Source organism: Hemiscyllium ocellatum, chromosome 20 (assembly GCF_020745735.1).
Source record: "Hemiscyllium ocellatum isolate sHemOce1 chromosome 20, sHemOce1.pat.X.cur, whole genome shotgun sequence".
In the NCBI taxonomy this organism is placed as follows: domain Eukaryota; kingdom Metazoa; phylum Chordata; class Chondrichthyes; order Orectolobiformes; family Hemiscylliidae; genus Hemiscyllium; species Hemiscyllium ocellatum.
The window spans coordinates 69791995-69864083 of record NC_083420.1 but is presented as its reverse complement, the minus strand read 5'-3'; positions in this window follow the sequence as shown (position 1 = coordinate 69864083).

The following is a 72089-nucleotide window of genomic DNA, read 5'->3' as shown; positions in this document are numbered from 1 at the left end:
TTAAAACGCAGTGTTGTGTGTTTGCAGTCACTCAGAGACCTGACCAGAGAAGAATGACCCATTGCCTTCTCTAATGGGCATGAGGCAAGCCGATATCAACAGATTATTATTTTGTGGCTCGAAATTATGAGTCAATGACGTAACCACAACACACTGTCTTCCCATTTTTTCGAATTCTGTGCAGAGAACAATGTAAACATCTCATCTGCAATTATTTCACAATGGACACGTGGTAAGAGTGGACTTGAAACAGCTGCATGCAGAGATTAACAAAGGCACAAACGATAGTTTCTTTAAGAATTGTACTGAGGCTGAGGAGGAGACTGGGATGTCATGTTGGTGGTACTGGACAGAAATGGTGAGTGGGGAGGGTATGGAAATGTAAACTTGTGCAGGAGAAAACGAATCATTATAATATGTAAGGAATGGAATCTTTGACTGGAACTGAAAACATTGACTTGCACCTTTCCAAAATTTACATATCATGATCATTAATTCAGTTCAGACCGTTTCACTAGACAGATAGAGTGATTTACCAGGAACACCAACTATAGCAAGGATAGGATATTAATCAGCTTAAATAACAAGGTGTACATCTTCAATCCGCGATGCTAATGATATCCAAGGTTGGGAAAGCCAGAAAAGAACGGAGGATAAACTACTGTCCATTGCTGGAAATTTCTATTTGAATGTTCTCAGATCATGATCCATTGCTGGAACACTTCAATGCACTGTTCCCAGATTCTGATCTCTCCTCCCTCCCTCCTTGAAGCTGCTGATCCCTGTTGCTGGTGTGGATGATGCTCCTGCTCATACTATGGGATTCCACATTGAACACATTCCTATATTGATAGAAGACAGAGGATCCATGGAGACTTGCACAATCACAATCGCTGAATAAAAAGCTCCAGCTAACCCCTCTCAATGTGATACTGTTTTACTATAATTCAAAATAACTTTGAAAACTTTTGCATTCTGAATGTGAGATGTGAGTGTGACTGAAGGAAGGAATGTTGGAGATGGCATATTATTTGTGTGTAATCATTCAGTCTGCCTTGGATATAGAGGTAATGCCAGAGGTTTAACTGAACATAAACATGCTTCTGTGCTCAAAAATGGAGAAATAAATCCGATAATTACTGATCAGTCATTGCAAAATCAATAAAACATTGAAAGAACGTCTTCCATCCGTGATCTGATGGCAACATGTGCCTAAGACAATGTGGGTTTATAACAATCAAACGGCATGCATATGTTAACAGAGAATTGTACATGACAAGTACAATTCGGATTGTTATTCCAGAATCAGAGAGGGCAAGCGTGGGTGTTGATGTTATCAATGTTAAGGAACTGTGAGGAAGTATCATTTACTGACTTCAATTACATTGTGATAATGACATTGGGGAAAAGACAGAAGATGGAGAAGACTGGGGGCATGGCTGTTCATACTGGGAAAATGGACATTGCTGTTCCCTAGTTATCAGAATTGGAAAGTTACACTTTATAACTCTGATGAAAAGCAGATTCAAGGATAAATCTATAATGAGAAATTAGCAGAGACAACATTAATGAAATGTATTTACGCAATCCAAAGTACAGGGACAAAATGATTTTCTATATAGACCAAAATATGCAAAGTATAAAGAGATAAGTTTGTTGAAAAGCACTCCTGACATTGAGTTATGTAATTGAAATGTGGATTAGAAAACTGGGAAAAAGGTGTGCAAACTTTATCAATCATTATTTGATTCACAGAGGAGATGCTGATTTCCTTTCTGTCAGTGATCCTCCTCACTGAGATTCTCTGGCCCAGTCTCTCACACAGTGTCTGGAGGTGGGGTGGGAGTGTTTGGTGGGGTTATCATTTCCTGCTGCTCATGGCACAGTTTTTATTTTTAAAAATCCTCCTTCACCATATAACTAAGCTACAGTCTTTTGGGTTCTGTTTAGCTGTCAGTCACATAGCTCTGTGATATTATTGGAAAGAAATGATCTGGGATGACAGCCAATATCGGCAGAGTGGTCACAGGGTGTGACACCCAGACAAATGGCTTGCAGTTCAGAGGAATTTTTAAATAAAACTTCCAACTTCAGTCTGTCCATATTTATCAACACTCATGCTGCCTTCTGATCTATCTGACTTCACCCTCATTTAACACTTCTTCCTCTACCACTCAATCAGTCGCGCCCCTTTCTATCCTCTCTCAGTTTATCTCCATTCACTTTCTTTTCCCCTGTTTATTTCTCTCTCACGCCATCGAGCTCCACACGCTCTCTCTATCTTCAGTTGTGCAGTTGAAGAGCTTGTGATCCCACAATGGGTTGAATGACCTCCATCAGTGTTATAATAATTCGGCGGTTCTCTGACCCACAATAAATACTTCTGGTGCCTGGCTAGATAAGCTGGTGCGGTGACAAGTACAGTGCACAATTACCCATTATCTCTCCTTGTTCTTCTCTGATGTACAGCTGCGTTGCAATGTCTGTGCAAACAAAATAGACTGAATGAAATTCTGTCTGAGGAATTTCAAAGTCAATCGCCAAGAGTGGTTTGGCAGCAGCACGACTAATCAAGCTGGTCGGATCCTAAAGGACATATCCTTTAGGCGGCACAGTGGCACAGTAGTTAGCACTGCTGCCTCACAACGCCTGAGACCCGGGTTCAATTCCCGCTTCAGGCGACTGACTGTGTGGAGTTTGCACGTTCTCCCCGTGTCTGCGTGGGTTTCCTCCGGGTGCTTCGGTTTCCTCCCACATTCCAAAGATTTGCGGGTCCAGTAAATTGGCCATGCTAAATTGTCCGTAGTGTTAGGTAGGGGGTAAATGTAGGGGAATGGGTGGGTTACGCTTCGGCGGGTCGGTGTGGACTTGTTAGGCGGAAGGGCCTGTTTCCACATTGTAAGTAATCTAAATCTAAATCACATTACTGTGTATCTACTTGATTGGGTCTGCAGAAGGTAGTGAGGGAATGAAAGAGAGGGAAAAAAAACATACCCAACCTCAACCTTACCAATCTACCAACTGCAAATGCACCTGTCCATGACAGCATCGGTACAACTGACCACCGTGCTGTCGTTGAGGAGACAATGTCTCACGGTCACATTGAGAATAAATACTATCGTGTTGTGTGGCACTATAACCATACTAAATGGCATAGACTTCTAACAGATCTAGCAACTCAAGACTGCGTATCCATAAGATGCTGTGGTCCATCAATAGCAGAACAACAATACACCAGCACAATCTGTAATCTCATGACGCAGCATATAAACCACTCAATCATTACCATCAAAGCAGAGGATTCACCCTAGGGCTATAGAGAGTGAAACAATGGGAAAAAGAAACTGCTCAAGCATGTTCTGTACATAAAACTCAGGACAAATTCAAACCAAATACTGCCTCATCAGTCTACTCTCCATCACCAATAACGTAATGGAAGGGGTCATCAACAGTGCTATCAAGCAGCACCTGCTCAGCAATAACCTGCTCAGTGCCGGTCAGTTTGGGTTCCACCGGGGTCACTCAGCTCCTGACCTCACCACAGTCTTTGTTCAAACATAGAAAAAAGAACTGAATTCCTGCGCTGGAAAATCAAGGCTGCATTCATTCAAATATGGCATCAAGGAACCCAAGCAAAAAGGATATTGCGAGCAAGTACTTCATTATTGGAGTTATACCTGATAGATAGGAAAACGGTTATTGTTGTTGAACGTCAGCCATCACACTTCCAGAATATCTCTGGAGTCGTCCCTCAGGATAATGTGGACGTAAATTTGCTCCATGAGCTGGAATGGTCATTTTCAGATGTTTCGTCACCATGATCGGTAATATCTTCAGTTACCCTCCAGATGAAACCTAGGTCTAAACATCTTCTGTTACTTCATCAATGGCCTTCTCTGCATCATAAATTCAGAAGTGGGAATATTCGACGATGACTGCACAAAGTACAGCGCCATTCGCAAATGCTCAGTTATGGAACAGTCCATGCCTTAAGACAATAGGATCGGACAATATCCAAACTTGGGCTAATAAGTGACAAGTAACACTCGCACCACACAAATGCCAGACAATGTATATCACCAATAAGAAACAATATAAACATGTGGTATTCAGCAGCATATTTGTCATTAAATTCCCCTCCCCACCACCCTATCAATACACTTCCGGTTACCATTGACCAGAAACTCAACTAGACTCACCACATAAATATAAGAGCAGATCAAAGGTTAGGATTACTGTGCGTTTAACTCATCTCTTGTCTTCTCAAAGCACGCTCACCATCTACAAGACACAAGTCAGGAGTGAAATGGAATACTCCCCAGTTGCCTGAATGAGTGCAGCCACAACGACACTGAAGAAGCTTGACACCATCCAGGACAGAACAGCCCAATTGATTGGCAACACATCAACAAGCATTCACTCCCTTCACCACCAATGTCAGTAGCAGCAGTGTGTACTATCTACAAGACAGCACCTTCCAATCCTACGATCACTTCCATCTTGAATGACAACGGCAGCAGGCTTTGGTGAACACCACCACCTTCAAACTCCCCTCCAAACCAGTCAACATCCTGAGTTGGAATTATATCACCATTCTTTCACTGTTTCTTGGTCAAAACCCTGGAATTCTCTCCCTCATAGCATTGTGGATCAATGCACAGCAGGTGGACTGCAGCGGTATAAGAAGGCAACTTAGCACCACCTTCTCAAGAGGGTAACTAGGGACGGACAAGAAATGGTGGGCCCATCCAGCGATTCCCATAACCAAAAAATAAGTTTAACAAGTTCCAAGTTGAACACCTCGATGGGACAGGTTTTCTGATTTGAACATGAACAGGAATGCAATGTTTCTGATCCTGAACATTTTCGACCTTTCTGTTATTAGAAAGGTGTTTAGTGTTCCATGTCATATTGTTGTTGAGTGCTGTGATGAATTGCACCTGTTTTATTAAATGCAACAATATTCGTGTAACAGGATCGATCCTTCAAAAATACCAAACTGAAAATGACAATCATCGTCGATACAATGCACTCCCGCCAGATGAGACTCACAGATAGCAGCTTATATTAAATATATTAGTACGCTCCTACATAACACTGAATCCTCCCATCGTCCATATTTCAGGGGTTACCATTGATCAGAAGGTGAAGTCAAATCCACGTACAGATACAATGGTTACAAAAGCAGGTCTGAGATTTACAATTCTACACTGAATAATGGACTGTATGACATTACGGGCATGAGATATAGCAATAGATTTAGGCCATTCAGCCTATCTCTTCACACTGAAACTGTGCCAATTTGTCATAGTCTCTAAAACGAGTGGAAATATCTTCTATACTCTGCTGTATTAATCTTTGCAGTAATCGCTCAGATTCAATCAGTTGCACCCCCGCCATTCTTCTAAATTCTATTGAGTACAGACATGTAGCCCTCAACTGTTGCAAATATGACAAGCCATCATTCCCAGGATAGATCATGTCCAACACCCGTAGATCCTTCCCCAGAATAGTTCACAATAATTCAAATGCCGTCTGACCATAGCCCATTACATTCTCATCAGTATGTCTCCGCTTTTGGATTCTCACTCTCTTGTAATGAATGTTAGCATTGCATTTGCTTTCCCAACTGCCAACTGTACCTGCGCATCAACTGTAAGAGAGGACGAGGACTCCAAACTCCTTTTGTGCTTCAGATTTCATGAAGCCTTTTAGAACATAGTGTCTGCCTATATTCCGCCTACTGAAGTACATAATCTCACATGTTCCCATATTGTGTTCCATCAGCCATGTATTTTCCCAGTGTCCTAAGCTGTCCAAGTCTTTCTGCAGCCTCCCCACTTCCTCAATATCACCTGACCATCCAATCATCATTGTATCGTCTGCAAACCTAGTAAAACTGCCGTCAGGTCGGATGGTTCGCGTAAATGGCACTTCCTGACTACCTAAGGACTGTCTACTATTGAAAAGGCACAACGCTCAAGATGATTGACACCATTCAGGTTAAAGCAATGGCTTGACTGGAATTACACGTGCAAAGTCTTCTCTCCTTGCACCACTAGCACTCTGCCCACGATCTTATTATGAATTTACCCGTTGATGGTGACACAGAACTTGATGGCGCATGATCCCAGTCTATGAATGGCAATCTGTCTCAATACTGACTGTGTGGTGCTCACGCCAACCAATGTCATTGTGTGTTTAAAACGACATGGGGAGGTGGGTGGAGTAGATGACGATCATAAATAACTGTGTGACTGTCACTGAGGGCTGACACCGGCCGCGAAAGCCCCAGATGTACCTGTATCTGTTGTCACCGCTGCAGGCATGGTCAATCTTTCACTGAGTCAAATCAAAGAATGTGATGGGCCTGGACAGTGTTCCCGGCTGAGCACACAGATCCTGTTTGTATCAACTAGCAGAGGTATTAACATACAACTTAAGCCTCTCCCCCAGAAGCCGAAGTCCCAACCTGATTAAAGAAGGTCATCATCATCCTCGTAAGTGAGAAAGCACATGGAACGTGCCCTTATAGATTACCACCCAGTGACTCCGACCTCAATAATCATGAAGTGCTTTGAGAGGCTGGTTATGGCCTACATCAACTCCAGTCACCCAGCCTGACGTGCTGCCCTATAATTTGCCGACTGATGTAACGGGTTCACAGTAGATACTATATCCGAGCCCTGCTCGCATCCCTGGTACATCTGTAAACAAGGGCACTTGAACAGAATCCTGCTCATTGACTAAAGCTCCACCATCAAAATCATTATCAAAACAGACGATTCACAATACTTGGCAACCTTAGTCTCTATTCGACCCGCTGCAACTGGATCCTCAGGTTTCTGACACACAGACCGCGATCATGAAGATTGGTAAAATCAACTCCTCCACAATAACACTCAACACTCAAGCTGCTGAAGGAAGTGTTCTCAACACACGACAATAAACCTTGTATACCCATGGGTGTACCCTTAACACCTTACTGTCCTCCCTATGCACCAACGGATGTGCCCTCAGCCCCTTACTGTACTCACTGTACACCCACAGATGTGCCCTCAGCCCATTACTGTACTCCCTGTACACCCACACCTGTGTCCACAGTTCCCCCACTGTCCTCAATGCACACCCAGGTCTGTGCCCTCAGCCCCCTAGTGTACTCCAGGTACACACATGGCTATGTATTTAGCCTCCCACTGTCCTCCCTGTACACCCACGGCTATGTCCTCAGCACCCTACGTACTCATACGTACGGCAGAGTTTCCAAATTCCATACAACGCCAGCTAGAAGTTCGCTGATATCTTTACTAGAGCAGTGCAGACATCAAACAACAACGTGTCAGAATGGAGAAAGGCGATACAGAGCTTGGTGGCATGGTGTATTGATAATAACCTCTCTCTGATTCGGCAAACGTAAAAGACTGATCATTGACTTTAGGAAGAAAGGAGGGGAACACACCCCATCTACTTCAACCGCTTGAGGGAGTGCAGAACATCAATTCCCTCGGAGTGATGATAACTGACAACCTGTCCTGAACTTCTCACATAGGTCCAACGGTCGCGAAGGTTCAACAATGCCTCTCCTTCCAGAGGTGATACAGGAAAATCAGCATGCACTACTACTACAGATGCACTATTGAGGGCGTACTGTCCTGGTGCATAACAGTCTGGTACGGCAACTGCTGTACTCAGGACCATGAGAAACTACAGAAGGTTGGATGTACAGCTCTGACCAACACGGACTCTAACATCCCAGCCATTGATTCCATTTACATGGCTCGTTGCCACAGAAAGACTGCTAACATCTACCCCGATTACTGAGGGAAGGGAGACAGGAAATAGCTGGGACATTAACAGATATCTTTGTAGCAATCTTGAACACAGCTGAGGTTCTGGAAGACTGGACAATTGTTAATTGTTTAAGAAAGGTAGTAGGGTTAATCCAGTCAATTATAGACCGGTGAGAAACATGTCAGGGGTAAGGAACCTGCTAGAGAAGATACTGAGGGATTGGATCTATTCTCATTTGGATGAAAACAGTCTTATCACTGATATGCAACATGGTTTTGTGCAGGGAAGGTCATGTATTACCCACGCAATGGAATTCTTTGAGGAAGTGACAAAGTTGATTGATGAGGGAGAGACTGTAGATGTCATGTACATGGATTTCAGGAAGGCATTTGGTATGTTTCCCCACGGTCGGGTTATGGAGAAAGTGAAGTCACACGGTGTGCTAGCTACGTGGATAAAGAACTGGCTGGGCAACAGGAGGCAGAGAATAATAAGTGAAGGGAGTTTCTCAAAATTCAGAGCTGTGACCAGCGGTTTCACTTCAGATGTTTCTGGAAAGATACATGAATGGGCAGGGAGGAAAGGGATGTAGACCCTTAGAAAATAGGAGACAGATTTAGATGGGCGATTTGGATCGGCGCAGGTTTGGACCACCGATGGCCTGTTTCTGTGCTGGAATGCTCTTTGTTCTAACATTGTCAAAGACCCACCACACCCCAGTAATGGTCTCCTCGAACCACTTCAATCAGGCTAAATGACACAGAAGCTTGAAAACACAGAGCAGCTGGTTCAGGACCAGCTTCTTCCTGACTGTTATTAGACTGATGAATGTACTCTCTAATCTCAGATAATGCTAATCTTGTTCATGTTGATCTCGCCTCGCACACGCCATGTGTAGCGTAACCTGCATGCCTCTCAGACATGTTTTAGAGCCATTGTTCTGCATATCCTTGCTTAATATGATTTACCCGTACATCTTGGTACCTGTCAAAGTAAATTCTCATCCCCCTCTCCCCAGCTCTGTCCAGTGCTCACTCCGAGCTCTCTCTGGTCCTCAACCCCAATTCCTCCCATACCCCATTCCCTCCAATTCCTCATCCCTTGCTCAATGTGACCCCATCCCCAGCTCACTGTGTTTCTTTTATCTCAATATTTCTCTCATACTGTCTGTTTCCTTATGCTTTCCTTTTCTCTGTCTTCTATTTCTTTCCCTTAACTTACTATCCCCCCTTCTTCCTGTCCATGTGACTGTTTGTTTCTTGTTTTGTTTCCTTTCTCTGTTTTACTGACTGTCATTCTATCTCCCTCGCTGTGTTCTCTCTATCCTTATACGTGTCGGTCTCTTTCTCCCTCGTTGTGATGGTGATGGCTTCTGTATTCTTTTGAAGCATGTGATAGCTCTTTGGTTGGATGTTGTCAACAAAATAAAGTCAATTGTGTATTGGTATCTTTGACATAATTTACATTTATTTGTTAAATCTCGATTGTTGTCAAAACAGCAACCAGAGCTTGGATATCCATTTAAAAGCCAATTGATGCATCCAAATATTTTGGAACTGCCTTCTCCCAGTGCTCTGCATACTGAAAACTGAAAGTATTCTATTCAGGTGCATTATAGTGTGAGGGTAACTGATCTGCCAGGACCATAAGAAACTACAGACAGTTGTGTGCACAGCCCAGACTATCATGGAAGACCTTCCATCCGTTTATACTTCTCATTGTCAGTGAAAGGCTGGCAACATCAAAAATCACGCCAAAAACGGTAATGGTGTCCTACAACCTCTTCCAAAAGGGAGGAGATACAGAGGCTTGAAAACATTGACCAGCATGCTCAGGAACTCCAGTTTCCCTACCGTAATTACACTGCCCAATTGGAATCTCTAACTTTTGGCATAATATTAATCTTGCTAAAATCGATCTTGCTTTGCACACCTCTTGTGAAGCTGTCACCTTGTATGCCTCACTCTGTCTAAGTGCCATGTGAGGCTCAAGGGCTTCTCAAGTGCAATCAGAAAAATGACCTAATGCTGGCACAGCCAGTGATACCTATATCCCATTAATAAATATAAGAAGATGACGACACTCAGGGAAGACAGACAGTTGGGATCAAATCGCTTTCAACATGATCTTACATATATCCAGGTTACCCTCGGTATCTGAAAGTAGAGTGTTCGTACAAAACCTTTCATCAGCTGATATGGCGTAAAGGGAAGTAGCATTAATTTATGTGGGAAAAAATTACCTTTCATGGTAAAAGTGAAAAATCTCTTCGGGTTTCTTTTGGTCAGCGAAAACAGGACCTAAGGGAGTTTTTTTTTCGGAAATGGAAGTGGCAAAAAGCGATTTTTTGGAAAGCGGGGGATACATGTATTAGCATGGTATGATATTCAGGAAGATGGGAAAAGTTAAAAATAAATGAGGTGAATCTCACATTTTATTTCCATCCCAGCTGATTATCATTCCTTTTGTTTGCCCTTTTTCTCTATCCCCCTCTTTCTCTATCGATTTAACTCACTCTTCCTCCCCTTCAAAGCACACGCCCCTGTTACCAGCATTATTCGCACTATTTTCCAACTGTTTTCAGTTCAGAAAAGCTCCCCAGCACTTTCTGTTCTTTTCTTTGCATTTCTTATACAACTTCAGATCTCCAACATTTTTTTTATTTGGTTTAACCTTCAAATTTGTTACTCTATGGGAAGTCGGCATCTCTGCCAAGGGCAGCATTTGTTAATCATCACTAATTGCCCTGATTGTAAGGCCATTCCACAAGCTAATGTAAAAGCAAGCACATTGATATGGGTCTGAATTCACACTTAAACCAGACCGGGTAGTAACATTAGATTTCTTTACCGAAGGTCATCAGTGAAATAGGAAGATTTTCAGAATAAATGTGGGTTTTATGGTTTTTTGGTGAAATTCACTTTTATTCGAATTCTTGTCATTTATATTTCAGTTCTGCCATCAGCTGTGGTAGGACTTGACACAAATCGCTTGAAACAATGTCTTTCGTTTAATAAGCTTTGCTCCCGAATTACATCCAGCAACATTCCTCTACTGATACATTGTCCTAATCATGAAGTAACGTCCGAGACAAGAACAATTTTGTGATTGAAATATTTGTAACTAGAAAAGTAGCCAGAAGAGAATTTGAAACATAAAGTTTGAATTTTACCAACGTGCAGTCAATGGCTTGTTCAGCTGCAGCACTGACGCAGAGATGGAGATTGGGGATATTATGAGCTGGTAGTGGACAGGGTTGGTGACAGAGGGAACACGAGACATAAATCAGTTCAGGGCAAAAAGGGATCTCGAGGTTGTGCACAGTTTTGTTCTCAGATGTCTGTAAGGGAGTGGTCTGCAATTCAGATGAATGGAGACAGCAATCGGAATTGAAGATCACAGTTTCTTTCTTTGACAAACATAGAGAACAGAAATTGCAATGAAGTTCAAAATTGTTAATGGGATTAATGAATGGACAGACGTATTGAACACCAACAATAGCAAGAATAGGTTAGTAACACACCCTCCACCTCGCTCACAATGTTAATCAGCACCGCTAATATCCGATATGGTAGAAATTCCCAATAGAGGGAAATGTTGAAAAGACCCAAGGAAAGCCTCCTCTCCATTGGTGTAATTATCCCGTTCATTATTCTCAGATTCAGATCTGTCCTCTCCACGTCAGTGCAGCTGCTGATCTTTGTTATTGTTGGAGCTGATGCATCTGCTCCTACACTGGGATAGCGGACTGAGTGACGTCCCTCACCAATAGGAGAGGGAAACCCTCCAGTGACACAGTTACATTGCATGGAGACTGACACAAATCACAGTGACTGAGCAAACAGTCCCAGCTTTTAATACAGCACATTCATTTCACAATATAACTGACCTGGACTGGATGCTGACATCGCTGGCTATTGGTCACATCTCCCATCATCAATTGTTCTCGTGAAGTCAGTTGTGAGGGAGAATGACTGATGTTTCCTTATCGCAAGCTGGATGACTCTGCTTTGTTGTATATTTGCAATGCTTTAACCATCTTTCCTCGAATCTCCGCCCCTCCAACATAAGGAAACACAATCAGGATATTGTTACGGTTCTGATCTCTCCTCCACGGGAACAAACGCCACCTAACAGACTGTCACTGGGCACAGTTGCTCTGCCCATAGACAAGAACTGTGGACTTCTGTAAATGTTCCTCTCCATGCTCTAATAAAGAAACGTTGGACCTTCCATTCATAATATGCTTCAGTAATTCATTTATACAATTGACAAACATCTTCTTGCAGTTTTATTTGCTATAAAGCAGTAATTCCTCTGCTTTTCCCCTCAGTCCAAAACCTAAAGTGAACTTATTCTTTAAGACTTTTGAATGAATGAGTCACGTTTGGCTGGGAGATAGGGCAGAATGGGGGCAGTGGCTGTGGAGACTGCATGGGGAGTACAATGATATTCCCCAGTCATCATCAGTCTTAACGTCAGATAGAATTAAACATAGTTCACAAGGAACGAGCCAATGTTTGGGAGATGCAATGCTGAATGACAATGTGAACTGAACAGGATCACTTTAAATGTGATAAAGTGCACTACATTTTATATACACACCATTTAATCATTGGGAATACAGATTGAGTATGGTCACCTGAAGCATTAACATTGAATTCTCTTCACAGATACTGCTAGACCTGCTGAGATTTCCCTCCAACGTCTGTTTTTGTTTGAGATTGATCATATTGTTCATATCTTGCAGGATGCTTACAATTAAAAACAGACAATAATAACAAAATGTGCAGAGCTATGGGGACAATATTGGAGAATAATAGTAGAGATATCGCTCATTCCAAACTGGAAAAGACAATGGACTGAGGTTTCAACACTTTTGTTGTAATAATTCTATGTTATGCATTGAAAACTTTTGGAGAGTGGGCAGACAGGCTTATTCAATGAAGGACGCAGAGTGTTCCATCATCAAAAATCTATCCCCATGGAGTCCAGCTGCCTCTAAAATGTATTTTTTTTTAAAAAAAATTTCCGGAGATTTACAGGATGTTCAGAATTGTTTTTATTTTCTATCTCAAAGAAGAAACAGATTTCGGCTGTAATTCAGGTGTCACAGACACACCAACTGTAATAGAAACAAGATAGTGCCACATTGTGCAAATATTACCAAGGTCAACATGTAGACCTGTCAAGAAAAATGAAATATAGAGATAATGGAAAGATGAAATACAAACAGAAAATGCTGGAGAAACGAAAAAGATGAGGAAGTATCTGCAGAGAGCAACAGAATTAACATATATAATATGATGTGACAATGTTCTGAAAAGTCATATTAGAATCAAAGGTTAATTTTTTGCATCTCTGCTCAGATGTTACCAGATCTATTGAGTTTCACTCGATCTCTTTTGATTTCTTTCTTCTTTCTGAACTGTGACAAAGTGTCTGATCTGAATGATAACAGCAAATCTGTTATCTCAGTTGAATCTTGAGTAATTTGTTATGAACATTAAATGAGAAATTACAAAGTTTCTCTGTTTGACAGCGCTCTAAATATCGATGACGCATTGTATTGTGAGAACTTGCGATGAAAGTGTTGAAACAAAACAGAAGTTGCTGCAAATGCTCAGCAGGTCTGGTAGCATCTGTGCAGAGAAATCAGAGTTACCATTGCAGGTCAAGTGCCCCTTCCTCAGAACTGATGGTAATACGGAAAATGTCGGTTTATTTGCAGAAGAGACTGGATGGTGAGATTGGATAAGAAACCATCACTGTTCAAGAAAATCGGGATCTGGATTCCATTCAAAATTAAGAAAGGATTTCTTGTACTCTCTCTTCTATCGCTCGATCCTTGTTCAGATTGTACATGTACTATATATTTCTATACCTCCATCAAGTGCAGGCGACATGTTTTTTTTTCTCTCCCCTACTGTGGTGTTTCAATATTTTTGATTATTTTCCAGCATGTATTTGCTTCCAATTCAAGCGGGATATGGGAATATGGTTTGATGTTCTGCAGTTTGCCCCTAACATCGAATTTAATTGAATATTTATTCCCATCACACTCGCTGATTTAAACAAACAATGAATGAGTCCACGTCCATCCTGCACATGGAAAATTTATTCAGCTCTGGCTGTTGCAGGGAATGTTACAAAGAACACTGCCACGCAAAGTGCTAATGTTCCAGTGCAAGGTGCCAAACCCTAGCTTATCCTAAATTATTTACAAGCTTTATGAATAAAACTTGCAGAGTGGCGGTGTGTAAAAAATGAATTCAACTCTGTCGAAAATGCTATTTGTGGCTCCCTAATAAAATTTGCTAATTACATCACTCATAAATTCACCACAACAGGGAAAGCAATAAACTGGAATTGTCAAATCATCATCTAAGTAATATTTGGAGAACAGTAAGGAAATCACGGGTTGCTTGTGACATTCAGAAATGTCGATTATGAGAATGTGGAGATGGGGATCAGTGGAATGATGATCGATGTTGTGGATGACACAAAGATGAGCTGGGTGGATCACAGTCAGGAGGAAACTTGTGATAGTTCTGTTCTCTGAGTTGGGAATTTGTGTTGCAGATGTTTCGTCCCCTGTTTCAGCGACATCCTGAGTGCTTGGGAGCCTCCTGTGAAGCACTTCTGTGATGTTTCCTCCGGCATTTGTAGTGGTTTGAAGCTGCCGCTTCTGGTTGTCAGTTCCAGCTATCCATTGCAGTGGCCAGTATATTGGGTCCAGGTCGATGTCCTTATTGATTGAATCTGTGGATGAGTGCCATGCCTCTAGGAATTCCCTGGCTGTTCTCTGTTTATCCTATAATAGTAGTGTTGTCCCAATCGAATGCATGTTGCTTGTCATCTGCGTGTATGGCTACTAAGGATAGACGGTCGTGTCATTTCGTGGCTAGTTGGTGTTCATGGATGCGGATCGTTAGCTGTCTTCCTGTTTGTCCTATGTAGTGTTTTGTGCAGTCCTTACATGGGATTTTGTACACTACATTTGTTTGCTCATGCTGGGTATCTGGTCCTTCGTTCTGGTGAGTTGTTGTCTGAGAGTGGCTGTTAGATTGTGTGCTGTTATGAGTCCTGGTGGTCGCAGTAGTCTGGCTGTCAGTTCGGAAATGCTCTTGATGTATGGTAGTGTGGCTAGTCCTTTGGGTTGTGGCATGTCCTTGTTCCATTAGGCGAGGCTCCCAAGCACTGAAGATGTCACCTCGACAGGGGACGAAACGTCTGCAACACAAATTCCCAGCTCGGTGAACGGAACCACAGCAACGAGCACCCAAGCTACAAATCTTTTCACAAACTTTGAACAGGAGGAAAGTGTTAGGCTGCAAGAGGATATAAGCAAATTATTCAAATAGCCAGATCAAATGCCTGATGAAATTTAACACGATAAATTTGGAAGATGCAAGTCAGAAGTAACAAGACAATTGAGTACTCAAAATTGAGTATGAATGAGGACGGCTAAATTTGCTCGTTTTTACTTTGCTGCAGGAAAGGTTGAAAAGGAAACCTAGTACAGGTGTACAAGAGCATAAGTGGTATGGAGAGGATGAACAGAGAACAGCTGTTTTCCTTAGTAAAAGGATCAGAAACAAAGGGACACACTTTTAAAGAGATAGGGTGGGGTTTAAAAGAGGATTTGTGGAATGTGTTTCGAACTGAGAGGGTAGTATGAATCTGGAATGAATTGTCTAGGAGGGTGGTTGAGGCAGTTATGCTCACACACGTTTAAAAAGTCTTTGCATATGCATTTGTTGGCACAGACGTGATAGGCTTGTTTTTCATTGTATTTCTTTGCAGTGGCAGCCATGAACACTCTGATATATTCTGAAACGATAAGCAATGGCAGTTGATGCTTTGTTCCTTTGACTGTACTCAGTAAGTGGCTACATTACAGACGAGCTTCATCTCATGCAGCGTCAGCACTTACTCAACCAAAGTCAGCCCAGCCATCTCTGGGAACATCCAGGGTAATTCACATGCTTTGTGCAAGCATTGTCCAAAAGCATCACTGATATTATTCTAGCCGTTTGCCACCATTATTATAGTTGCAGCTATAATTTGAACACAAAGTTTCCTTCATTATAATAAAGACTTCTAGCAATGAGGATGTTATTTCTCTGAAGCTTAATAAATTAATTCCCAGGTATTCACTTTAACAAGCTTCCATTTCAGGGCAATGTACAGCGCTGCCCTCCTGAGCAAGTACCGTTCCAAATGTCCCTTTAATGATGGAATGGAAAAAATGTGAACACACCAATGTCTTCATGATGAAGGGCCTGTGCCCAAAATTTTCACTGTCCTGCTCCTCGGATGCTGTCTGACTCGCTGCGCTTTATGAGCGCCATACTTTTCGACTCTGATCTCTAGCATCTGCAGTCCTCAGTTTTTTCATTACTGAGGGCTGACCCCTCTGCACACTGAGCAGGGAATTAATCAGCAGGGAATAATTGTATTTGGAACTGACTGTTCAATTCTGGAACGTTGCATTTGATTAACACATTAATTAAAAAAGAAATTATAACTCAACAATTACTCATTCAATCCCAGATTTACAGTTTTAGTTCATGGAGAGGCAGCTTGACAACAAAGAGTAAATGACTGAAGAACTGCGAGGTACAGAATATTCCAGGTGCTACAGTCCAGAATGGATGTCATTTACCTTAATGCTGGGAATATTATTGGACCAACAGATGTGATCAGGGAATGACGTGACTCATGCTCATGCCCGAAACATCGATTCTTCTGCTCTTTGGATGCTGCCTGACTTGCTGTGCTTTTCCAGCAACACATTTTCAGCTGTTATTAATTATATAGTCAATGACTGCAGTTAGCTCGGATCATATCTTGGAAGGACATTCAAATGAGGCTTTGTGGGTTTTGGTTAAGATCAAAACGATGACAGACGCAGTGCTAGGGATATGTTATCAACTCCCAGAAAACGAAAATACAGAAGCAGATATGTAACCAATTCCCTGAGGTGTGTAAAAATCAATAATAGGATCATGACATTCAGACATTGCAATTCGAACCGTTCATTAAGCCAGTGATATATTTTTTAAAGAGGGGACGGATGACTTGACATTTAGTCCAGAGAGCTCCTTATATCAACATGTAGCAGATCCAACAATAGGCAGGGCAGTGCTGTGCCTCACGGTGGGGACTGAAGCCAATCAGAAGTTCCAGGCATGATTCAGAGAGCATTGCAAGACCAGTGACCGTGACTCAAGCATTTTAGCTTATTAAGGAAATACCAAAAGAAAAATGTTTGAAAAAATAATAATTTGTATGAGGGAGGCAGAATTTGTCGACAAAAAAGTCAGGATCTGGCCACAGCGCAGTTACTTCTGAGTGAAACTGTAACACTACAGCGTGTAGGTGGGGGGTGGTGGGGATCTCTTGCTCACACTGGAATTGATGAGAGTGTCACCACAACATGTTACTCCAAAGATGAAATGTAGGGAAACAAGCCCAGAGAACCTTGGATATGTACAAATATTCAAAATTGAATTAAAAATTAAAGAGAAGCTTAAAACAGGCAGAAAGTGAGCAAGTCAGTGGATGTCCCAGAAGAGTAGAGAATGAAAGTAAGTAGAAGAACAAAAAGGGGTGGGGCTGCAGTGGTGATAAAAATATTAGAGGGCAATATTTTCAAGAATCCAAAGACATTGTATCGGTTTATTAAGGATAAGAGGGATAACAGAAGAAAGAATAGGGAAAATTAGGATCCGTGGAGCCAATCTGTGCGTAGAGCCAGAGAATAAGTCAAAGACGTACTACATATTGGTCTTCATTTTGGAGAAACAGGAACTGCATTCAATGTCTGTTCCTGACAGCGTGACCTTGAGCAAATTGACACAGGAGCTGAGGAAGAACTGGAAGTTGATGTATGATAAAAATGGGCAAATCCCTTGATCCGGATGAACTGTATCTTAGACAGATGTGGAAGATGAGGGAGGAGATTACAGGATCTTAAACTTTGTTTTGTTTTGTTTTGCCTCTGATCACAAAGGTGGTATGACCGAACATAACAACATCTAACGAAGGTTTAACTTCCTCAGGAAAATGCAGTAAAATGGAATTGAAGGTTATCAGAATAAATATACCCTAATTGAAAGGAAAAGCAGAGTTATCGAGCAGATGGACATCATATCGTCCATATGTCTAATTTTAAACCTTTTCTAATAGCCGGTATTCACTGGAACATCAGCATCTCTCCCTCCGGAATGAGACACAGTTTGGAAAGCAATCAATAGATACAGGGAATTCATAAATGCAGTACTAATAGACAGAAAAGACGAGAGGATTGTGACAACATGAGTTGGCTTTCAAGCTATATATTTGCATCAGCGCAGTTACCACTACTAGGAAGAAGACCTCAGCAAGACAGCTTTCAAGTCCAAGTATGGGCCTGGTGTTAAGGAGTGCTTAAGGCCAAACAATACATCATTGTACTGGTTTGTGTACTTTTGGTAGTCCATAGAATCTGGGGGTGTTGTTGCTTTCCGATTTCATTCTTTGCAGGTCAGACCTGGTTATCTGTCCGTTTTTTTGTAGGTTTCTCAGTGTGTTGTTTATCCTCTTGGTGAGCTGTGGATTGGGGTCAAACTCCCTCTTTTGCTAGGTGTTGGTATCTGCAAGTAGTTGTTCGGCTTTGTAGATGTAGTCTAACTTTTCCAGTATAACATTCATTCTGCCTTTGTCTGCTGGTAGTATGATTATGGTCTTATCGTTTCATCGTGTTGAGGGTGTGCGTTTGTCTTTTCCTTGTTATCATAGGTACGATACTTTGTCTCACTGTTTGTTTTGTCTCTTCTGTTAATCCATTGTTCCCAAGTGTGCATTCTAGTGCTGCTATGAAGTCTGCTGTCTTGGCGTCCCTCTGGTTGTAATTGAGTCCTTGGCCAGTATTGTTCTTTCCGTGTCTGTGAGCTGTCTGTGGGAAATGTTTTTAACCCAGGTGTGTGTCGTGGTGTCCTTTTCATTGTGTGTTAGTTTGGCCATTTTTTCTTTGAGTGGCGTTTTTTGCGGTGTGTGTACCTATTCTGCACTATGGTGACAGCCTGTTCTATCATCCGGGTTCATTCCTGATTCGTAGTTTTTAAAATTAACGATTTTTGGCGCGCAATGTCTTGTCTGTATTTGTGGAGTCTGTTGTGAGCGTCTGTGATCATTACCTGGATCATCCTGAGTCCGTTCTGTCTGGCTGTGTCCCTGGCTTGTGGATTGTTGACTGGTGGTCTGTATCTGACACATTGTGGAAGGATTCGATTCTTCCGGCATTCATGCAGGAATCGGAGTTGTTCATATGTGGCGCTTAGGCGGTTAGCACAGGATTCCCATTTCCTGGCTTGTCTTAGCGTCTCTCGCCCGTAGGTGTTCAAAGTTTGTGAGAAGATTTGTAGCTCGGGTGCTCGTTGTTGTGGTTCTGTTAGCCGAGATGGGAGTTTTTCTGGCAAACGTTTCATCCCCTTTCTAGGTGACATCATCAGTGCTTGGGAGCCTCCTGTGAAGCGCTTCTGTGCTGATTCCTCCGGCATTTATACTGGCTTGAAACACTAAGAAACGATAAGACCATAATCATACTACCAGCAGACAAAGGCAGAATGACTGTTATACTGGGAAAGTCAAACATCTACAAAGCCGAGCAACTTCTTGCAGACACCAACGCCAACCAAAAGAAGGAGTTTGACCCCACTCCACAGCTCACTAATAGAATAAACAACACATTGAGAAACCTACAAAAAAACGGACAGATAACCAGGTCTGACCTACAAAGAATGAAACCGGAAAGCAACAACACCCCCAGATTCTATGGACTACCTAAAGTAGACATCCCACTCAGACCCAGAGTATCACTACCAGGAACACCAAAACACAAACTGGCTAAAGAGCTACAACAGAAACTGAAACACCTGGTTAGCTGATCCAGACACTCTATACAGTCAACACAAGAATTTTTGGACAGCATTAGAAATATACACATAGACAAGGAAGAAACCATGGTCTCATTCGATTTATCGGCACTGCTCACTTCTATTGACAAAAATCTTGCCAGAGAAACAATATCCAACCTGCTGGACATACATAACAGACAACAGGACGCTGAACCTATTAACAAAGACGACATACTAAAACTACTAGACCTGTGCCTCACAGCACTCTTCACATTCAACAACCAGATATATAAACAAATTAACGGAACACCCATGGGCTCACCGATCTCCAGACTGATAGCAGAAGCAGTTATGCAAAGATTAGAAAAACAGTTTTACCGCAACTACAACACAAACTCTGGGTCAGATATGTAGACGACACCTTTGTAATCATTAAAAACACAGAAGTAGAGAATACACACCGGACCATCAACGCCACACTCACAGGAATCCGATTCACGAGAGAGGAAGAAAAGGACAACCAGCTCCCATTCCTCGACATGATGGTACAAAGAACACTGAACGGAGAATTCACCACGAGGGTATACAGAATAGCCACACACACAGACCAAGTCCTTAACTATGGAAGCAACCACCCCAACACACACAAACGAAGTTGCATCAGGACATTATTCAAAAGGGCCACAACACACTGCAGCACACCTGAACTACAAAAAGAGGAAGAAGAACACCTATACAAGGTATTCAACAAAAACGGATACCCACGCAATTTCATTAACAGATGCCTCAGGGAAAGACAACGAAATGAGGACATGCCACAACCCAAAGGATTGGCCACACTGCCATACATCAGGAATATTTCTGAACTGACAGCCGGACTGCTGCGCCCACTAGGACTCATAACAGCACAAAAACCAACAGCCACTCTCAGACAACAACTCACCAGAACAAAGGACCCGATATCCAGCATAAGCAAAACCAACGTGATTTACAAAATCCCATGCAAGGACTGCACAAAACACTACATAGGACAAACAGGAAGACAGCTAACAACCCGCATCCATGAACACCAATTGGCCACGAAACGACACGACCAGCTATCCCTAATAGCCATACACTCAGATGACAAACAACATGAATTCGATTGGGACAACACCACCATTCTCGGACAGGCCAAACAGAGAACAGCCAGGGAATTCCTAGAAGCATGGCACTCATCCATGAATTCGAACAACAGACACATCGACCTAGACCCTATATACCGGCCACTGCAGCGGACAGCTACTGACAACCGGAAGCGGCAGATTCAAACCAGTATAAATGCCGGAGGAATCGGCACAGAAGCGCTTCACAAGAGGCTCCCAAGCACTGAAGATGTCACCTAGAAAGGGGACAAAACGTTTGCAAGAAAAACTCCCAGCTCGGCGAACAGAACTACAACATATATCTGATTCAGTTGTAGGATTACTGCTACTCTGGTTGAAAAGCCATTAGAGATGCAGGCAACTGAAGCAATGTAGTAGTCTTATCCTGGAAATTTTCCTGATTGTGGGTAGCAAAGTCCCAGTGTTACCAGTTGAAACAGAAAACACCAAAAATGTAAAGGTAAGGAAGCTTAAGTGGAATGAACAAATACTTTGTTCCATCAGAAAGTTGAGACAAAACAGGAGCAAATAGGTCATAATGTAAATATTTTTTGCTCAGCTAAACTAATTGACTCACAGCAGAAAGATTAAAAAAGCAGGTGTATCAAAAAGCACATGCGTTAGGAATTTTGAGTGTATCTCTGAGTGTTATTACTTAAAAATGATGTCCAAATGAGGAAATGGAGACTAACATATATTCAAGGAGATGAGAAATGGAAAGCGATTCATCAAATCGTATTGCCAATGGGGTACAAAAAGGTGGTGATGTGAATGGTGCATGATTTACCCCCAGAAGTCATTTAGGAATGAGGAAAAAAAAACAGGCTGAATACAGAGACATTTTATTGGCCTGGACTGCAACAGGATGTAGTTGAATTTTGCCGATGTGTCGGACATGTCAGTTAATTGGAAAAACTCAAGTGGTAATAAAACCTGCACGTTTCTTAACTATTCCAGCATTTGAGGAACTTTTCACAGGAGTCTTAATTGAGTGGCTAGGTCCTCAACCACAAACAAAAAAAGTGGACACCAGTATTTGTTGAAAATATTGGTTGCATCTACTAGATTTCCAGAGGTCATCCCAAGAGGCAGTATCTCAGCTAAAAGAATTGCAAGGAATTACTCTATTTTTAAAAAAAGCGATACAGTGAGATCAAGGTTCAAACTTCACATCTCGTTTATGCACTATAATGTCTTTGGAATAAAGCAATTCAAATCGACTGCATACCATCCAAAATTGCTGGGAGCGCTAGAAAGACGACATTAAACATTAAAGACCATATTGAGGGCTTATGATCAGGACTATGCAGATGATTAGGGTCAGCGAATTCTATTTGCACTTTTTGTGATCAGGGATTCACCAAATTAACAGAGCAAATTCATTCCATTGGAATTATTTTTGGGAGCATTAAGTGTGAGGGCAATTAATATTGATTAAGGAGAAGATAGTAAATCAGTGTTCAAAGGCCACACATTTGGACTAGGTCTCAAAATTTAAGGAACGATTAATAGCGCTGGGGAGTTGGCTGGACAGCATTTAAAAGTCTTACAGCATGCAATAAAACAGGAAGCGGACAGGGAATCAAAAATACAATTGTGCGATCGGGGAGAAGATGTTACTGTTACTTCCAGGTATAGGTGAAATTTGAAAAGCAAGGTTTAGTGGACCTTATCAAATACAACGGATATTGAGTGAGGGTTAACTACTTGATAGGGACTGCAGACAGGAAGAGATCGCACAGAGCGTGTCATGTGAATTTGCTCAAAATATACTTTGACAGCTAAGGAAAGCTAGAGGAGAAGATGTTAATGATTACAGCACAGAATGAAGAACAAAGTTCAAAGGATTATGAATCAGGCATTCCTCAAATTAAAGGGGACAATGAAATCGTTTTCAAAAGTTGTGATAATTTATTGATTTACTTTCATGAGAAAAAAATGAAATGATCAGAAAGAGTTATTACTATCACATGGGGAGATATGCAGATATTAACTTGGAAGTACTCATCTTATTGTGCATCATGTAGCTACATGAGATGTTGTTACGATTAAGCAACATCCTTACAGGCATCATCCTCTAAGTTTGGCGCAGGTTCAGAAGGAGATTGATACATGCTCTAAAATGACATAATCAACATGCGTTACACTGCCTGGAAATCACCCATAGTCATGGTTCCAAAGCCAAAAGGTACCAACGATTATGTGTGGACTAACGTACATTCAATGCAGTTAAAAACATTGGTGCAAACCAGTTTAATGGTTTGAAGACTGTGTTGAAAATGTAGGACAAGCAACTTACATTTGGTATGAAAAATGTGGCTGCCATGTTTCAAGGACTAACAAATACATTGCCGGATTTTCCAAACTGTATACGTTGACGACCTTGTGATTTTTAGTGAATCATGGAAGGAACACTTACAGGATCTATCAGACTTGCTTGACAGACTTCGGAAGGCAGGCTTGGTGGTAAACTAACGAAAAGTGAATTTGTGAAAGCAAAAGTCACCTTCCTTGGCTATGCTATTGGACATAGATAAACGTTGCCATGAGATTTAAAAGTGAAGGTAATTGGGGAATTTTCCATACCGTTGACAAAAGGAGCAGTTCCTAGGAGGAAGAGGATTTCATTAAATGTTTGTGTCTGATTTTCGCTGTGTGACTGCTCCATTCGCTGAATTGTTAAAGAAAGGCAAAAAGTTTCAATGGGCAGAGAACTGACAGAAGACATTTGACGGAATTTGAAATATGTGATAACACTGCCCACGATCAGACACACCTGATTATGCAAAACCATTCAAGGTGGATTTAAATGCAAATGATGTGGATTTCAATACTGGTCTCTTGCAGGAAGATGACAAGAAAACACAAAGACCTATTGGGTATTTCTCCAAGATGTTGAATGTTCATTAGTAGAAATATTCAACAGTTGAGAAAGAGACTGCAAGCTTTGTGTTGGCACGACAACATTTCAGTGTTTACGTTACCAGCAATGTATCAGATACAACCATTTGCACTGATCATAACCCAATGAAATCTTTTTGGACACATTTAAGGACAGAAATGCGAGACTGCTCGCCTAGGGCCTGTTGCTACAGCCATTCAATTTGAAAATTGTGCACGTGGAGGTCTTGAAAACGTGATTGCCAATGCAAATGGAGATACTCAGTGATGGAAGTATCACACACTGAATCTGGATATATTTGTATATAGGTGTGTCTGTTCACATGTTTATTGTAAACACATGTAAATGCGCATTTTAGAGTACGAACCACTATTATTTGTGGTTTTGAAAACTGAAGCCATATTTGGATATTGAAGATTCGGTTTTATATTGGGGGAGTTGTCACACAGGGGCTCTCTTTATAAGATTATGTTATCCTTGATTCTTTTCAGAGAGGTTCTAAGCATCCCAAGATTCCAACATGACTCAATATTGAATGCTTCATTGGGGTCTTTTGTTTTTTGCCTAACACCTAATGCCTCAGACAGCGGGCTTTCAAGACTTTAAAAAAAACTGGCGCATTCAAGGGGATGTGGCCATCTCACCAACTGTACAGGCCAGTTCAGTTCGAGGGTTAGTTGAGTTAGGTTCAGTGTTGAAACTGGACGCTCTCCCCCTCCTTCAGCCCTCAGACTTTGAAACCTATAAGCTTTTTTGTATAGTGTTTACTCTTTGGGCTCGGGGTTTGTTTATTAGACTGTTGCAAGTAATTTGGATCAGCATCATTAATTGGAGATATCCGGTCAGTTTTGGATGGGATGAATTATTCAGGTACGGTATTTTTGGTTCATTCTGTTTCATTCCTTATTTTTGCAAATACATTCTGTTTGTTTAAAAGTCGGCTGACGGACCAACTAATTCACTTCGGGAATATCCACTATACACTTACCTTCAACAAATGGCAACATTACGGACTGGGCTATGGGCTTAAGAATTTTGTGACGGGTCGGGCCTGGTCCATAACAATGCATAATAACCTTGCTTATTAAAAGTCATGGCTATGAGACAGAAAGGGCTGCGGCCAGTGGCTGAGGTGACCTGAGGGGGTGCAGCAATGTCTCCCAGTCGCTAGTATTCAGCCATCACTGTTTCTGACAAATGGAATGAAATTCAATGCAGAGCAAGATAACAGATGACCCCAGTATATGGAATGTTGAAGCACAATGTGACTAGAGTAGGGCAATTTTAAATGTGAAGTACATAGTTATATTTTATATATCGACTGTTTAATCATAAGTTACACAGGTTGTTAAGATTGTTTATATCTGGACGGGCTATTCAGAATTAAAAACAGACATAGATAACAAAATGTATTTCGTTATAGTGAGTTACAGCAGAGTAAGAGTGAGAATACAGCTCATATCGAGATGGTACAGAGATGATGGGCTGCATGATAACCACCTTTATTATACTTATTCAGAGAAATACATTTATAATGTTCAGAGACTGAGGAGAGAAGTTTCGTCATAAAACGCACAGACAATGTCATAATTAATAAACTATTCATATTTTTTCATCAAGTCTGGCGGTTTATAAAATGCCTTTTAAATCAAAATCACTTTGATGAGATCCGCATATTTATCTTCAGAACTTAAAGAAGAAACAGACTCCAGTGCAATACATGTGTCATTGGAATGGAAACAGGAATGGAGCACATTGTTCAAATCTAACCGGGTTCAACCAAGGAAAAGCAAAATATTAGAGATAGTGGAAAAGTGAAATACAAATGCAAAATGAAGGAGGGGTGCAACAGATGATGCAGGATCTGGGCAGAGAAACAGAGTTAACATAGTGAGTCTTATATGAACCTGTCCTGAACAAGTTATGTTAGACTCAAAAAGCGGTTGGTTCTGGGTTTTCATTGTTTGTCATTTATGTAAATTATTTGCGTGAGAATATGGTAGGGATGGTTCATAAGTTTGCGGATGACACCAAAACTGGTGGCATCGTGGATAGTGAAGGTTTTCGAAGAATACAAAAGGATCTTGAGAAAATAGGTCAAGAGACTGACAAATAGCAGATAGAGTTCAAGCTGGATGAATGTAAGGTGCAGGGGTAAAAAGTGAGGTCTGCAGATCCTGGAGATCAGAGCTGAAAATGTGTTGCTGGTTAAAGCTCAGCACGTTGGGCAGCATCCAAGGAACAGGAGAGTGTGCCAGGCAGGCGAAGATAAAAGGTAGGGAGGAGGGACTTGGGGGAGGAGCGATGGAGATGTGATAGGTGGAAGGAGGTCAAGGTGAGGGTGATAGGCCGGAGTGGGGTGGGGGCGGAGAGGTCAGGAAGAAGATTGCAGGTTAGGAGGGGGGTGCTGAGTTGAGGGAACCGACTAAGACAAGGTCGGGGGAGGGGAAATGAGGAAACTGGAGAAATCTGAGTTCATTCCTTGTGGTTGGAGGGTTCCCAGGCGGAAGATGAGGCGCTCTTCCTCCAACCGTCGTGTTGTTATGTCCTGCCGATGGAGGAGTCCAACGACCTGCATGTCCTCGGTGGAGTGGGAGGGAGAGTTAAAGTGTTGAGCCTCGGGGTGGTTGGGTTGGTTCCTCCGGGCGTCCCAGAGGTGTTCCCTGAAGCGTTCCGCAAGTAGGCGGCCAGTCCCCACAATATAGAGGAGGCCACATCGGGTGCAGCGGATGCAATAGATGATGTGTGTGGAGGTGCAGGTGAATTTGTGGCGGATATGGAAGGATCCCTTGGGGACTTGGAGAGCAGTAAGGGAGGAGGTGTGGGCGCAAGTTTTACAGGGGTTGCAGGGGAAGGTGCCGGGAGTGGAGGTTGGGTTGGTTGGGGGTGTGGACCTGACGAGGGAGTCACGGAGGGAGTGGACTTTGCGGAACGCTGATAGGGGTGGGGAGGGAAATATATCCCTGGTGGCGGGGTCCGTTTGGAGGTGGCGGAAATGACGGCAGATGATACGCTGTATACGGAGGTTGGTGGGGTGGTATTTGAGAACCAGTGGGGTTCTGTCTTGGTGGCGGTTGGAGGAGCGGGGCTCAAGGGCGGAGGAGCGGGAAGTGGAGGAGATGCTGTGGAGGGCATCGTCGATCACGTCTGGGGGGAATCTGCGGTCCTTGAAGAAGGACGACATCTGGGCTGTACGGTATTGAAACTGGTCCTCCTGGGAGCAGATGCGGCGGAGACGAAGGAATTGGGAATATGGGATGGCGTTTTTACAGGGGACAGGGTGTGAGGAGGTGTAGTCCAGGTAGCTGTGGGAGTCAGTCGGTTTATAGTAGATGTCTGTGTTGAGTCGGTCGCTCGAGATAGAAATGGAAAGGTCTAGGAAGGGGAGGGAGGAGTCTGAGACAGTCCAGGTGAATTTGAGGTCGGGATGAAAGGTGTTGATAAAGTTGATGAACTGTTCAACCTCCTCGTGGGAGCACGAGGCAGTGCCGATACAGTCATCGATGTAGCGGAGGAAAAGGTGGGGGTGGGGGTGCCAGTGTAAGGTGCAGGAAATAGTGTGTGTTTGTTGCTGTCTCGCGAACCTGGAATGGGATGATTTTATTCCCCGTCTTATTGGATCAAAACATCGATACCCTTCATGATCTTTGAGAGGCCTAACCCTCTCTGTGGTTACCCTCTTGCTGTTAATGCAGTTGCACAATATTTTTGGATTATCCTTAACCTTATCTGCCCATGCTATCTCATATCTCCTTTTTGCTTTCCTGACTTCTCTCGAAATAATGTCTCCCACTTTTTATATTGACTAAAATATTAAATTGAATAGAGTTGTCTATATCCAAAGTAAGATTTTCTTTGATTCTTGAATTAAAGCTCAATAACTGTAGCTGTCCACTGTTCCTTAGACTTACCAGCCTTACGCTTCTCTCTAACAGGCACATAATTACTCTCAACGCCCAGTCGTCACACTGTTGAATGCGTCCAAATTGTCAGACATCGCTTTACCTGCTAACAGTCTTCTCCAATTAAACTTGGTAAGTCCTTGTCCCTTGTCATTAAAATTTATTGTATTCCAATTAAGACAAACATTAATGAAAGGCTTATTATTTTCCATAACCATTATGAAACTAATAGAGTTATGATTGCAAAACCCAAAATATTCCCTCACGTTTACTTCAGTCACTTGCCCTGCCTGTTGCACAAAAGAAGGCCTAGTTATGCTCTTTCTCTTTTAGTGTCATTCGCATATTGATGAAGAAAATTTTCGTGAACACATTTGACAAATTCTTCACCGTCCAACGCATTAACACTGTGGGTGTCCCAATCAATTTTTAGAAAATTGAAATCCCCATTATTACAACCTTATTAAGCTTACATATATCTGAGATCTCCCTACATGTCTATTTCTCAATTTCTTTCTTACTGTTGGAGAGCATATGGTACAATACAATCAAAGTGCTCTTTCCTTTGTTATTTTTAATTTCGACCGATATATTTTCACTGGATAATTTGTCACAAATGAACACTGAGTGCAATCTGTTCAAAGTGAGCTTTATTTTCTTATTTTTAATCCTACATGCATATTTTAACTGGATAATTTTTCAGAAATATCTTCCCCAGTTACAACAATAATTTATTCTTTATCATCAATGGCAGACCTCCCCCTCCCTGCCCCCCGCATGTCTATTGCCATTCTTTCTACGACCCTTAACACCTGGAACATTGAATTGATAGTATTGAACATCTTTCAGGCGAAAGTGAGGACTGCAGATGTTGGAGATTAGAATCGAGAGTGTGGTGGTGGAAGAGCACAGCAGGTCAGGCAGCATCCGAGGAGCAGGAAGATGGATGCTTCAAGCAAAAGCCCTTTATCAGCCCATTCCTGATGAGGGGAATTTGCCCAAAATGTTGACTTTCCTGCTCCTCACATGCTGCCTGACCTGCAGTGCTTTCCCAGAACTACACTCTCGACTTGGACATCTCTCAACCAATTTTCTGTAATACATATGATGTCCCAATCCCATGTTCTTAAACATGCCTTGAGTTCATCAGCCTTCCCTTTAAGTCCCCTTATATTGAAATAAATGCAATCTCGTGCTTCAGACTTACTATGTACTCTTGACTTCCTCGTTTTTACCTTTTCTAATTGACGTGCTCTCCTCACATTAATAAACTTCTCTAACCATCCTGCCATTTGTACTGCTACTTGGAATATCCCCCTTGCCATCTCTATCAATATAAAGTTTCCCTAAACAGAATGAACGAATCTCCCTGTTAAGATATTCGTTGCTTTGCAGTTTACATTAGACAAATCTTTTCTGAAAAGGTCATTTCTATTTTAAAATAAATTCCAATTTCCCAAACATCTAAATCCCTCAATAACACAATAGCTCTTCATCAGTTGATTTTTCTCCTTTAACTCTTTGTTCCTTCCCAGTTGAGTTTGGCATTGAGAGTAAACAAGAAAGTATTGCTTTAACGGTTTTATTTTTGATACTCTACCTCACCTCTTAATTTCACTCTGTACTGTTTTAATCTTTCCCTAAAAAAATGTCATTCCTGCCAATATCTACAATAATGTTTGGCTACTCAATCTCACCTTTCACAACGTGCTTGAAATGTTTTGAAAGATTCTTAATCCTCGCGCAGGGAAAGCAACAAACTATCCTAAATTAACGGTCACTGCCCCAGAATCTCCTGTTGATGTCCCTGATAGAAAAGCACACTGAAGTAGTAATTCTACTAATTCTTCTCAAACACTGCTGAACATAAGAACCATTCCAATTGTCCAATAATTGATTGCTCTTCCATTTTCCTCAGTTGTTCGAAAAGCTGAAAAACATTTTGATAGACGAATAGCCACCGGAGACATTTGAACTACCTTCCTATCTTTCCTGACAGTCACCCAACTATCTAACTGATTTCCAAATATTCAGTTATTTCCTACATTATGGTTGACGGAAGAAACTTCCCCACTACAGAGGTAAAACTCACTGGTCTAAAGTTTGCCATTTTTCCTATCCCTTGTTTTGAATGCGAGTGTCACATTATTAATTTTCCAATGGTTTGGCACAGTTCTAGAATTAAAGGATTTTTTTGAATATCGTAACTAAAACATTAGGTACCTCTGCTGTTGCCTCCTTTGATATAATAGAGTGCAGGGCCTGAACTCCCTCTAATCCCATCAATGTGTTTAATACCTTTTCCCTCAGCATATTACTTCCATCAAGATGCTTTGCAATTGTTTCAAATTTTGGAAGAAATTATCTTTCACTGTGAAAACAGGAAGTATTGGCTTTACCTCTGCGACTTCTGAGTTTCTCATTACTATCTCGCCGTTTTCATCCTCTAAAAGGCCAACATTTACTTTCAGCATTCTTTTACTTTTCATCTACTCGGAGAAGTGTTCTTTATCAATTCTTATGTTTTCTACTCATTTTCCTTCGTAGCCATTTTGATTTTGTTTTCAGAAAACAATTACTAACAATTAAAGCTTTATTTTTCTTTATTCCATTCATAGGAAGATGGCGACGCTGGTTAGACAGCACTCATTGTCCTTCCCTAATTGCCCAGAGGGCAGTTATGCTTCAACCAAATATGTGTGGGTTTGAAGTCACATGTATATCAGATCAGGTCAGGATGGTAGTTTCCCATTCTAAAGGACATTCATGAAACATATGGGTGTTTCAAACAATAAGCAATATATTCACTATCCTTAATAGACTCTTAATTCCACGTTTATAACAATTTAAATTCCATCATCTGCCATGGCGTCATTTGAACCTGAGTCCCCAGAACATTATCTGGATCTGGATCAGGCCATCACCTTCATGTTAGTATTGACTTCCTTGTTAAGGCATGGTTCACTTTTCACCTTTTTAAAATTCCTCTTCCACTCAGAATTACACTTTAATTAAGGAGTTTGGACTATCTCCTGAAGTAGCTGTCACTGTTCTTCAAGTGTCTCGCCCTTTAATGTTTTTTTGCGAAGTCCACTCAAGCCAAGCCCTTCCTTAGGGCAGTAAAATTATCATTGTCCAACACTAAACCTCACATCTGTGACACTGTCTTCACTTTTTCAGTCTGAATGTGAAACTGCAGCATGTTGTGGTCACTCTTTATAAGAGGATCTCGTACTACGGTATGATTTGTCACTCCTGCTACATTATATTCTCGCAAAGCCAGTTCTCTGGTTTCTTGAGATGTTACTTGAAGAAATAATCCTTCGTACCTTCAATGATCATTCTTTGAGGCTCCCCTGGCCAATTGATTAATCCAGTCAAACCTAGCAGACTTTAACACCAACCACACCCAGGGGACTCGAACCCCAATTCCTGTATAGCTGGTGATTTGGTTTGAATGCACATTTGTTTGTTGGTGACTGAGTGTTTCAGCTTTCTTCCCTGGAGTTTGAGATCCGGGACTGTTTTGAATCTGATTTCTATTATGAAAATGTACCATGATTTATTTTAAGGTTAAGGATTTTGAAATAAAGTGATTGCGAAATAAAATATTAACTCCTATTCTTTTACAGGTCATGACTGCCTCACTACAGTTTCTAAGTAATCTCTTTTATCCTTACATGTAAGTGATTTATGGAGGGCAATTGACGTTTCAGTTCAACATTAGATTGTAATTTTAAAAATCCTTTGGTTAATACCTGTGACCTTGGATTCGGTAATTATTCATGCATTACAAGTTTTTTTTTAAACTTGAATAGACAAATCCTTCTAAGGCACCTCCGGTTATTTCACGACCTATTGCATTGTAATTGAGCAATGACTGGTCAGGACTACTTAAGAAAACTAATTTTAGTATTAAATTAAGGGAATAAAACTGGGTAATCATAGCAGATTTCAATGTTGTGAACTGTATGCATTTTTCATTTTAAGTATTAAATACTGATAAATGAATTTATAATATATAAATATATATTTACAAGTAAGATTCCAAAATGCATAGTTAGGGACAGGCTTTAAATTTGACAAGCATAAATTGATGAATTGGTATTTGAATTTATAGGGACCAAACAAACATCTAGCAATGTCAAATAAGAAGCAGAAACAAAAGGCAAAAATAATGGGAGCCCACGGTTGATGAGTTAATAAAAAAAATGTCAAAACTAAAAGGAGAAAGAAACCAGAAAGGTGGTGGGCAGCATGTTGAAAATAACAGGAGGAGATGTTAAGTGGTTTGGTGGACAGGACGGGGATCGAGGTGGAAATCCCCACAAGCGGGATGTTATTACTGTGAAAAAGCAGGTCACTTTAAGCAGGAGTGTCCGGATCTGAAAAGGGAAGAGAGGGCGATATTGCTTATGAATTTCGATGAAGAATAGGGGTGTCAGTGGTTCCTGCCCCCTGGGGCCCACCAGGAACACTTGATAAATTTAAAGACGTGATTTTATAATGAGGACGCCGTTTTCCGAGTCGATACGGGAGCAGCAAGGTCATCCTTAAATTTTAAGCCCAAGGTAGCAGGAACGAAAGAGGTAATTAGATTATGGTGACACTTTTGTGATGAGAGGCACAAAGAATCAGTTTTGCACTCATGACAAAATACTGCCACAAAATTGGGGATTGAATGAACTGCAAATGGTGCTATGAAATCTGTCGAGGTTCTTAAAAATTACTGTGCTCGAGCAAAAAAAAATACAGAAACAGAATGAGAAGTCACAAGTGACTGGTAAACAAACAGAACTGCGAAATTACAGTTTAAAAATGTTTTGGTCACTTGTTGCTTTTCCACCCTGAATTACAGATAATGATTATTTTATTTATATAAAATATATAAGTAATAATCTCACTGTTACTTCCCCAATCCTGATTTGGCACTCCAATGTGATGTTTCTGTCCCCAACCTTAATTTCTGTCCCAATTTCACAAATTATCACGCTCTTGAGTAACATGTCAGAAAGAGTGAAAATCCTTCCATCTCTTGCTATTAGGGGCTGAGAGAAAGTGAGGACTCTAAGTGATGGAGATGAGAGTTGAAAAGAGTGGGGCTGGAAAAGCACAGCAGATCAGGCAGTATCTGGGAGGCAAGAGAGTTGACGTTTCAGGCACAAGTCCTTCATCAGATAAGTGGGGGGTAAGGAAGGGTGAAGGGGGCCGTGAAATAAATAGGTTGGTAGGGATGGAGCTGGGTGGAAGGTAGTTTGCAAGGCCATAAGTAGATGCAGGTGGGGTGTGATGTGATAGGTCGGAGAGGAGAGTGAAGTGGATAGGTGGTAGGACAGCTGGAATCCTCAAACTATACAGCATCAACATCGACTTCACCAATTTCCAAATCTTCTCTCCCAAATCCTTATGCCAGATCCAACCATTCAAATTAGCACCACCCTCTTGAACTGTCTTCATTGTTCATCGTCCTTCCCACCTATTCATTCGACCCTCACCTCTGACATAATACTATCATTCCCACCGACATCTTCCTATCGCCCTCCCAGTGACCCTCCCGCGAGTCCAGCTCCTACCCTCCTATTTATCTTTCAGCTCCCTTGTCCCCCCGCCATATTCCCGACGATGGGTTTATACCTGATATGTAGATTGTCCTGCCTGATCGATTGTGCTTTTCTGGCACCTCACTTCTTAACTATTAGCGACAGAGCAGATCCCGTATCTCAGAAAATTATAATTTATCGTCCTCCCCCGCATCCTACCCCCACCCCCACCTTCTGAGTAAACTTTATCCACAGAGGCGAATTCTTTATCGAGAACAGGCACTGGCTCTGTGCCTAGGCTGTGCACTCTTCTACAGCTCTTTGGAGACATTGGGTCTTCTTTAACTGTTTCACTAATGCCACTGGCTTAGCCTCTTCTACCACATCTTTTCCCAAAGAGTCTTCCTTCAACCCCCAGCACGGTGTGTCCCAGGTTGCTGCAGTGAAAGTTCCTTTTCCCAGTGCCTTTCTTAAACCATCGGCACTGTAATCCTTTGTTTCACTCCCTAATAGTGAGAACATCATACCTTTCACCTCCTTTCAACTCCCTTGGGCTTCTTTTTTCACCTATAGTAAAATATTGTGCGCTACTGTTCGCTTTGTAATGTGTGATCTCCCCTTTTCCCAGTTTCTATTCTTCACTGTATGGAAATCCTCCCAGAGGCTAAATTACCTCTCATGCACCAATCCATATTTACATGCCATTTCTGCCGCGCTTCCCACTTCTTGAAATTTCTATTCATTCACATGAACTTTTACCATCTCTGGAAGTGAGTCTTTAAACTCCTCCAACAGAATAATCACCCTTCGAGCCTCACAGGTCTTATCCATTTTCAACACCAGCGCCATCTATCAAAATGACTGTGTTTAATTCTTTCAAACTCAACATAAGCCTGACCTGGTTTCGTCTCTATGTTTCTGAACCTCTGCCTATATTCTTCTAGTACCAATTCATAACCAACCAAAAATAGCCAGTTTGACATCTGCATAATCTCTTGACCCCTCATCTGACAGTGCCGTACATACCTCACTCCTGTGCCCACCAGCGTAGTCTGAACGAGCATTACCCACAAGTTCACTGGACACGCCATCTGCCGAGTCATTTTGTTTTTCAAATGAAATAAAAACAGATATTGGCATTTTTCTCACTGAAATATGACAATATATTATCGTAGCTGTATACACCCCTTCATCTCTATCCTGTTAATTTAACTTTCTTGCCTAAATCACAATTTCCGAATTTGAAATTCTCTCTCTCTTTTCCTCTTTTTCCCTTTCCCTTTGTTCTCTCTCTGTTTCCTTCCCCATTTTCAGCTTCTAACTCCAGTTGCCGTATTTGCAATTTAAGTTTTTTTCTAACTCTACTGCAGTTGTCTGTTTCTCTGACACACCAAAGTGCTTGACCAACTCCGTAGCTATTTCAGCTTTCCTTTTGCCCCTGGTTAAACCCAATTCCAACCTACTTGCGAACTCTAAAAATATTCCTTCTTCTGACTTTGTAAACTTCTTTGGCAAATTTGGGAACCTCTTTAGCAATGTTAAAAAGAAAACATTTTTTCACTTTTACTTTAACCAACCACAAGTTAACAAAATTAAATGAATTTTCCCAACGATTTTATTTGAAGTTCCAGGTCGCTAACTGCAATGTGTTGGAATCTGGTGGGACCTTTTGTACCACAAATCTGTTCACGTCTGTCCAAGTCCCCAGCAAGGCCCCAAACTGTTATGACATCAATGTCGAACCCCTCTGTTAATTAAAACGACACACCCAGAAAATCTCACGTCTCATCATAATCTGATAAAATGTAGGGACACAGAATTCCTAAATTCCACACATTAACGAAAAATAACAATTAAATGTTTGCAAGTTAGCTCACTGAGCATGAATATTTGTTTTCAGATGTTTCATCACCATGATTAGTTGACATCATCAGTGAGAGTCTCCACTGAAGCGCTGGTGGCATGTCCCGTCTCTCTATTTATGAGTTTTTTCTTTCTTAGCGTGGATGATGTCATTCCCGTTATTTTAATACAAGAGAAGGTAGCTAGGATCCAAATTGATGCATTTATTGATGGACTTCTGATTAGAATGCCATTCCTCTGAGAATGTCCTCGCGTGTCTTAATATGTGCGTCTGTTGTTCCAGTCAAAGTGATGCGCTTCCCTCTCTGTATTATGGAATATAGTGATAGTGGGTCATGTCTTTTGGTGGCCAGTTGGTGTTCATGGACCTGGTAACACGACAACAGGACCATTTCAATGGCAGATGAAATATTTTGTATGCATTGTTTCATCAATGTGTGTGTGTGTGCAGATATTTTTCATATGTGCACAACATATTCTAAATGAACAACGGATACACAGTTATTGAAAAATAATGCACATGATGTATAAAATTTATAAACCATTATTTGATGCTCATCTAATGTGACATGTTCCCCTTCTCGCAGTGTTCCCTCCTTTTCTGGAATTCACTACTCTAACTTCTCATTCTTATCAGGTTGTGTGTTATACATTCTTTCTTCTGGTGTCCCAACTTATTTCAGTTAATCCCCTTTCTACGGGACTTCAATATATTGGCCTGGTGGGTGCTTTTCAAAGCTGGTGTCTGTCATATTTGTGGAGATAAAAATTCTGGCATCAGGCCCACCATTTGAACACATTACTCCGTTGTAAATGCACTGTACAAAGGACCACAGCACACAGGAATTGTCAAAATATTGAGGGATGTGCATCTACTTCTTTCAATAATCTAGTTTACTCATTTTTCACGTCCCCATCTATATCTTCCCTCTCGCTCTCTCTTTGTATCTAGTCAAAAAAATGCCGATTATTCTTTATATCTCATCTCTCAAAACACCTTATTTCGAATTATATCTATTGCTCTCTTCTTGATGTAATGTGAATATAATTGAGCAATGTCACTACAAAGACATGAGGGAGAAGCTGGCTAAAGTCAATTGGAAGGGGAGCCGATCGGGGAAGACCACGGAGCTACAATAGCAGGAATTTATGTTGGATATTTCGGAGGATATCAGAAATTGTCCCAAAAAAGATGAAACATACTCATGGGAGGACAAGGCAGCCATGAGTGATAAGGCATCGAACCAAAAGAGGAAACATACAATGTGGTGAAGATGATTGGGAATCTAGAGAATTAATTGGCTCTGAAACTACATAAGGCTGGCATCACTGACACTGCAGAGCTCTTAATCATTGTCATGGAGAGAAACAGAGGAAACACATTCAATTTAAACACAGAAGATGGTATTACTCAAGGAAAAAGATTCAGATGATTTAAATAATTGAATTAAAATAAGTTAAATGTTTTTACGGAATGTGTCAGATTGGAAACATGACCTCAGCAGAATGAGAATATGAAAATGCAAGTATTTCCACATCAGAAACCAGAGTAGGTCACTGAGTACAGGGCAGATGGGTGAAAGGGTCTCGATGTGAACTAGGGGATAAACAGCAGAAATGCAGCTCAAAACTGCGTATTCATGTAATGCTGTAGAACACAGCAGCAGGAGAAGCAGAACAGCATTCAACCACCACCTGTAATATCTTACCCAGGGATAATCTCCTCAGTCTGCCATTACAATCAACACAATCTATGTATCAGTAATGACTGTGGGTGAACATGTCAGGGTCAGAACCACGTGAACCTAAACCTGCTTTTTGCATCAGAGAGCGGCGGGAGCTGGGCGGAAGTGAAGTCTGAGCGCAAAGCCGGTTGGGAAGGTAAGTGATTGTTATTTGAGTGGAAGTGATTATGCCACAGTTGAAGAGGGTGAAGACATGACTGCCAAGCTGGTTCAGTGCGCTATGTGCTTGATGTGGGAGTTCAACGACTCTGATGTGCCTGGCTCGTATATGTGTGGAAAGTGTGTGCACGTTCAGCTCCTGACAGAGAATATTGCAGCACTGATGAAAGAACTCGAGGACCTTAGGCTCACCAGAGAGAACGAGATCTTTCTGGATCAGACCTTCAGCGAGATTATTACACCAATCGTACCAGAAGAGAGCAGAAGAGAGCAGGCGATGAGGAAGGCAGAGAGGAGACAGGTGCAAGAGACTCCGGGGGAAGTACCTGTCAGGAACAAGTTGGATCTTTTAGAAACAGTAGAGACAGTTGACACTGCCAGTCTGCGAGGTGGCCAGGTCTGTCAATCAAAAGTTGGCATGGAGACAGAGCGGAAGAGTCGGACATCGTCGTGGTAATAGGCGACTCCATAGTGAGAGGAACTGATCGGGGTTTTTGTGGCAGCAGACGGGACTTAAGGATGGTGTGTTGCCTTCCTGGTGCCAGGGTTAAAGACATCACATACAGAGTGCAGGAAATCCTCAAGGACGAAGGTGAAGAGCCAGAGGTGGTGGTACATGTCGGCACAAATGATGTCAGGAAGAAGCCGAGGAAAATACTACAGCTGGACTTCAGAGAACGAGGAAGAAAGCTGAAAAGCAGGACGTCCAAGGTGGTTATCTCCGGTTTGCTTCCAGTTCCTCGGGCTGGTGAGGCCAGAAACAGGGAGGTAATGGACTTGAACGTGTGGCTGGGGAACCGGTGCAGGAAGCAAAGATTTAAATTTTGGATCACTGGGGTATGCATTGTGGTAAGCATAAATTCTGCAAGAGAGATGGTTTGTACCTAAATAGGTTATGGACCAACATTCTAGCACGCAGGTTTGCTACTGCAACACAGCTTTATTTGAACTAAGTAGCGGGGGGGGGGGGGGGGGGGGGGGGAGGGGACAAACTGGATGTTTAATTAGGAAATTCGAGGGAAAGTTAGAACAAGGGAAGTCAAGAAAGACAACTGTATCAATGTGGCAAAAAACTCAGAAAGGGATCATGCTGTAAGGTTGAGTGAAATCGGAGTTGATGGGAAGGGTGAGGGCAGTAACAAATTTAAAATACTATCCATGAATGCACGAAGCATTAGAAATAAGATGGACGAGCTTGAGGCTCTTTTGGAAATTGGCAGATACGATATTGTGGGGATAACTGAGTCGTGGCTTCACGTGGACAGGGCCGGGGAAATGTATATTAAAGACTACACATGCTATTGGAAGGACAGACTGATGGGCAGAGGGGGTTGGGTGGCCATGTTGGTAAGGGATGATATTCAATCCCTTGCGCGGGGGGACCGAGCATCAGGCGATTTAGAGTCAGTGTGGATAGAGCTGAGAAGTACTAAGGGTAAAAAGACCCTCTTGGAAGTTATCTACAGGCCCCCAAACAATAGTCTGGATGTCGGATGTAAGTTAAATCAGGAGCTGAAATTGGCTGGTCGCAAAGATGTGACTACAGTTGTTATGGGGGATTTCAACATGCAGGTAGACTGGGACAATCATGATGGTATTGCACCTCAAGAAAGAGACTTTGTGGAGTGCCTCAGAGATGGATTCTTAGATCAGCTGGTGCTGGAGCCGACCGACAGCTGGAGAAGGCAATTCTGGATCTGGTATTGTGCAAAGAATCAGAATTGGTCAGGGACCTCGAAGTGAAGGAGCCAGAGAGATGTAGTGACAATAATACAATAAGCTTCAATCTGCAAGTTGAGAGGGAGAGGGTAAAATCGGAAGTGACAATTGTTCAGTTGAATAAAGGGAAGTATGGAGCTATGAGGGAGGAGTTGTCCAAATTTCAATTGTGCAATACCTTAGCAGGGTTGACAGTGGCGGAACAATGGTGGATATTTCTGTGTATAATGCAGAAGTTGCAGGATCAGTTCGTTCCAAAAAGGAAGAAAGATCCTAGGAGGAGGCATGGATGGCCGTGGCTGACGAGGGAAGTTAAGAAGCATATAAAGTTAAAAGAGAAAAAGTATAGCATAGCAAAGATTAGTGGGAAAACGGAGGACTGGGAAGCTTGTAAAGAACAACAGAGGATTACTAAGAAGGAAATACGCAGAGAATAAATGAGGTATGAAGGTAAACTGGCCAATAATATAAAGGAGGATAGTAAAAGTTCTTTTAGGTATGTGAAAGGCAAAAAAATGGATAAGACTAAAATTGGGCCCTTAAAGACAGAAACAGGGGAATATATTACGGGGAACAAAGAAATGGCAGAATAATTGAATTGGTACTTCAGATCTATGTTCACTGGGGAAGACACAAACAATCTCCTTGTGTTAACAGTGGCTGAAGGGACCTGAACTGAAGGGAATTTATATTTGCCAGGAATTGGTGTTGGAGAGACTGTTAGGTCTGAAGGTTGATAATTCTCAGGGGCCTGATGGTCTACATCCCAGGGCACAGAAGGAGATGGCTCGAGAAATCGTGGATGCGTTGGTGATTATTTTTCAGAGTTCTTTAGATTCGGGATCAGTTCCTGCAGATCCGAGGGTGGCTAATGTTATACCACTTTTTAAGAAAGGTGTGAGGCAGAAAGCAGGAAATTATAGACCATTTAGTCTGACCTCAGTGGTGGGAAAGATCCTGAAGTTTATTATGAAGTATGAAATTACGACACATCTGGATAGTAGTAACAGGATAGGGCAGAGTCAGCATGGATTTATGAAGGAGAAATCATGCTTGGCCAATCTTCTGGAATTTTTTGAGCATGTAACTGAAGATAGACGGGGGAGATTCAGTAGATGTAGTGTACCTGGACTTTCGGAAAGCTTTTGATAAAGTCCCACATAGGAGGTTAGTGAGCAAAATTAGGGCGTATGGTATTGGGGGCTAAGTACTAACTTGGATTGAAAGTTGGTTGGCCGATAGGAAACAAAGAGTAGTGATAAACGGCTCCATGTCGGAATGGCAGGCAGTGACCAGTGGAGAACTGCAGGGATCAGTTCTTGGGCTGCAGCTTTTTATAATATATGTTAATGATATAGAAGATGGCATTAGTAATAACATTAGCAAATTTGCTGATGATAATAAGCTGGGTGGCAGGGTGAAATTTGAGGAGGATGTTAGGAGATTACAGGGTGACCTGGATAACTTAGGTGAATGGTCAGATGCATGGCAGATGCAGTTTAATGTGGATTAATGGATGGTTATCCACTTTGGTGGCAAGAACAGGAAGGCAGATTACTACCTAAATGGAATCAATTTAGGTAAAGGGGCAGTACAGAGAAGTCTGGGTGTTCTTATTCATCAGTCAATGAAGGTAAGCGTGCAGCTACAGCAGGTAGTGAAGAAGGCTAATGGCATGCTCGCCTTCATAACAAGAAGGATTTAGTATAGAAGCAAAGAGGTCCTTCTACAGCTGTACAGGGCCCTGGTGAGACCACATCTGGAGTACTGTGTGCAGTTCTGGTCTCCAAATTCGAGGAAAGATATTCTGGCCATTGAGAGAGTGCAGCGTAGGTTCCTGTAATGGCGGGATTACCTTACACTGAAAGACTGGAGAGACTGGGCGTGTATACCCTTGAGTTTAGAAGACTGAGAGGGGATCTGATTAAGACATATAAGATTATTAAATGATTGTATACTCCAGAGGCAGGAGACCTGTTTTCGCTGTTGGGTGAGTGCCGAACCAGAGGAGACAGCTTAAAAATAGGGGATAGACCATTTAGGACAGAGATGAGGAGAAACTTCTTCACCCAGAGAGTGGTGGCTGTGTGGAATGCTCTGTCCCAGAGGGCAGTGGAGGCCCAGTCTCTGGATTCATTTAAGAAAGAGTTGGATTGAACTCTCAAGGATTGTGGAATCAAGGGTTATAGAGGTAGGGCAGGAACAGGATACTGATTAAGGATGATCAGCCAAGATCATATTGAATAGTGGTGTAGGCTCGAAGGGCACAAGGGCCTACTCCCGCACCTATTGTCTATTGTCTATTGTCTATTGATGCTAACCTATTAATGTTACCGGACTTGAGCAACAGATCTGATCAAAGCTTCTCAGTCCTGCCACATTCAGTTATAAATGGTGATGGATGAATAAACAAATGACTGGAGGAAAGGGATCCACAAACATCCCCGTCCTAATTAATGGAACAGACCTACATATCTGTGTAAAAGGCAATGATGTAGTATCTGCGCCATCCTCAGCCAGAAGTGTTGAATCGATGATCGACACCACTCTCGCCATGATGCCCACAGAATCACAGATGCCGGTCTTTAATCAATCTGATTCGCTGCCCGTGACATAAAAAAAAACAGCTGAACACAGTAGATACGACAAAGGCAATGGGACCTGACCCCATTCCTGTAATAGGACTGAAGAGTTGTGCTATCCAACAAGCTGTGTCCCTGGGGAATCTGTTTAATTCCAACTCCAACTCTGACATCTCCCTGGCAATGTGAAAAATTACTCAGCCAAGTCCGGTCCCCTAAGAAGGGATTAATTACAATCTGACCAATTACCACTCCTTCGGGAGCGTCACGAAAATCAAATTGGTGGGAATTCTTTTTGACAGAGCTGCCAGACAGCCCAGAAATAACCAGGTCAGTGTTATCTCTGATAGGTCCCCAAGTAGAGATGATGCTCTTGTGAAAATGTCATTGGATTACCAACCCAGACCAGGCTAATGGTATGGCAGCGGGTGGAAGTTTAAAAGAATTAATAAAATAATAAGATGCAAAATCTGGTGTCAGTAATATGACCTTGAAGCCAATATCGATTGTAAACACAAATTTGCTTCCCCAATGGACTTTCAGGAATTAAATCACCCGTGCTTTCCTGTTCCGTTTTAAACGTGACTCCAGACACACAGATATATGATAACCATTTCAATGGTGTCTGAGTCGGCCAAGCAAGATAATCTTTTGTTTCAAACTGCGCCGAGGTCTTTAAGAATAAAACCAGACAGAACACCCGGCATCAGCCTCGGTATCAGAAAAGGGAACGGTAAAAAAATCCTGTCGATCCTGCAGAAACCTCCTTCCTAACATCTGAGAGTTTGTGACAATTTTCCCACAGACTACACAGAAACACCGATAAACGAGAAGGTTGTAAAACACGTTGAGCCCCACCCATTCTAGTTCATGTTCAAACATCTCCTCAATACACTTATCCCACACTATGAATATATCCATTAATGTGAGTAACCTTGGAGAGCTATAAAATAGGAAATGTTGTACTCTCTTTGGTCCATCAAGTTTGCTACCCAATTCCATATAATGATGGCTGGCCCTTTATTTCCACACCGTACTTCTGCTCGCCCACCATCCCTTTACTGTCTCTAAATCCTTACTTATATGAAGTGTCTTGGCTGCCAGGTGTGAGCGAATTCCCCAGGGTCACCAGTATTTTATTCTTATCTCAATGCAGAGTGTCCTGCCTGTATTTAATAGTTTCGCTCCTTGTTGTAGACATACCAGCCAGGAGAATTATCATTCCTGCTTCCAATCTGTCTCACCCTGTCAGAGTGTTATATATGTTACTGACATCTCCACTCATTTTCTTAAAGCCCATAGAATACAGGCCCAGTTGCCCTAAACCCTGCTCCCACAACAAACCTGCCATCCCAGAGATCAGTATGGTTATCCTTGACTGCACTCCTTCAATGTCAGGTTTGTCCTTTATTAGGTAAGGCGTCCAAAACTGCACACAATACTGCGCAATGTTCAAGATGGGGTCCCAACAAGGCCCTGGACAGCTGCAATAAGAAACCCTTACTCCTGGACTCAAATCCCCCTAAAATGAAGGTCAATGCACCGGTTACCTTCCTAACTGCTTTCTGTTCCTGCAATATTGTTTTCAGTGACTGGTGTACAGGGAGATCCAGGTGCTTTTCAATGTTACAGCTCCCCCTTGGAGGGTCTATGTACACTGGGCAGCGTGACAATGCCATTCCCAGTATTGACCGCTGGGTTGAGAACACACTGCGCTGCAGGGACCTCGGAGGGCTGCTCAGAAGGAAACAAAAAAAAGGAGCATATATCGCTTTGTAGATCAACATGGTTAAAACATAGGCTGCCAATCGCTTGTTCCCACCAAAGGACACACCGTCACCTCTACCCACCTTGCTCTCCATTGCCGCATATTTGCCCATTCGCTCCACTTGTCTGAGTCATCTTGGAGTTTTTCGAAAACCTCCTCGCCCACTCACAACTCCACATCCTTGAGTGCTGTCAGCAGGCTGGGATTTGATTCCCGCAACCAAATGTTTAATGCGAATTGGGAACAGCTGGGGCCCGAGCACCAATCCCTGCGATACCTCAGCAACCTTCCTGTGTTAATTGTATTTTTCTGATTTATTTATTTCGTGAATCTGCGTGTCACTGGCTGGGCCAGCATTTATTGCCTGTCCCTAGTTGCCCTTGAATAGGTGGTGATGAGCTGCCATGTTGGATTGCTGCAGTCCACCTGTCCGACACTGCCACTTGGGAGGGAATCCCAGGATTCTGACCCGGTGACAGGGAAGTGACGGTGATATATTTCCAAATCAGGATGGTGAATGGCTTGAAGGGGAACTTGAAGATGGGGAGGTTCCCATCCATCTGCTGCCCTTGTCCTTCTGGATAGACGTGGTCGTAAGTTGGGAAGATGGTGTCTGAGGATCTTTGGTGAATCATTTCAGTGCAGTTTGTAGATAGTAAAGCATTGCTGCTGCTGAGCGTTGATGGTGGAGTATTGTGGATGAAACGACGCTCAAACAGGCTGTTATGTCCTGGATGTTATCAAGCTTCTTGACTGTTGTTGGGTCTGCAAACATCCAGAAAAATGGGCTGTCTTCTATCACACTTCTGACTTATGCATTGTAGATAATGGACAGGCTTTTGGAAGTCAGGATGTGAATTACTCGCTGCAGTATTCCTAGCTTCTCACCTGCTCTTGTAGTTACTGTGTTTATGTGGCGGGTCCAGTGAGTTTCTGAGAAATTATTATACCCCAGGATTTTGATACTGGGGGATTCAGTGATGGTAACATCATTGAACGTCAAGGGGCGATGATTAGATTGTATGTTAGTGGTGATGGCATTTGTGTGATGTCAATATTACTTGCCACGTGTCAGCCTGGATACTGTCCAGAAATTGTCGCCTTTGGATCTGGACGGTTTCAGTATCTGAGGAGCCACAAATGCTGCTGTATATTGTGCAATCATTGGCGAACATCCCCATTTCTGACATTATAGTAGAGGGAAGGTCATTGATGAAGCAACCCTGAAGATGTTTGGGCCTCGGCCACTGCCCAAGGGATTCCTACAGACTTGTCCTGGAGTAGAGTTGACTGACCGTTATCAACCATAACAATCTTCCTAAGTGTTAGGTATGATTCTAATCAGTTGGGAGTTTGCCTCTGATACCCATTGATTCCAGTTTTGCTAACGCCCTTTCATGCCACACTTGGTCGAAGGCAGTCTTGTTTTAAAGGGCTATCACTCTCACCCCACCTCTGGAATTCAGCTCTTTTGTCCATGTTTGAACCAAGGTAATGAGGTCAGGAGCTGAGAGGTACTGGTGGAGCCCACACTGGGCGTCATTGACCAGGTTATATCTGAGCATGTGCTGCTTGAAAGCACTGACACCTTCCATCACTTTACTGCTGATCAAGAGTGGACTGATGGGTTGGAAATTGGCCGGATTGAATTTGTTCTACTTTTTATGTATAGGAGATACTTGGGGAATTTTCCAAATAATCGGGTAAATGTCATTTTCGTCACAGTATTGGAACAGCTTTGCTAGGGCAGTGACAAGTTCTGGAACACAAGTTTACAGTACTATTGCCAGAATGTTGTCAACATGTATACCCTTTGGAGTATCCAGTGTCTCCAACTGAATCTGGACATCACGTGGAATGAAAAGAATTGACTGATCAGTGGTAACTGAATTGCTGAGGACCACTGGAGGAGGCTAAGATGGATCATCCACTCAGCACTTCTGACTGTAGATTGTTGCGAATGCATCAACCTTATCTTATACACTGAAGTGTTGGGCTCTTCCACCATGGAGGAAGGGGTTATTTGTGGAATCTCTTCATCCAGTGAATTGTTTAATTGTCCCCAGCTTTTCTCGACGAGAAGTAGAAGGACTGCAGAACTTAGATCTGATCCGTTGCTTGTGGGATCACTAAGCTCTGTCTATCACTCACTGCTTATGCTGTTCGGTGCACACGTTGTCCTGTTTGGTGGCGTCACCAGGCTGACATCTTATTGTCAAGTGTGCCCAGTGCTGCTCCTGCCCTTCTGCACACTCCATTGAACCAAGGGTGATCCTTTGGATTGATGGTAATTGTTGTGAGGGGGACATGCCAGGCCATGAGGGTGTGCAGGAGTACAATTCTGCTACTATTGCTGACCCACAATACCTTATGGAAACCCAGACTTGAACTGCTAGATCAGTTCGAAGTCTGTCTTATTTAGTGCATGGATTGTGCCAATCGAAATGATGGAGGTTATTCTCAATGTGAAGGTGTGACTTTGTCTCCACAATGACTATGCGGTAGTCACTCTTACCAATATTGTCATGGACAGATAATTCTGTAATTGGCAGAATAATAAGGATGTGGTCAAGTATATAATATGCGCTTGTTGGTTCCTTCACCACCTGCCACAGACCCAGTCTAGCTATTATATCCTTTAGGATCCGACCAGCTCGATCACTAATGCAGCTGCAGAGCCACGCTTGGTGGTGGACATTGAAATCCCCCACCCAGAGTTCATTTTGTGTCCTTACCACCGTCAGTGTTTCCTCCAAGTGTTGTTCAGCATGGAGGTGTACTGATGCATCAGTTGAGAGTGGCTGGTGCATGGTAATCAGCAGGAGGTTTCCTTTCCCATGCGTAAACTAACTCCATGAGGCTTCATGGGAAACAGAGTCACTAGTGAGGATTTCCAGAGCAATTCCCTTCCAACTGTATCCCACTGTGCTGCCATTTCTCGATGTGTCTGTCCTGCTGGTGAGACAAGAGATATCTGGGGAAGGTTTTGGGGTGTCTGCAACATAGTCATACTCACAGAATCATACCTTGCAGACAATGTCAGGTTGTTGCTTGACGAGTCTATTTATTTCTATTCACTGTTTCCTGCCAGCTGTCCCATTCTGGAAACATGTCCATATATTAGCCCCAATCCACTAAGATTTAATTTTGCAAACTAGGCTTGGCGCTTTACCATAGCTTTTCTGAAAATCCAAATGTATTACCTCCATTGCTTCTCTTTCGTTTGTCTCCCAGTCTGTTTCACAATCATAATTCCCATTTCATAAATCTACATTAATATTGTCTATGACCATTATTTTCAGTCCTATTAATTTCCCCTAAACCATTTACTTGCTATGTTCTATGTTCCATGTACTATATCCTTTTTCCACACCAGACTTGGTTTTCCTAGTATTGTTAGAATGTTCTGTGAAGACAGAACTGAAGTAGTGGTTTAATAGTTCTGCCATTTCCCTGCTCCCCATTGCAAATTCTCTGGTTTCAGATTGTAAGGAAGATGCACTTAATTTATCATACTTCTCACACTAACATGATTTAATAAGCAATTAAAGTTCACTCTTATAATCCTTGTGAATATACTCTTCAGAAACTGATCAACTTCAGCTGCTCAATAATTGACCTTCCACACCATACACTTATGGGACTATAGACTCTGTGCCAACAGAAATACAGCACGATCTGTATTGGTCCCAGTTTCCAACATCAGGCCTATAGCCTGGAATGCTATGACACTTCCAAGTGCTCGTCCACTCATTTTTTAACGGTTGTGGGGCTACCCATGATAACTCTCCTCTTAGCAAGTGCATTCCAGACGCCAACACCCTTTGGGTGAAAAAAAATTAAATCCTCTCTGTCCCTCAAACTCTTCACTTTAAAAGTGTGCTCCCTTGTTCTTGACACTCTAACTACAATTACCTTATGAAAACCAAGACCACAGGCTGAGTTTCCCCATCAGACATTCTTGCCATTGCAGGGATTAATCTGGATAATACCGTTTGCAGTTCATCTGTAGTCATTATATTCCATTTTGGATTGGGACTCCAAGCGGTACACAATACTTCAAGTTAAGTCTCACCAACACTCTATGCAACTGGTGCACGACATCTTCTACATTGCAATTACATGCACATGAATGCAGACCTATTTTTAAGTGTCCATTTGCATATATTCTTCCCAATACCTTGCCCTTTAATTTTTCTTATGAGCTTACTGTGTGAGTTCTTTAAGACGTTGCTCCTGAATATCCAACTATACGTTATCCATTGGTTCTTCATTGTTTATGTCTACAAGAATCATCTTCAAGCCATTCCAAAAAGTGTTTGCCACTTATGGCTTTCATTTAATCGATGCGTTATCATACTTCCCAGTTTTGCCATTATCTTCTACATATCTAGCAGCACATTCTTTGTAATTGAGTCCAACAGACACCCGACTATGGATGACAAGTTACCGGTCTGCAGTTCACTGCTCTCCATCTTCATCCTTTCTTAAACTGTTGGATGATATTTATAACTTGCACCTTTTTCAGATTGGCTAAATGCTGTTCAGCAATGTGTAGGAAAATAACATGAAAATCCGCAATGCAATCATTATGTCTATTGCTGCTTCATCTGAAATCCTTGTATGAAATACATCTGGTCTGTCAGATTTATCAATACTCAATCCAGCTGTCTTTTCAAAGACGACCTCATCACTGATAAGAATGATCTTAGACTTTACTTCCACAAGTCCCATCGTCACTTGGTATTTCTGAGAGAGTTTCTGGATATTCTTCCTTGATGATGGACACAAAAATAACTGATTCTTTTCCCTGTGATTTCTCTGTTCTCTACAATAAATGATCCTGTCTGCACACTCACTGTCCCACATTTGACCTTGTTTTTGCTTTTGTTTCATACATTGATAGAAGCTTTTTAGCAGTCTTTATGTTTTCATTTGCATGCTTTACATTTTTTGATTTTCTTCTCAGTTTCTTGGCCATCCTTTACTTGGCCTTACATTTATCTGAATCCACTGGCTTACTACACCACTTGGCATTTTTCTAACTGCCTCCTTTCATCTTATTAGTAGATGAAGGTGAGGTTGATGGGATAGAAGGTGGACACATAGGAACGTTCAAAAGGGCGGTGCTCAGTTGGATGTTTGGACTGGGATAAGGTGAGTTTTGGGGAAGTGGGGAAACTGGTGAAATCCACATTGACCCCTGTGGTTGGAGCATCCCAGGCAGAAGATGAGGCTTTCTTCCTCCATGCTACTGGTGGTGAGGGAATGGAGATGGAGCAGGCCCAGAACCCTCATGCCCTCGGCAGAGTGGGAAGGGGATTTAAAGTATTCAGGCACAAGACTGTGGAGTTGGTCAATGTGGCTGTCCCAGCGATGTTCTCTGAATTGATCCACAAGTTGGTGTTCTGTCTCGCCAATTTAGAGAAGACTACATTGGGTGTAATGGATAATTAGATGAGGCAGTCTGTCTCCATTCATCACCTTTCACTTTCAGCCCCACTTTCATCTACCTATCACATCCCCAGCTACCACCCCCCCGCCCCCGCCACACCCCCTTCTCATTTATCCTTCAGCAGCCTTGGACCACAAGCCTCATTCCTGATGAAGGGCTTATGCCCAAAACATCGATTCTCCTGCTCCTAGTATGCTCCCTGACTGTGCTTTTCCAGCACCATACTGTTCTTACCTGCAGCATCTGCAGTCCCAACTTCCTCCTCACACCTTCATGGCTTGTATGACTCAGATTTATAATGGTTATTTCAAATAAAACAAAAATTGTTGTGTACTCAAACATCATAAATGAAAATAAATGCATTGTGGTCATTGGTCCCAAAAGGTCCTTGCCAGCAAAGTTTTCAATTAGTTCTTCTGATCATCCAACACCAATTCATAAATAACCTGATCTCGAGCTCGGTGTTCGAAATAATGTTAATACAAGCCATCTCGCACATGCTCATGGAATCCATTTTCCCAGCGTTAGCATTCAGTTGGGTTAACACAGCTTAGATATAATTTAAACAGCACATTATTACTGCAGTAGCCACAGACGTGTAAATCTCATTTTCCTGTTTTATAACATACCCAGCATTTGTATTGCAGCTTTCACTTTGATATATAACTCCCATCAATGTTTCCTCCTCCTTGCTGTTTCTGAGCTCCACCTTATTAGATTCTGTAGAATCTGAGCGACGTGGTCTCTGGGCAAATTAATGTTTGCGATCATCTCACCACATCATTTATGCTTTCCTTCAGATCTTCTGTTATGCTGTGGAGTCGAAAAGGACAATGATCTTTCAACAACGCTGTATATTTCCCCTGAGACTGCTGTAACCTCGTTGAGAACCATACAGCAAGCTGATAAAGTGTTGCTGCTGCTGTACAGGGTCTTGGTGAGATCACGTCTGGAGTAGTGTGTACAGTTTTAATCTCTTCACTGACGAAAGGATATTGTTACATTGGAATAGATAGTTCCCGCAACTGATCCCTGTAATGAAGGTGTTAATCTTTAAGGAAAGGATCATCAGGTTGATCCATTTAGAAGAATGAAAGATGAGCATATTTTTACACCGGAAGGAGTCAATAATAGATGCCAAATACACAACATATGGAGGAATCCATTCCACTTGTCCAGCTTGATACACAGGAACAGCAGAAGGATATTCACGCCTTCGACCCTTTTACAACAGGACAAGGGTATACAGCCCTGGAGCCTGATATAAGGTTACAGGAGTAGGCTAATCAGCCCCTGGATTCAAAACACTTGACCCAGAGTAGGCCATGCTGCACCATTATCCTGTTACACCACAACAGGATCAGTACATTCAGCCTCCTCAAGTCTGTAACACAGGAACTGGAAGAGGCCACACAGTGACTGGAGATTTGGAAAGCATGAGTTAATTCAGTCCCGGCGATCCTTTGTAGGGGAAATTGGTCAAAGATATAAAGTATCCGAGACTTTTTTTAATGAGAAAGTTGGAGGTAATTCAGACACTTTTCTGTTATGTAAGAACAGGAGATGACCAATCACTCCCTCAGTTCCATCTCTGGAATACATGAGGAGACCGTTCAGTATCTCCAGCCTATGATGGAAGAATATGAGAAGATCCATCATCCCCTCAAGAAGTTACACAACAATAGGAAGATTCCGTAATCACCCAATGCCCTAACACATCAACAGGAGGAGGTCATTCTGGCCTTAGAGATGAGAATATCGGAAAACCAGAAAGACGTCAGCCCATCGATTAAGTCCACCAGCAGGATGATGAATCCATTCAGCCACACATGTCTCTTACACAGCAATTGGAGCATATCCCTTAAAAACGTGTGCCAGTTAAACAGGAATTCAAAGAAAACGTAAATGTTTTCAAAAGGGATTAACATATAATAACTGTATACATTAGGGAGCAAAACGTAACGATTAAACTATTGCAATTTAAGGCAAATTATTAGAATCCGTTGTTGAGGACATTTTCAAAGTTAACTCACAATCCATAACGGTTTTACCAAGGATAAACCCAGTATGAATTGTTTGCTTGTGTTACTTAAGGATGTGACAAGCAAGGTGGATAGAAGGATTCCTGGAGATGGAATTTATCTGGTCTTCCTGAAGGCATTGGATATGTCGCTTCTCCAAAGAGAAAATGGTCAGATCAGACAACATGGGTTTAGGAATAATTTATTAGCTTGGATGGAGGATTGGTTAACCAACACAATGCAGTCAGATGGAATAAATGTGTCATTTTCTTTTGGCAAATTCAACTTGTGGGGTGACATAGATTTCAGTACTCATGCCTCAACTATTTGAGTTCGATATTATTACTCGGTTGATGGGATGGAAAATACAATTGGTTCTAAATTACTTCGGAATGAAGATGGAAGAGACATAAAAATAAACATGGATAGGTTGGTTGAAAAGGGCCAAAATTTGGCAATGGAAATTAAATTGGATACATATGGGTTATTCAAGTTGGCCAGCGTAATAGAAAGGCAAATTATTATCTAAATGGAGAGGAACTTTAAAGTGCTTTAGAGAAGAGGGATACGGGTGTCCGCTTAGATATCACAGAAAACCTGCATGCGGTTACACATGTAATGAGAAATGCAAGCATAATTTCAGTGTTTATTTGGAAAATGACAGAGTAGAAAGGTAGAGTGTGTTACTGGGGCTTATGCAAGATATTCGCGAGACCGCAACTGGAGTATAGTTTGGGTTTGCTGACTTGTTGAAGGATGCATTTTCATTGGAGGCAATTCAGAAGACGTTCATTAGATTGATTCCACAGATGAAACATTTGTCTAATGAAGAGAAATGGAGCAGTTCAGGCTATATTCTCAAGTTTATAAGAATGAAAGGAGATTTCATTGACGTCTGTAAAATGTTAAGGGTAATTGAAAGTGTAGATATGGAATAGATTTTCTTTTCATGTGGGGCAATCTATAGCAAGAGAGGAGAGTTTTTAGGATGGAGAGATGGCAGGAAAGTGGAACAGAGGCCGGAATGATATCAGCCAAGCTTGTATTCAATGGTGGAGCAGACATGACATCAGCCATGATTGTATTCAATGGTGGAGCAGAGATGACATGAGTCATGTTTGAATTCAATGGTAGAGCAGAGATGACATCAGCCATAATTGTATTCAATGGTGGAACAGCGATGCCATTAGCCGTGTTTGCATTCAATGGCGGAGCAGAGATGACAACAGCCATGTTTGTATACAATGGTGGAGCAGAGATGACATCAGCCATGTTTGTATTCAATGGCGGAGCAGAGATGACATCATCCATGTTTGTATTCGATGGTGGAGCAGAGATGAAATAAGCCATGATTGTATTCAATGGTGGAGCAGAGATGACATCAGCCATGATTGTATTCAATGGTGGAGCAGAGATGACATCAGCCATGTTTTTATCCCATGGTGGAGCAGAGATGACATCAGCCATGATTGTATTCAATGGCAGAGCAGAGATGACATCAGCCATGTTTGTATTCAATGGTGGAGCAGAGATGACATCAGCCACGATTGTACTCAATGGCAGAGCAGAGATGTCATCAGCCTTGATTGTATTCAATGGTGGAGCAGACATGACATCAGCCATTTTTGTATTCAATGGCGGAGCAGAGATGTCATCAGCCATGATTGTACTCAATGGCGGAGCAGCGATGACATCAGCCATGTTTCTATTCAATGGTTGAGAAGAGATAACATCATCCAAGTTTGTATTCAATGGTGGGGCAGAGCTGACATCAGCCATGTTTGTATTCAATGGCGGAGCAGAGATGTCATCAGCCATTTTTGTATTCAGTGGCGGAGCAGGTATAACATCAGCCATGTTTGTATTCAATGGCGAAGCAGAGATGACAACAGCCATGCCTGTATTCAATGGTGGAGCAGAGATGACATCAGCCATGATTGTATTCAATGGCGGAGCAGAGATGACGTCAGCCAAGATTGTATTCAATGGTGCAGCAGAGATAACATCAAGGAAAAAGTGAGGTCTTCAGATGCTGGAGATCAGAGCTGAAAATGTGTTGCTGGACAACCGCAGCAGGTCAGGCAGCTTCCAAGGAACAGGAAATTCGACGTTTCGGGCATGAGGGCTTATGCCCGAAACGCCGAATTTCCTGTTCCTTGGATGCTGGCTGACCTGCTGCGCTTTTCCCGCAACACATTTTCAGAATAGATGACATCAGCCATGTTTGCATTCAATGGCGGTGCAGAGATGACATCAGCCATGATTGTACTCAATGGCGGAGGAGAGATGTCATCGGCCATGACTGTATTCAATGGCAGAGCAGAGATGACGTCAGCCAAGTTTGCGTTCAATGGTGCAGCAGTGATGACATCAGCCAAGTTTGCGTTCAATGGTGGAGCAGTGATGATATCAGCCATGATTCTAGTCAATGGCGGAGCAGAGATGTCATCAGACATGACTGTATTCAATGGCGGAGCAGAGATGACATCAGCCATGTTTGTATTCAACGGCGGAGCAGAGATGACATCAGCCATGTTTGTGTTCAATGGCGGACCAGAGGCGAACTCAGCCATGATTGTACTCAATGGGAGAGCAGAGATGTCATCAGCCATGATTGTATTCAATGGTGGAGCAGACATGACATCAGCCATGTTTGTATTCAACGGCAGAGCAGACATGACATCAGTCATGTTTGTATTCAATGGTGGAGCAGAGGTGACTTCAGCCATGTTTGTATTCAATGGCGGAGCAGAGATGACATCAGTCATGATTGCATTCAAAAGCGGAGCAGAGATGACAACAGCCATATTTGTATACAATTCTGGAGCTGAGATGACATCAGACATGTTTGTATTCAATGGCGGAGCAGAGATGATATCAGCCATGTTTCTATTCATTGGTGGAGCAGAGATGACATCATCCAAGTTTGTATTCAATGGTGGAGCAGAGATGACATCTGCCGTGATTGTACTCAATGGCGGAGCAGAGATGACATAAGCCATGTTTGTATTCAATGGCGGAGCTGACATGACATAAGCCATGTTTGTATTCAATGGCGGAGCTGACATGACATCAGCCAAGTTTGTATTCAATGGTGGAGCAGAGATGACATCAGCCATGTGTGTATTCAATGGTGGAGCAGAGATGACATTAGCCATGTTTGTGTTCAATGGCGGAGCAGAGATGACATCAACCATGTTTGTATTCAATGGTGGAGCAGAGATGACATCAGCCATGATTGTATTCAATAGCGGAGTTGAGCTGAAATTACCCATAATTGTATTCAATAGCGGAGCAGGCTTGAAGTGCTGAATAGCCGACCGATGCTCCACGTTCTTATTCAGCCCTTCGAATGTGTTACACAGGAATTGGGGAGGACTGGTTATCAAACAGGAAGCAGGCACTCCCGATAAATCTGTCTTAATCATTGGACAAGTCTTAAACTCTTGAGTCATCTAGCGACCACCGGTGTGTCCTCAACTATTTGCAATTTATGTCAGTGATCAGTGGGATGGAACAGATGCACTGAAACTTAATTTGGCGATGTCGCTGTGATAAGGAAGATATTATATAATCAAGAGAGGTTCGAGAGTCTGCAAATAGATACAGAGTGGTAAAAGCAATGGATAATCGTTTGGCAGGTGGAATATAACATTATATAACCTGTCATTTCACTTACAGGTATAATGGAAGGCAGTATGTTTCCGAAGTGGAGAGAGATTACAGGACTTAATGATACTATGTTCTGGGATATTCATACCCGTTCAGACAGGGGAGGTTTTGTGCCATCCCCGATTGGCTGTTCTTTGACGCTCCAAGTGACCCCATTGCTCTCCGTACACATGGAATATTTTGTTGTGGTTTATTAGTGGTGGGATGATGTTTTGAAATGTGTATCAAGAGGACAGCCTTTATCCAAGATATATTCATTCCTTTCTACAAGGAGACCCGAAGACGATAAGAATGGCTGCCTGCTTCTGAATGAAGGAACTGTGACTGCTGCCAGGACATAGGTATTCACCAACATGATGTACTGTACATGGACACGCTATAGCATTAACAGAAAGAGCTCCTTCAGTTCCTCTACCTCTCCCCATTACATGACTACTCCGATGATGACATGTACACCATCCGGAATCCCACTATACTGGGAAAATAAGGATACACCCGATAGCTCCCTGCTGTGGGAGAAACAATGTGTTTGCATAATCCACCATATACATCCTCCGTCACTGAATGGTGACATTGATATTAAGATACTGGGAGATGATTGATATGTCACCCAGTCCTGCCTGGAAAGTTCCGTATCATAGATGGTGAGTGGAACTGTGACCCTAACAGCCACTGGCTGCACTGTCCTCCCTCTGGTATGAAGCTGCAGGATGTGTTGAAGGAGGTGACACCATTCTATGAGCAGCACCTTGTTCAACCAGATCCCCTCACACTCTGATCCTAGCTTAAATGGAGCTTGGGAAGCTGGTCATGGAAAACTTGGGGTGGATACAGCAGATCCCTTTCCCGAGATACACTCACTCCGTGGTTTCAGAGCTTCCCCTCTCCGCAGCTTCTGCTTAATTTGTTGTTCATGTTGCAGGCTCAATGATGTAGCTACGTTCCCCATGCTCCATCCAGAGTTGGTCAGAAAATCCTCAGGCAGCTCATTGTACAACCTTCTGCAACGGTCAGCATGCTTTACACAGACCAAACAAAAATATAGACATATTTTATGGTTATAGATATCCAATCACTCTTAGTAATTCTGGTTATTTGACTTGACTCACCTTAATGATATCAAACCAAAGACAGCTTCTAAACACATCTTGTTATAAAATACAATTGCAAACAGAGAACGTTTTTACCCTTAGGTGTTATCTTGACCGTTATCTGAATTGCTGAAAACGTGTTGCTGGTTAAAGCACAGCAGGTTAGGCAGCTTTCCTTGTTATGAATGTTCCTCTTACCCTTTGTCTGTAACATCAGTTGGACAGATGGCTGGTTTGTGATGCAGAGGGAGGCCAATAGCACAGGTTCAGTTCCTGACACTGACAGAGGTTACCATGAAGGGGACACTCTCTCAACCTCACCCCATCATCCAAGATGCGGTGACCCTCAGGAAAAACCACCATGACTGGTCTCTCTAATGAGCTTCCTTTGGGACACTATTCTATCAATGTTAGCATTCCAATAAAAAAATAGTTTTATTGATAAAGAGATTTTTAATATTATAATAAACCAAATACAACACAACTAAAATAACTGAAAAATTCCATCCAATTGCATGTGCATACAAAATAAGTCAAAACACTACAGACAGAAGAAAAACAAAACTGAACAATAAATAATTAATAAATAATACAGCTCAGCATAACATAACGATAGCTCTCGTTCATCAAGAGCATTAAAGTACATGCTTTTATGTTCGTAGTTCTTCGTCTCTGAATATTAGATTCATTAGACAATATCATCATGGCTATATAAAAGCCCTTCTTGGAGTGGCAGATAAGCCTGTATCGCAGTAACCCAAAAATGACTGCCATGCCTTATATTAGTCTCTGTTTTTTGGCACGCCATACTGGTGAGAAATTTCAAAGGGATATTCTCCATGAAGAGCTTATGACGACCCAACAGACCCGGTGGGTGGGGGGCGGGGAGGGGGGGGTGGGAGTTGTGCTTCAGACATTCGACACAACACATATTTTTCCTACCACGGAAAGTAAGGATTTTAATTCACACGTGCATCTGTGAAAAGTACCTTGGGCAGGCCCAGGACAGGAGAAACCAGGTCCATCTCCAATTCTGTCCCCAACACCCATTCTATCACACCTGACACAGTGCTCTAACATAGATGAAGCCTGCAAGCAATGAGTAAGAGTGCCTATAGTTGTTCTGCATTTAGGACATGCTGAAGATAACCCCACTTTGCATTTGGAGAGACAATCTGGAGTCAGATAGACCCTATGCAGAATTTTCAACTGCATAGAATGGGTTCTATTACAGATCGAAATCCTTCGAGCATTTTCACAAATATCCTCCCATGTCTCCGAAGAGATCTAAACCCGCAACTCTCTCTCGCAGACATCACAAACTGCACAGTCTCGTCTGATGGAACACTCTCCAACCAATGATAAAAGGTACTTACAGAGAGTGTATTCTAAGCAATAGGCACCATCATCTCTGTATCGGATCTGTAAGAGTCTGGTAAAAGTGTGTTGTTTTTTAAATCAAATCTCTAATCTGGAACAAAATACAGAAGATGACTCTACGAGGTCGTCCATACTTACGAATTATTTGATCAAATGATGTCATTCTTTCTCCCTCAAACAAAACGTGGTGGCTCTGTAGATAGCACTGCAGCCTCACAGCACCAGGGTCCAAGTATGTGTAAGTTAGATAAATTGGCTATTGATAAATCATGCATAGTGTTCAGGGATGGATAGGTTGGGGCAAAAGTGAGGGTAAATATAGGATGGTAGGGGAAAGGGTCTGGGTGGGCTACTCTTCAAAGTGTCGAAGTGGACTTGCTGGCCCAAGGGCTTGTATCTACACTGTAGGGATTCTACTAATTCTAAATCACTCAAGCAAGACACACTCTTGGCTGCCCACAGTTTAAACATGAAGTCCATTATCCCCAGATGACAAGTCGGTATACCAATCATAGAGGTAAGAAGCATAGTTCTGGTTGTATTGTCCTCGAACTGACACATTGTCATTCATGCTTTAACTTTATTGATAATTATTGGATTGTGACAATACTCCATAAATGTTGTCATTTTATCTAAGAACAACAGATAATAAGGATTCACTTTGTCTGAGAGGGTTCAATTATCTAACCATATTGACGCCGGGACCTCATAGGCCCTGAAACTAACATAGGATAATAAAACGTTGAATTGAAAACTTTTAATCTGGGGGATCTGCTCCCCACAATCTGTGGGGTAGGTGCAATTTCGTTAGCTTGATAAATGGTCGCTTATTGTGCCAAATAAAAGAGCTAAACCAGCCATAAAGCCTCCTAAAAATCTGTCTGGGAAACATCAAAGGAAGCATTCACATGGGGTATAGGAAATAAGGAAGGACATTCATTTGAAGAACAGCTATCCGACCTAGCCAGGATGTTGGAAGTGTCTCCTATCTTTGAAGGTCTTGTATAATTTTGTCAAAAAAATGGACATAGTTCACGTTAAATAAATGATCAAAAACGGATGTTATAAATATACCGAAATAGAGAAACCCCCCACTCCCGTGACCATTTAAAAGGAAACCAGGATTTGCCTTCAATATCAGGTATTTCCCTAAGACCACATCGGGATTGAGTGGGGGTGGGTGGGGGGGGGGGGGATGCTGGGTGCAAGAAGTATTCAAAATGCAGTATTATTTCCCATAGTTCAAGACTTTGGGAATGATGATCTTTCCGTGAATGTCTAACACAATCTAATAATTTAAATGGAAGATCCCTCCTTGCGAGCACGGCTTCTCCCCTACTCCTAGTATTAAAAGACGGGAAATAAACCCGATCAAACCCGCCCGGCTGTAACGTCAAATGTTCCTTGTCATCAACGTGCATCTCCTGAAATAGGACAAAATCCACCCTCTCTGTTTGAAGACGAGAAAGTACATTTTTCCTCTTGACTGGCAAATGACTCCCCTTAATGTTCCAGGCACACCATTTAAGTACATCATTATCCATAACACATTGTAGCAACATTTCAACTCTGGAGTTTCACATCGAATTACACATCGCTGGTCATTAATAAAAAAAAACACATAGAGCCTAAAACTGTACAAACTAAAACTGCTACAACTAATAAGCTCTCAAAACTTTCCAAAGCTAAACACACAAAAAAAAACCAAAGAACAAAATAAAATCCAAAGTTCCAATGACACTCGAAAGGGGAATTTTACCTCCCCCGCCAACTGGGGACGCTTACTTATCTTAAAACTTTATCTTCTGCCCGCTACCAATATGGAATCCAAGGCTATTAACAAAAGACATATCGGGCTTGAACTGACCTTCGGTCGGCACTTGTCATCACAACTACCTTTGTAATCCGCTCCAGCTTGAGCTGCACCTCAGATACAAGCACAGAAAGAGAAAAAGAGTAATAATACGAATGAAGGAGTTAAAAATGAGTACTCTACCCATCCCCAACTATAATCTAACACTGGATAATACCAGATAAATCCAACACAATTTCTTTAAGGAGAAACATAATTATCTAAATATGCAGCTTACTTTAAAATATCCACGAAGTTTTTGCTTTCTCTGCAGAGTCAGACGAGTTCATGGATCCATTGAAAGCAATACGGAGCATCGCTGGTTACCATAAGGAATATTGAATCCAGAGTTCCCTTACTCTTCTCTTAATCTCATCAAAAGATTTGTTTCCCTGAATCAGCACCGCTGAAAATTCCTGAAGGAACATAATCCTGGAGCTCTCGTGAATTAAACCAATCGGATCTTTCCCTTGGGTTGTGAAAGCTTCCATCAGTCTTTGTTTATCCCCATAATTATGTAATCGCACAAGGACAGGATGAAGACGTTAGTCTGAGTCTGACTTCCGCGCCGTAACCCGATGAACTGTCTCACTCTTCAACCATCCCTCCTCAGTTTCGAAGTGAAGGGATCGCTGCAGCCAGTTCATTGTAAAAACTCACCGGCTGACCACCTTCTGTCCGCTCCAGCAAACAGACAATGTGAATATTCTTCGTCCTACCCCTGTTCTCGAGGTCGTCATCTTGTTCAGTTAAGGTGCAGACCTGTTTTTCAAGGGCGAGGATCATCTCCCGAGAGGAATCGATCATGGGCTCTGTCGCTGTAGTTCGGTGATTGGCTTCATCTGTTCTGTTTCCAAGGCTGTCAAGTTGCTGCTCATATTTCTGAAGCACGGCTGAGAGCGGCTCTAGCCACAGCTGAACGGTTCTTCAATCATGGCTTCAATCATTTCACGTAGCTTGATGAACTCAGTGACCAAGGCCTGGTGAGTAACGTGGTCTATTGAAGAGCAGAGTGGGTTGCAGCTACATCCTCAGGCATGCTCGATGCTTCTGACGGGTGCACCACTTGTTGGGACTTACTCGATCCTTTCCCCATGTTTTGTCATTGCCCTTTGACAAATCGGGATTTGTAAAGATTCTATTGGTCTTTTAGTGTTGAATTTTACATAAATGGCTGGGATAGAGTGGGTTAGAGAACCACTTTGTCCGTGTATTGATGCAGAGGCCAGCAAAGCAGACCTTCTGGATCGCCGCCATCTTGTATTCCCCCTTACCATTTTACCAATATTATCATTTCATTTTGCATTATATTCCTGGAAGTTATGAAGCTGTGTTATTTGATACCACTGTCTACATTTTCCCCTAGACTGCACCTTGCTGCCCAATCCACGATAATCCTTGACTCTGTTTGTTATTTATGAACCTTCCATCTGTGCCTCAAAAATATTCAGTATCTCTGCCTCCAATGCTCTGTGGGGAAGAGTGTTCCAAAGACTCACAGCACTTCGAGAAAACAATTATAAACATTATGATCTGAGTGTGAGATTAGTCTTTTTTGTCTCCTTATCTGAGAAACCATATAATTACATTGGAAGCACTTCAGAGATATTTCATTTCATGTATTCCTGGGGTGAAGGGCTTATATTATGAAGGTTTTAACAGGTTACTGTTGGAATCAGAATGAAATATACAAGACCTTGATAAGTGTGGATTAGGTATATAGCCACTGGGTGTTTGTATAGTCCAACTTTATTGTCATTGTCATAGAACCGCTACACGTTGGAGGCAGGACATTCCGTCCATTAAGTCCACACTGACCCAAAAAACAGCAAACCAACTGGACGTGCCCCCCAATCTTATCCATGCAACCCTGTATTTCCCATAACTAACCCATCTAACCTACACATCCCTGTGCACTATGGGCAATTCACTTTAAGCTGCACATATTTGGACTGTAGCAGGAAACCGACACAGGCATGGGGAGAATGTTCAAACTCCACATAGAGGGTCGCCCGAGGTTGGAATTGAACCCAGCTCCTTGGTGATGTGATGCAGCAGTGCTACCCACAGATCCAACATACTCCTCCGTTAGTTCTGTTAGTAACTTGTGGCTGATTATAGAAATCTGCCTGAATTGTTCTTATCACTGAACCTGACCCAGACTGAGAACTTTATCATCGGCCATATCACCAACCTGGTTACATTTAAAATTTGTTGTGAGCAGTGGAAGAGTGGGACTAGAAAAAGAAAGAGTGACACCCATGGGAGTTTGTGCATGGCAGATCATGACTGACAATTTTGTTGTAGTTCTTTGATAAAGTGACCAGCAACGTTGAGGAGGTCCGGGTGGTATACATAGTCTAGATGGATTCCAGTAAGGCCTTCAATAAGCTTCCACGTGATATGACGCTCTGGAAGGTTAAACCGCATGGAAATGAGGGGGAGTTGGCAAGTTTGGTACAACATTGCTTGATGGTAGGAAGCAGAGATTAATACTGGAAAAAAAACTGGTCACACTGGAGGCCTGTGACTAGTAGAATGCCTCAGGGGTTGACGCTGGTACCACTACATATTACATACATCTATGATTTACATGAGAATGTACAGGCATGATTTGTAAATTTGAAGACGACATTAAAACAGGCGGCCTCATGGAGAGTGAGGAAGGTTATCAGAAATTTCAGACATTATAGAAGTACTTTGATCAGCTGGGGAAGTGGGCTGAGAAATGGCAAATGGATTTTAATGTAGATCAGTGTAAGTTCTTGCATTTTAGAAAGTCAAATCAAGGTTGGAGTTTCATGGTGAATGATTGGGTCCTAAGGAGTGTAGTGGAACTCGGGATTCACCCTGGATCCACAGAACAGGAGCTGATTTTTCTGGATTGATAATGTATTGGTAATACCATGAGACCTACTTGGATCCACATGTTGTATTCAGCTGCCATTTCTTGTGTTACCCTGTTTTTCATTCAATGCTTATGTTATTCTGGAATCTCATCCTTCATAAAATCCTGATTGAAATACACAGTCATGGACGTCTTCTTGACTGCTCGAATATATAAAGAGGAAATGTTCATATGCTGAAGCTTCCAAACAGAAATACTTGCGTGCCAGATAGCATAAACAGCAAGGGACAGACAGAGCTTAGCAATCACAGAACCAATGCATCAGAATTAAGCTCTGCAATCCTGCTAATCCGATCGTGAATGGTGGCGGACGTTCAAACAACTCACCGGAGTAGGTGTCTCCACAAATATCACCATCTTCAAAGATGGAAGAGCCCAACACTTCCGTGCAAAATATAAGGCAGAAGCTTTCGTTGCAGCCTTCAGTCAGAAGTTTTGAGTGGATGATCCTTTTCGGCCTCCTCCGGTGATCCCCATCATTACAGATAGCAGTCTTCAGCAAATTCGATTAACTGATATCAAGAAACGGTTGAAGGCACTGGATACTGCAATGGCTATGGGCCCTGGTAACATGCTGCCAATAGCACTGAAGACTCGTGCTCCAGAAAATCCCGCTCCCCTATCCAAGCTGTTCCAGTACGTTTGCAAACCGACAATGGGGAAAAACAGCTGAAGTGTGTTCTGTACATAAAACGCAGGACAAATTCCACCAGTCCAAATACCGCCGAATCAGTCTCCTCTCCATCATCAATAATATGATGGAGGGTGTCATCAACAGTGCTATCAAGCAGCACCTGCTCAGCAATAACCTGCTCAGTGACGCCCAGTTTGGGTTTTGCCAGGGTCACTCAGCTCCTGATCTCGTCACAGTCTTGGTTCAAACATAGAAAAAGGAACTGACTTCCAGCCCTTTACATCAAAGTTGTATTCTGCCAAACGTGAAATCAAGAACCCCAAGTAAAAATGGTATCGCGGGCCAACACTCCATTATTGGAGTCATACCGACAGATAGGAAGATGGTCATTGTTGTTGGAGGTCAGTCATCTCAGCTCCAGAACATCTCTGCAGTAGTCCCTTCGGATAATGACGGAGGTCCACACATCTTCAGCTGCTTCAACAATGACCTTCCTTCCATCATAAGGTCAGAAGTGGGGATGTTTAATGATGTCTACACAATGTTCAGCGCCATTCACAAATGCTCAGATACGGAAGCAGGCCATGCCCAAAGCAACAATATCTGGGCAATATCCAGGCATAGGCTGGCAAGTGGCAAGTAACATTTGCACCACATAAATTCAGACAATGACAGTCATCAATAAGAAACAATATAACCACTTTGTATTCAGCAGCATTATCATCAATAAACTCCCCCACTATCAATATCCTGGGGGGGGGGGGAATCATTGATCAGAAACTCAACCGGACTCGCCACATGAGTATAAGAGCAGATCAGAGGGAAGGAATACTGCACTAGTGACTCACCTCCTGACTACCCAAAGCCTGTCCATCATCCACAAAACACAAGTCAGGAATAAGATGGAATATACTCACTTGTCTGAATGGGTGCAGCCCCAACAACACTAAAGAAGCTTGAACAATCCAGGACAAAACAGCCCATTTGATTTGTACCATATCCACATGCATTCACTCCCTTCACCACGGTCACTCAGAAGCAGCAGCGTGCACTATCTACAAGACACAATGGAGAAATACCGAAAGATCCTCAGACAGATCCTTCCAATCTCACAAACACTTCCATCTGGAATGACAAGGGCAGTAGACTTTTGGGAACACCGCCACCTTTAAGTTCCCCTCCGAAACAGTCAACATGCTGATTTGGAAATGCATTGCCGTTCCTTCACTGTTGCAGCGTGAAAACCCTGGAATTCCCTCCTTAATCACGAATGGGTCACCTCAAAACAGGTAGTTTGCAGCAGTTCGAGAAGGCAGCTCAGCACCACCTTCTCAAGGGGGCAATTAGGCATGGGCAAGAATGCTGGTTAAATCCAGCGATGCCCACATTCAAAAAAGACGTGTTTAAAAAAAAGTTCCAAGTTGATTATCTCGATGGGACAAGTTATCTGAGGTGACAAGAAACAGGAAAGCAGTGTTTCTAATATTGAACACTTTAGACTTTTCTGTTATTAGAAGGTTGTTCAGTATTCGATGACATATTGTTGATAAGTGCTGTGGTAAATTGCATCTGTTTTATTTAAATCAACAATATTGGCGTAACAGGATCAATCCATCGAAAATACCAGACAGAAAATGACAATCATCGCGGAGAGAATGTACTCCCGCCAGATGAGACTCACTGCTAGCAGCTCATATGAGCGTAATTGCCTGGTATGGCAACACTATGCGCAGGAACATCAGAAACTACAGAAGATTGTGTTCACAGCCCAGACTATGACGGACTCCAATCTCCCACAATTGACACGATGTACATGGCTCGTTGCCACAGAAAGGCTGCCAACATCTATCCAAGATTACTGACTGAAGGGAGAAAGGAAATTGCTAGGACCTTAACAGATATCTTTGTAACATCCTTGAACACAACTGAGATCCCAGAGACTGGAAAGTTATTAATCACTTAGTTTAATAAGGGTAGCATGAAATTCCAGTTAATAATACACTAGTGAGCCTGACGTTTGGGTTAGGAAAGCTTCAAGAGATGATATGGAAGGATAGGATCTACTCTCATTTGGATGAAAATGGTCTTATCAGTGATGGGCAACATGGTTTAGTGCAGGAAGGTCATGTCTTACCAACGTAATAGAATTATTTGAGGAAGTGACAAAGTTGGTTGATGAGGGTGAGGTTGTAGATGTCATGTTTTTGGACTTCAGGAAGACGTTTGATCAAATTTCCCATGGTCGGGTTATGAGAAAGTGAAGTCACATGGTGTCCAGGGTGTACTAGGTACATGGCTTGGCAACAGGGGACGGAACGTAATAGGGGAAGGGAGTTTCTCAAAATGGAGAACTGTGACCAGTGGTGCTCCAGTTAAGATGTTTCCGGAAAGGTACATGAATGGGCAGGGAGCATAGGGATACAGACCTTTAGAAAATAGGATACAGGTTGAGATCGATGATTTGGATCGGACCAATCTTGGGCCGCCGAATGGCCTGTTCCTGTCCTGGAATTTTGTTTGTTCTGACATTACCAAAGACCCATCATATGTCTGCAAAGATCTCCCACAACCTATTACATCAGGCTAAACGATACAGACGCTTGAACCCACAGAGCAGCAAGTTCAGGAACTGCTTCTTCCTAGCTGTTATTATGGACTCTCTAATCTCAGTTAATGCTGATTTTGTTCATATTGATCTCGTCTAGCGCACGCCCTGTGCAGCGTAACCTATATGCCTCTCAGACATATTTACAGCCATCATTCAGTACATCCATGCTTACCTGGATCCATGATCTGTCTGGACATCTTGGCGCAGGACAAAATAAATCCTCACCTCCATACCCCAAGCTCCCTCCATGCTCACGCCAAAGTCTCTCCAGTCATCACCCCCAGCTCCTCCCATTCCGCCCAGCTCCCCTTGACCCTATCCCCAGCTCCCTATGACCTTTGTCTCTCACTGTTTCCCTCACACTGCCAATTTCCCCGTGTTTTCCTTTTCCCTGTCTTCTGTTTCTTTCCCTAAACCTATTGTCTTCCCTTTTCCCTGAAAATGTGACTGTTTGTTTCCTTGTTTTGTTTTCCTTCTCTCTTTGACTGACTGTTCATCTGTTTCCCTCGCTGTGTTCTCTCTCTGCTTCCCTTTGTTTATGTCTCTTTCTCCTTCATTGTGATGGTGATGGCTTCTCTATTCGTTTGAAGCAGTTGATGGCTCATTGGTTCGATGTTGACAATACAATACACTCAATAGGGTTTTGGTACAGAGGACATAATTTAAAATTATCATTTAAATTTCAATTGTTGTCAACCAGAACGTGGCTATCCATATCACAGCCAGTTGTTACATCTAACTATTTTGAAACCGCCCGTCTCCCAGTGCTCTGCAGACTGGCAACTCAAAGCCACTCTATTCGGGTGCATAATGACCTCACAAGGTAACTGCTCTGCCTAGGACCATACGAAACGACAGACCGTTGTGTGCACAGTCCAGACCATCACGGAAGACAACCTTCCGTCCATTTATACTTGTCATTGTCGCAGAAAGGCTGGCAACATCAAATATCTCTCTCCCAAACTGGTAATGATCTCCTACAACCTCTTCCAACAGGGAGGAGACAGAGAGGCTTGAAAACATGGACCAGCATGCTCAGGAATACTTCCTTCCCTACCATTATTAGACTGAAAAATTGACATCTCTCACTTTTCAAATAATATTAATTTTGCTAATGTCGATCTTACTTTGCACACCTCTTGTGAAGCTGTAACCTTGTATGCCTCACTCTGTCCATGGACCCTGTGTTCTCTGTTTTCTTGTTTAGGGTTATGTGCCTTTACTACCAACAAAAACAAACTTTCCATTGTACATTTGACTAAAATAAATGAAACCAAATCAGATCAAACACGTGAACTGCAGGGGCTCAATGTCCTCTCAAGGGCAACTGGAACAATTAACTCATGCTGCCCCAGTCAGAGATAGCCATATCCCATTAATGAATATAGAAGATGACCACACTCAGGGAGGACAGACAGAGGGAATCAAATCGCTTTAAACATGATCTTAGATATATACAGGTTTCCATCACTATTTGTAAGTAGAGTGTCCTCCGAAACTGTTCACAAGCTGATATGGTGTAAAGTGCAGTAGTACTAATTTATATGGGAAAAATTACGGCTTTCTTTGTAAAAGTGAAAATCCTGTTCGGATTTCTTTTGGTTAGCGAAACAAGGTCCTAACTCAATAATTCGGAAAGGGAAGTGGCGAAAAGCGAACTTTGAAAAGTGGGGGATACCTGTATTTACAAGGGCATGATATTCAGGAAGTTGGGAAAGATTAAAAAAATCGAGGAGAATCTCACATTTGATTTCCAGCACAGCTGATTGTCATTCTCTTTGTTTGCTCTTTTTCTTCTGTATCTCTCTTTCTGTACTGATTCCTCCTCCCCTTCAAAGCACACTTCGCTGTCAACGGTATTAATCACACTCCTTTCCAACTGTTTTCAGTTCAGGAAAGTTTCCCAACACTTCCTGTTCGTTTCTTTGCATTTCTTTGTATAATTTCAGATTTTCAGCATCCTCCCTTATTTGATTTCATCTTCAATTTCCTTTAATTCGTGGGGTGTTGACATCTCTGCTAAAAACAGTATTTGGTGACCATCACTAGTTGCCCTGACTCTGAGGCCATTCCACAATCCAAAATAAAGTTAAGCAGATTGCCATGGGTCTAAAGTCACACTTAACCCAGACCGGGAAATGACATTAGATTTCTTCACCGAGGGTGACAGTGGAAGAAGAAGGTTTTCAGACAAAATGTTTTTTTATGTTTGTTTTCGTGAAATTCACTTTTATTCCAATTCTTATCATTTTTATTTAAGTTCTGTCATCAGCTGTGGTAGACTTGAAACAAAGCACTTGAAACAATATTTTTCGTTCAATAAGCTTTGCTTCTGAATTACATCCAGCGACATTCCGACATTCATACATTGTCCTAATCATGAAGTAATGTCCGAGACAAGAACAATTTTGTGATTGAAATATTGGGGGGAAATCTTGAAAAGACTCAAGGAAAACCTTCTCTCCAATGTTGTAATGTTCCAGTTTGCTATTCTCAGATTCAGATCTATGCAGCCGTTGATCCCTGTTACTGTAGGAGCTGATGCATCTGTTACTACTGTGGGATAGCGCACTGAATGAAGCCTCTTACTCATAGGAGAAGGATACCTTCCAGTGACACAGTTGCATTGCATGGAGACTGACATCAATCACAGTCAGATCAAACAGACCCAGCTTTCAATACAGGACATTCAGTTCACAATATATCTGGACTGGACGACATGTTGACATTGCTGGCTATTGGTCACATCTCCCATCACCAATTGCTCGAGTGAAGTCAGTTGTGAGGGAGAATAAGAATATTTTCTTTTTGTAGGCTACGTGATTCTGCTCTGTTGTCCGTTTACTATGCTGTAACCATCTCTCCAAAAATCCGTCCACCCCCCAAAAGAATCACAATCGAATGTTGTTACTGTGCTGATCTCTCCTCCATGGGAACAAACGCTAGCGAACAGAATGTCATTGGGCACAGTCACCCTGAACATAAACAGGAAGTATGGACTTCTCTGAATGTTCCTCTCACTGCTTTAATAAGGCAACTTTGGTACTTGCATGGCGAATATGCTTCAGTAATTTATTTATATTAATTGACAGACTTTTAAATACAGTTTTATTTGCTGTAAACCGTATTTGTGACGCATTTTGGCATCAGTCCAAAACCAGAAGTGATAATTACAATGAACATATTCATTTAGACTAATGAATTAATGAGTCAGGTTCGAGTGAACATGATATTGGCTGGGAGATAGGGCAGAATGGGAGCAGTACCTGTGGAGACTGCATGGGGAGTACAATGATATTCCCCAGTCACCATCCCTCTTTCTGACAGACAGAATTAAATCTAATGCATAACAAGGAAACAGCCAATATTTGGGAGAGGCAATGCTGAATGACAATATGAACTAATAGGATAATATTAAATGTGATAAAGTGAATCATATTTTATTCACACACATTTAATCATTGGAAATACAGATTGAGTAGGGTCACCGGACCTAAAACATTAACTTTGATTTCTCATCACAGATACTGTCAGATCTGCTGAGCTTGCATTCTCGGTTCTGTTTTTCTTTTTGCTTGAGATTGATCATATTGTTCATATCTCGTAGGATTCTTACAATTAAAAGCAGACACTAATAACAAAATCTGAAGGGCAATGGGGACAATACAGGAAACTAACTGTAGAGATATAGTTATTCCAAGCTGGAAGAGACAATGGGCTGAGTCTCCCCCACTTCTGTTGTAAATAATTCTGTGATATGTAATCAAAGCCTTTGAAGAGGGGTAGACAGGCTGGTTCAATGAAGGACATAGAGTGCTCCACCATCAATAATCTATTCCGATTATCTTATGAAATTTCAGCTGCCTCTAAAATGGCTTTTCAAACAAAGTGGAGTTCCTGAGATTTACAGGATAATCAGAAAAATATTCTTTTTTCCTTTGAATCTTAGAGAGGAAACAGATTTCAACCATAACACAGGTGTCACAGAAACGCCAACTATAATAGGAACAGGAAACTACTACATTGTCCATATATAACCAAATTCAGCATGTAGCCCTGTCAAGAAACATGAAATATAGTAATACAGAAACATGAAATACAAACAGGAAATGATGGTAGAAGCGCAACAGATGAGGAAGTATCTGCAGAAAGAAACAGAGTTAACATATCGAATATGATGTGACAATGTTCTGAAAATGTCATATTGGAATCAAAGGTTAATTCTGTGTATCTCTGCTCAGAGGGTGCCAGACCGGCTGAGTTTGCCTCTATCGATTTCTTTTTCTTTCTGAACTGTGACAAATTGACTGATCTGAACGATATAGGCAAAGCTGCTATCTCAGTTGAATCACGAATATTCGTTTATCGACATTAAATTAGAAATTGCAAAGTTCCTATGTTTTACAGAGCTCCAAATATTCATGACGTATTGCATTGTGATACAAAAACATTGCGAGACATTGTTGAAACAAAAACCGAAGTTGCTGCAAAAGGTCTGCAACATCTGTGCGGAGAAATCAGAATTAACGTTCCTAGTTCACTGGCCCTATATCAGAACGGATGGTAGCCCTGAAAATGTTGATTAATATACAGCAGAGGCTGAATAGCTGTTAATGGAGACTGTCAGTAGCTAACAATAGGGGGTGAGTAATGGAAGGCCACGTGAGAACTAGGCCAGGTGTATGGGTAGGGGGCATTGAGGAGTTCAGTCCCTAAAATTATTGAACATTATTTTGAGTCTGAATGGCTGCAGGGTCCAACCACGGAAAATGAGGTGTTGTCTTTCCAGCTTGCGTTGAACTATCCTGGAACACTGCAGCAAGCCTGACGCAGAGATATTAGCCAGGGAACAGGATGGGGTATTAAACTGGTAGGCAACTGGAAACTCAGGGTCTTTTGAAAGGTACAGCTTGGATATTCTGTGAGGTAGTCACCCAGTCTACCTTCAGTTTCCCCAATGTAGAGCAGACCATAATGTGAACAGCGAATGTAGTAGACCGGATTGTGGGAAATGTTGGTAGGATGGTGCTTCACCTGGAAGGTGTTTGGCCCTTTTATAGGGAGGAGGTAAGTTGGAAAGTGTAACACCTTCGGCACGGGAAAGTGAAGTGTACCTGTGGCGGGGGCTGGGGGACGAGGTGTGGGCAGTGAATAACGAGCGGACCAGGGTGTCCTGGAGGAAATGGTCACTTCAGAAGGCGGAAAAGGAAGAGGAGGCAAACATGTGTCTGGTGGTGGCATCTCGCTGGAGGTGGGGGAATGCAGACTGATGACCTTCATGTGAATGCTGGTGGGATGGTAGGTAAGGACAAGGAGAACTCTAACAATATTGCAGGATGGATGAGAGAGGGTGAGGGTAGAAGTGCAGGAGGTGGGTCAGAACTGGTTGAGGGCCCTGTCGTGAACAGCGCTGGGGAATTCTCGGTTGAGGAAGAAGGTGGACATTTCAGAGACCGAATTTTTGAAATTGACATCATCAGAACCAATGTGGTGGAAATGGAGGAACTGGGGGAATGGAATTGAGTGTTTGCAGGAATCAGGGAATAAGGATGTTTACTCCAGGTAGCTGTGGGAGCTTGTGGTTTAATACTGGTTATCAGTGACAGGTCTATCCCCAGAAATAGAAGCAGAGATGTCGAGGAAAGGAAGGAAGGAGTCAGAGCTAGACCAGGTGAAAGAGAGAGGTGTGCAAATTGGAAACGATGAACTTTTCCAGTTTGGGACGAGAGAAAGGAACAGCAGCGATGATATCATCTACGTATCAGAGAAAGAGTTGTGGATGGGGGCTGGAATACAACTGGAACAAGGAATGGTCTATGCACCCCATAAAGGAGCAGGTATAACATGGGCCCACGTATGTATCCATGCACCCCCTCAGTATGGTAGGAGCAGGCTGAATCAATGGGTTTGCATGGGCCGTTCTGTTTGTGGATTTTCAGGAGGAGATAAAAGTGAACTCTGCTATCAGAGGACCATCAGCTTCGGGACTGGTAAGTGGGGGTGAATGCGGGGAGGGGGGGAGGAGTGGGTGGGAATCTCCAGATAAAATAGCCTGATGTGCCATGGAAGGGTTATGGACCAGCAGGTGATATGTAGAGGTATCTGAGAGCTGGCACTGAGCCTCTGAAATGTAGAGGTGAGTACACCAGACTACAGCAGCACCACCCTTCTCGGCACAGGCTGAATAACATAGTCAGTGTTGGATCGAAGCATACAGCGTACAGTCTGGTCAGAGGGTGATAGGTTGGATAGGGTGAGGGGGATTCAGAGAATTTAAGACAATCAAACTCACATGGAGCGTTCTCAATGAACAGATTGAGTTCAAGTAAACGCCAGAGGAATGGGTCAAGGTGGAGGAACAGTGTTGGAGCTCATCGATTTGTCTATTGGATGGGGAGTGGGCTCTTGCCCAAAGAAATGAACACAGAGGATAAGTCGGTGGAAGAGCAGTTCAACATTATGTTGTTCCTGAAATTCATTAAAGTCGGGGCACAGAGGGATAAAACCGAGACCTTTGCCGAGTACAGAACATGAAGCATTAGAGCGTGGAAGGTTAGAAGGGATGGTGAATTCACGACAGGAGGTGGGCTTGGAGGAAGGGGTGGATTCAGAGTGCAGGCCATGCGTGGTGTGGCAGGTTCCAGAGGCTCATAGGCATCTCTAAGTTATTCCGTCTTGTGGGCCTCGTATGTCTGGCGAGCACAGCGAATGAGTTGGAGAATTAAGTGGAATTGGGGAATGGTGCAGCCTTGAGCCAATGTGATGTAATGTTGTTGAGCAGACAAAATGTTGATCTCAGTGGCAACGACACTGCACGACCAGACCTCAGAAAATAAGTGATGGAAAATAATCAGAATCGTTATCTTATTGTAATGCTCTGATTTCATTGGGGTGATACTCAACGATCAAGGTCTTACTTTTCTGAGACTTTAGACCAAACTGTGAAAACTGCATGTAACATGATGTTGTGAATAAGACAAATCCATCCATGGTTTTGGAAGGCACTAGCAAGGGCAGAGTTTATTTGTCATTCCCAATAGCTCTAGTGAAAGTGTCATTATTTATTGAGGAAATTACCAGCACAGAATTCTCTACGATTCACGTTGACCGCAGTTTCCTGAGCGTCAATGATGCTACGTGAGTCAAATACGAATTTGATGGCAAGGGAATTTACTCTGATCTCACCTCAAATGACATTGGAAAATCAGTTAAAATACTAAAGAGAAAAAGTCTAGAACACGGCTTATTGAACAATGTGGTTACTGTCCTCGCAACGTTTAAGGACAAACAAATGCATGGACTTCTGATTTTGACGAGAGGCGTTTCCTATTTGGGATGAGGCTGTTTGGTTAAGCGCTGTGACAGAGAGATAGAAAAGAGTTCCACTCTATATGGGGAAAATACCACCCTATCCATGGTGTATTGGACAATGACAGACATACATTATTG